At 37.5% G+C, this 72,089-nt stretch overlaps 1 protein-coding gene across 6 annotated transcripts; it reads left to right on the top strand.

Annotated features, from left to right (window-relative positions):
• Window positions 1–51,913: 51,913 nt before the first annotated feature.
• gmnc (geminin coiled-coil domain containing) lies at window positions 51,914–59,589 on the top strand. 6 transcript variants are annotated; one of them, XM_039765702.1, is made up of 6 exons: window positions 51,914–52,119; window positions 52,667–52,817; window positions 55,876–56,056; window positions 56,286–56,368; window positions 56,593–56,709; window positions 57,402–59,589. In XM_039765702.1, exons 2-6 carry the CDS (start codon window positions 52,791–52,793, stop codon window positions 58,068–58,070), a joined length of 1,077 nt encoding a protein of 358 aa, XP_039621636.1. In that variant the 5' UTR covers window positions 51,914–52,119; window positions 52,667–52,790; the 3' UTR covers window positions 58,071–59,589. The 6 variants fall into 6 exon arrangements, with proteins under 6 accessions (XP_039621636.1, XP_039621616.1, XP_039621608.1 ...); XM_039765711.1 differs by lacking the exon at window positions 51,914–52,119 and adding an exon at window positions 52,124–52,144; XM_039765682.1 differs by lacking the exon at window positions 52,667–52,817 and having other exon boundaries at window positions 57,405–59,589.
• Window positions 59,590–72,089: the final 12,500 nt, after the last annotated feature.

Raw genomic sequence — 72,089 nt, 5'->3', positions numbered from 1 at the left:
AAATTATTTGTCATAATTTTGCAATTTGTTGTCATATCATAATGATACATCAGTACATTCTTAAAAACAAAGGTGCCAGAATGGTTGCTTTGAGAGATGGCATACCATTTTGGTTTACAAAAGAATAATTAACATGAAAGTTCGAGAAAGAACCTTTATTTAAATCCAAAAGAGTCTCTATAAATAATCGCAAATAGATAACAGATTTGTTAATTATAAATCAGTTCCTGATTCAAAATGGAATAATTGCTGCATATAATAACACTGGCTAAGTTCAGGTTTTCTTGATCTGTCTGTGTTCAGCAGTGCTAGGTCACCTACTAGTGTTTTGTCCATATATTAGGAACCTTTTCAAAGCTCAAAGAACCAATTTCGTATGCAAATAAAACTTCCCATGTTAAATGTTTCTATTTTAACCAATGATTGTAAGAGGAACCACCCAACCCACTGAACTGCCATTTTAAAACCAGTACAAATGTGTAGAGTAATAAAGCATGTTCAATAGTATGACAGAAATCTTGGTCCTTGTTTTTAAAGAGTCTGAACATTGTTTTCTTTGGTGCCCATGCAAGGCTGATCGCAATTACAGTATAAACCAACTCTATATACATGGTTGTGATTGAGCACTATGCAGTGGTCTGGTGTTCCCTTTAGGTCTGGTTTTTGTTCTGCTCAGCACAGAAGTGAAGCAGGTGGCCTTATAAAATCCATGAATGCAAATGACTGCTTTCTATGAGTACAGATGAAATTACAAACCACAAAATTGTAATGTATTGTATGTTAATAAAGGAAACAATCATTAAGATGCATTATTGCTTTATGTGATCTTATACTAGTGTTCTGAGAATGGTAGATTCCAGGATTGGGGTACTTGCAATGTGTAGTGGATTACGTGGGTTCAGATACAGAGATTGTTTTGATTTAAGGGTTCAATATTTCCAGTATCCAATTGCCCTGTGAGAGTTTAGCATTTTTTGCAGAGTTTACAATTCCTTCCTTGCGCTTACCGGTTCTGGCATATACTGTGCAACGTTCTCATCCTCTAATGAAAAAAATATTGTTAAAAACATGAATGAGTTACTATAATTTTAATTTCTTCAACGTTTTAAAATTTGAACCTTCACTGCAGTCTACTATTACATCTATCTATTCTCGTTTAAAAGAACACACAAAACAAAGGGAAAGGTTTCGTAATCCACCTTTTATAATTAGAAAAAGGTTTGACTGATATGTCTTTACAGACATGAGCTCAAAACAGAACTGAAGTAAATGAAAGAGGGCTGCCATATACTGTACATAGCTGATAAACTAGCGTAATGTGATGATGGAATTCTGTGAACCTGAAATGACATCAGAGGACATCTTGGGGACCAGAAGTGATTTTAAGATGAGTGCTCGTCGGCTGGTCTGCAGGGAAAGAGGAGAAAGAGTTAGTGAACAGCGCTAACCTCCCAGTCAGGCAGGAACATAATCATATTCGAGTCCATATATTGCCTCCCAAGTACACATTTGTGACACTTGTTAGCAGTTTTTCGCATACAATAACTGTCATACTATGTCATTTAATTTTCTTTTAGCCAAATGAGACATTTTAAAGTATTTTACAAATTTGCATGTTTTTAAAAATAAACAATGGGCATAATTAATCACCATACGCAATCGTTTGTGCTCAAAACTATTCCTGTATCTAACCAATTGGATTGTAGGTTTTGACCATAAATGTGGTAAAAAAAAACTAAAAAAAACACAAATTTGTATTCGTTTTAAGTTGAAAATATTTTCAGGATAACCTACTTTTCGTATACTGTATATTTCTAAACACATAACTACTCATGCTGTTCCATTGCTATACTCGTTTTTGAGTGGTTACTCTTTCTTTGCTCTCTACAAGTGTTGAGGAGGAGGCCTCTGATCAGAATACCATATAGCACTAAATGCCTTGCTTATCTGTAATGTATGTAGAGTAATATATCCTTGAAGTCAATACAACAAAAAAAATTTACCTATATTTTTAAAAAGGATTCCAATCTTTAGGGTATACTGAAAAGTCAGTTGCAAGTCTATACTTGCGACTTCTTTTTTGACAACTTTTTTGATGAACCAAGTCTTTTTGGTTGGCAAGGATGAACCATTTTTGCCAAAAAGTGATTTTACATGTCTTTGGCTATTCCACTTAGCAGATTTTGCAGGTCTGTGGCAGCCGTGGTTCACACGGTAGGCATAATTCGGAATGTGGCTTTTAATGATGTCAAAATGAGCCTTTATGTAAAAGGGTGCTATTAACAGGACATCCATACTTGTTTGTGTTTCATATTGTTTAACATTTTCTATTTGTGTTTGCATATTCAATATGTTTGCGTTTTATAGTTTGTTTGTATTTCCAATTTATTTTTGTTTATTCTTATTTGTTTTTTGCATTTTAAAACTTGTTTGTGTTTCCAGATTTGGTTGTGTTTTTTTAATTTGTGTTTGTTAACTGTACTTCAGGGCCAGCACAGTATTGATTGATTTATATGAAGCAATTTGTCTTAAATTTGCCAAAATTGTTTTTATAAACTCTGCTTGATCAGTAACAGCACAGAAAGCTGTTTATGGTAGCTCTTTGTACATTATGCATTTGCCATTAATGAAACACTGCAGAATATTGTGATAGTCAGTCAGCTTTTGTTTTACTATGATAAAAGGGACAGAAAGGGTGAAGCACATTTAGTGATGGGACAAGGAAAGAAGACCCTGATCCTTTAGGAGCTGACACACCTCTTAAGGGGATGAATATGAACTAAGTTAAAGAAATAAAAAGATTATAAAATAAATGACATGAAAAACTGATAAAAAAATCATTAAATTGTGGAAAAAAACAAAAGTTATCGAATTGGTATAACATATGATTTCATGATTATTGCATGTTTCAATAATGTAGTTATGATTGATGTAATTACTAACAGTTTCAAAACTGATATATTTTTGAAGACTATTTTTATTGAACAATGGAGCTTTTCCAAATTACTCTTGTAATGCCAATGCTATTTGTTTCAGATTGTGACTTTTCATAATGTGGTGTTAGAATAATATTCCACAGATGAGTGACAGAATAAAGGGTTAAAAAAGAGGGAAGAGTGGAGAAGTCATTAGACAAGTTGAACAAAACAGATTCACAGGCAAGGAAAACTTTTCCTTATTGTTTTTGAGTTGTGTCCTGTAACCCAGATTATGGAGCAAAGGGAAGGGTACCATTAGAATAGCTAAAGTCATATTTTAACTAAAACATTAAAATGCTTTCCAGCACATCAGGGTCCTATGTAGTATTTATTGCTTTTGCTGAGGTAAAGCACTCTCTCCATACTCAGGGCATAAACATCTTTGAATTTCAGTTATTTTATTGCCTTCTGTGAAATGTAATCCCACAACATATCTGTTCTTCTTATGTAAAAATTTGATAGACATGTAGCAAACTTTACAGGAGAAACTTGCACATTCACTGCAAGGTTAAAAGTAGCAAGTACCAAACTAATAGATTAAGGGTTACAATGTTGCAAAATCTCAGAAAATGACAATGCAACAATGGAAATAAAAACTGCTAAAACATTTTGAAGAACGCATGTGTCTTCATCCTTACCGTAAATGATAAGTCTCTCAATCCAGTCCACAGTCAGAGAAACCAGGCTCTATTCAAACAGCAGCTAACCCTAGACGAGTCTCTAGGCCATCTCAGTAAAACTCACTAAACTCATTCACACCAAGCTAGTTTAGGGTTCTTAACTGCATATCCCATATAGGTGGCTATAATTCTGTAAACATCAGGTGGTCAGCAGTGTTGCTTCATTCATATGTCTTGTGTCACTCAGATCAGTATTCTGATTGACATCTGGTGTTGCAGACAGTTACAGACCAGCTGACAAAAAGGCCCCATTAATATGTTTTGTTATAACTATTTTAGGCAATAAAACCAGTAGTACACTATAAAAAAATAATGCTAAATTTATGGTAAAGTACTGGCAGCTGCGGTTGTCAGAATTTTACTGTAAAAAAGGTGACAATATTTTTAGGTCTATGATACACTTTTAAAAAATGTTTTATTTACGGTAAATAAACTGGCAGCTGTGGTTGGCAGAATTTTACCATAAAAAATAAGGTGACAATATTTTTAGGTCTACGGTATAACTTTGTAGTAAATAACTTTTTTTTTTAACAAGACATTACAACAGAAGTGAACGTTTAACCATAACTTGATATCCATGCACTGTAATAAATATGCCAATCAATAAACCACTAGAAAATACTGTCAGGATCAAACACCAGTACACAGTTTGCATAAGTAAAGTAACAACAACCAATAGCAAACAAGTATCAGTTAATTATTAACATTGAAAATAATTCAATGTTTAAGTTAGGGCACATTGTCTTGTGGAAAGTAAAGTTTGCTTTTGTGGTGTATGGTGTGCTACAGATGTGCCAGTTTATCGAGTACTACCGACCATAAATCAGGTTCCATAACCTCAAAAATCCTTCAGCATTCATTGAAAAATAAGTCTGCTAACACTAAGTTTTTTTTCCTACTGATCTAATATACAGTATATGGTTCACCAGGAACAAGATGGTAAAATTGACCATTTCCTTATGCACATATCGTAACTTCGGTGTTACTGAAACAGTGCTTTTCCGTTTTACCTTTTACAACTATTTACCTTCGCTATTTAACAGTTTTACACTGTAAAATTAACAGATTTTTTCAGTATAATTAATGTATCAGTAAAAGGTATGTAGCATATTTTAAAGGTAGAAAAATACTGATTTTACAAAATTTAGCTGTAAAACAATGAAATGTACTGTTTAAGATATACAGGTAATGTTCAGTAGAACATAAGGTAATTTTCCTTTTTTTCAGAAAAGGTATTTTACTTTCACCATTTACAGTATTTTTACTGTTAAATTTACTGACTTTTTTTACAACGTAGGCAGTTTTATACTTTTATAAATGTACAGTCTTTAACTACAGAGCTCCCATTGTTTGGACTGATCTACTTGCCATTACTGAAGAGTTCACATACATTTTCATAATAGGATATTACTATTTTTGTTTTGTATTTCTTTTCTTAGTGTCCTCTGACTTAACTTCATATAAATAAGTCAGTAATGTCACGTAATATGTAGGGAAAAAGGAACAGACCAAAACATTTTGGATCCATACCTTTTTGATTAAAAATGATAAACAAAGGTGTTGATACTTTATATTTTATGGAGAGGACTTTGGGATTGTAAGTGATTCTAGGCTTACCAGATACCATTTATTTATGAACAGGAAGTGGAGGAAAGAGTTCCCCAACAATGGAAACATTTGGTGGAAAAAAGATGATACCTACACTCTTTAAAATACTGGGTCTAAAATGGCACTTTACTGAGTTGTGTGGTTCCTCATACAACCACTGCATAGCAGCCATTTAATTCTGAAAAGGATTCTATGCATATAAAATTGGTTCTTTTGGCATTGAAAATGTTCTTACTCTGCAGAAAAACAAAAAAAAAGAAACAAAAATCTTTAATGTATTGTAGGCTGCCTAGCAGGATATTAACAGGTCAAGATAACTTGAACTTAACCTGTGTTATTATATGCAGTAAGAATAATTTAAAACGAGGAACCTGATGGTATTTCACAAATCTGTGATCATATGCTGTATGTGTGGCTTTTCATAGAATCTGAAAGGATCTAAATAAAAACGTTTCTTTCTGGAACCTTAATTGTGGATGGTTATTTCCAGAACTAAAAATAGTCCCTCTATGGCATCGCTTTGAGGAACCTCTCTGGCACCTTTATTTTTAAGGATGTATGTAGGCCAGATAGGAGATAATAAGGTGCTAATTTTTTTTGTTTGCAATTTTTTGTACCCACCTTGAAAACTGTTTTCTGTCATTTAAGAAGAGAACAACCCATATAACATCTGCCATTATGTTTGTATGGGTTCAGAAATACTTCTAAGTGGTAGCTATTAAAATATTTGTGAAGGAATTTATTCCAAATGCTGTTTTTATGTTCTTCTGGGTTTTCCCAGAGTACTCTCAGTTCCTCCCACATCTCAAGGTTGTGCATTTAAGGTTAATTAGTGACTCTTAATTGGCCTAGTGCGAGTAAGTCTGGGTGTTTGTGCAAGCATGCTGTACAATTGTCTGGCACCCTACCCTAGATGCTGCTGGGATCTAATGAATAAGCAAGATGCAATAAAATTGGTAGATGAATATAGTAAGTGAACACAAAGGAAAGACAAAAATTGTAATACATCAGCTTGCTGGCAATTCAAATTTTTTTTTTTTTTTGGAACTCTAGTGACATATGCATATTGTTCATGACAACACAGAAATTATACCTTTGATGTTTTACCTGCCACTGTTTCAGTAGACAAACTTGAAATAATACAGGATACACTGAAACGTCACCCTGCTTGACTTCTGAAAGATTAAATCTCATTCGGATATGCTTAGCTAACTATAATTGCAGATTATCTGCAATGGTAGACATTTTCTAAGTCTGCAGTTCTGTCATATGTCAGCCTGTGACTTTTGCAGTGCACAAGTACAATCCTGCTCACTGCATGCAAGAAAGTACTTATATATTTTTGCGGTTTCTATAAGTAAAACTTAAGAGTTTCCACCTGCAAAAGGAGAAAATAAAAATATAAAGAAAAGAAAAAGAGTGCAAGTGAACTGGTATTAAACTGAACTTTCATTTAAAAAATAATGACCCACAAAAATATAACAGTGCAATCACATGTTTTAAAGTGTGAAGGGCAACAGGTCTGGAGGGTATTTAACACTTTATTCCTCTTTCAGGTCATTCTCACCAAATAAAGAAAGGGACACGTGTCCTGCTAAAACCAATATGTCTTTTTTACAGACACAAAGGCTTTGTTTAACAACGCCTTGTGACTCTGAACAAGCCAACCCAGTGGGGGAACTTTAAGTTGCCCACTCCAACAGACGTGGGATCCCATGTTTGTAAACAGAAGTTAGGGCACTTAGCGGGAGTCACACGAGTGGGGCCGATGCGTTAATTGGAAGTCAGCCTCCCATTGCCTTCTTATTGTGCTGGAAGAAAAGCAGCTTAACGATGCAGGGAACAGAAGAAAGGTGAACAAGAAAATGGTTTCACCAAATGACTTTTGTTTTTTATTTATTTTTTTTAATTTTTTGTCATGGCTAAAGGCTGATGAAGTGGAAAAACCACCGGCCTTCCTGCAGTGATAAGTGAGAGGCCAGAAATTCAGGGAGGAGCTTCTCTCTAGTTTATTTTTGGTTAATTGGCAGTTAAATTGAGCAGATCATTTAAGCCAGTGTTTGAAGACTGAACATAAGGCACAGTCATTCAAAATTTGCTTGCCAAAAAAGGTGTTGTCTCTTCAGCATGTCCTCAGAGCTCTGTGCTTCAAGAAAATACTGCAGTGATATTAATGTGTTCTTTCTGTGCTTCAAGGCAAATTAAACACCGCTTGAAAAAACAATTTTAGAACTGCAACTTTAAAGACACTATACCATTATAGTGTTTTCAATTGTTTTCTGCTATCAGGATAGTCTATGGCTACTCTTCAATCTAGCTTAAAAAGCAGACTTAGGAAATAAACAGGTCTGTTTGGTTTTTTTTAAAGTTGAAATTCCAACCAATATTCCAGTGCCAATATTTGCTTCATAAAAAAAATTGAAATAGTAATTGAAAAGGTGGCAGATAAAATTTATTTTCCATATACATACATACACACACATATACACATACATACAGTATATAGGTAATCCTGTGACCAATGGTATGGAACTCACGGAGCCTTGATTCCACCATCATTGAGCCAGTATGGGGATTATTTGCAGAAACAGAATCAAACAGCCAAAGTCTGCAGTAAAACGGTGGGAAGTTCTCAAAGAGGTTTGGGATAACCTACCATGCAAATATTTTAAGTAACTGCATGCAAGTGGACCAAAGAGAATTGCTGCCGTTTTTAAAGGAAAATCTGGCCACACCAAATATTGATTTCATGTTTTTTTTTTTTTGTTTTTATCGTAAAAGGATTCAGGTAATGGGGGAATAGAAATAAAAATAAGGAGTACATAGGGTTAGTTGATTTGTGCATTATATTAATTAAAACAAACTTACAATCTGTAATTTACCGTAATACAGTACATTTTAATTTATCATGGCATTAGATGGTGGTGATGTGTTGTCTGTTGGTTGCACAAGCAAGCATGAATTTTACGTACTCTAAACTCATGACAATACTAGTACTACTTTTACTAATAATGGAAGTAGAGAAAAGCCAAGCAAAATGACACCTTTTATTGGCTAACTAAAAAGATTACAATATGCAAGCTTTCGAGGCAACTCAGGCCCCTTCTTCAGGCAGGATGTAAAGAAGAAGGGGCCTGAGTTGCCTCGAAAGCTTGCATATTGTAATCTTTTTAGTTAGCCAATAAAAGGTGTCATTTTGCTTGGCTTTTCTCTACATTCATAATGGCTAACACGGTACAACAACCTAGTACTACTAATAATGGAACAAATACTGCACAATTGGTAGTTTATTACAACTATGGCAATCTAGCCTTACCACTAGCATTCTTTTTAATTACAAAAGAGTTTTTAGATTTGATGTGGGTGACAGTTTTGGTTACACGGTTTTGTTGTAATTTATTTTATAAAGAGACGTGTATGTCTTGTTTTCAATTGATTTTTGCCCTAATTAAATATGTATTGTTTTTTCTTCATTGATTTAATTAGCTTTTATTACTCAGACAAAGCAAAAAGATTCAGATCATTTTTCATAGGAATTAGCTAAATTTGTATGTTTAATAGAACAATAGGTTTTCCTTACCTTTGTAACAGTTTTGGATCTCTACGTATTTTTAAACATTTTCTATTACAGAAGGCTTTTTCAGCAATAAGCAGATAGAACTTATGCTGAACCACACTTCAGCATTTATATGTTAAAAAGATTTATTTTTAATTATGAAATTTGTTGTAACAAACTTTGCAAACACCCAGGTTCCCCCAGGTGTCTGTTTGGGAGCCTTTGACAGAGAACCATAACTGCCCAATGACTGCCTCCTCCTCCTTCGGTTTTGAGTCCTTTCTGAGATATAGCTGTTCTTTCAGTTTACCCAATTGCTATAGGGATGTGCAAATATCTGCTATTATCAGTGGTTACTATTTTTTATGCATGCCCCCCTGCCTTGAGTCTTTATGTGTTGCCTCTCATAAGCCAATAGTACCCCAGAAGTCATAATTTCATAATTTCACACACACACACACAGATAATAATAATAGACATAAAAATATGCTTCTGGCTATTTCATTTCATTTTAGCAGGGGTGGAGACACAAGAAAAGACTAATGATATATAATGCAAAAAACCTATAACTTGCGATTTCATCCTAAGAAAAAAATTAACATTGAAGAATTCATGCTTGAGTCCACAATGGCTTGCTTCACTCACATGGTCTTACATATTAGAACTTGTATGTACAGACATCTCCTAGTAAACATAAAACATTACAGTGCCATTAAAATTAGAGCACAATAGAAGTGGGTGTTGCTGCCTTGTAACAAGGACTTGTCACACACGTGCAAATGGGAATCAGCTGAAGGGCCTAAACACTAGTGATTCTACGCCAGGCCAGGAGGTGAAGGAGTGTACTGACTATCTCTCGCAGTCCCTTGCAGACCTTTTCCAGGAAATCCCGCCTGTTGCTGGCCCCAAGGATGATGTCACTTCTGGGCACAAGGACACCACTCCCAGTTCCGGCATAGATGATGTCATTTCCCTTCCAGCCCTTTAAAACTGCCATCTTGCCTCAGTACAGGCAGTTCTGTTCTGGACTCTGAACTAAGCACATCGTGCTATTTAAAACTACTTTTTGCAGCTGATTCAATTATACGGGTGGCTGCCCCAAATTTTTATGATGTCTCCGACTTATTCTTATTACAGACTCCAGGGTTCATGTACTAAGTCCTCCCTGTTTGTAGTTTGCTTGTTCTCCCTGTGTCTGAGTGAATCTCCTCCAGGTGCCCTGGTTGCCACCCATAGTCCAAAGACATTCAGGTTGGTCAATTGGTGATATTAAATTGGCCCTATTATATGATTGGGTATTATGTGTGTGTGTGTGTGTGCGTGTATGTGTGTGTGTGTGTGTGCGTGCGTGTCCCGCAAGGGAATAGCACCCTATGCTGCCTGGGATTGGCTCCAGAACCTCCCGCAACCCTCTTCAGGACTAAGAAAGGTTAGAAAATGACTGACTGACAATATGAACATCAATATTTCAAAAAATAAAGTCCAACATGCACATGAAAACAAGAAACAAGTCTGTAATTTCAAAAATAAATCAGAAGAGCAGATCTTACAGTAGTAGGCTTTTAGATCCTCTTAAAAATTTTACTTATAGTCAGAGGTTACAAAAACTTTAGACAACCAAAATTTGAAAATCAGTAAATCAATAGTAGCAATAAAGTTAAAATAACTAAAATATATAATTAAAAATATATCTAACAATTTTATAAAGGTTATTAATACATGTGAAATTAAAGTTTAGCATTCAAAAGAAAAAGGAACTAAAATAGAAGAATCAAAAAGAAATTGTGGAAATAAGGAAGAAAAACCGCAAGTATCCAAATAAAACTGAGCTGACTGGGCAGGAATGACAGTCCCAAGTCTTGTCTTCCTAGCATTCCTGCCACTCTTGGCGTTTACATTTCCTCCCTGCTGTTTAGGCAGTGTTTTTCTTGACTGACAGCCTGAGCTTGTGCTACCTGCTGCTTGCTTGCAGATTAACTCCTTTGCAAGCCATATGGAGGACCACCTTTCAAATTCTTGCCTTGATTTGCTTTTAGAAGTTAATTTGGTCAGTAGCGAGTCTAGCAGCTTAATAACCTGCTGGCCAGGCAGAAACTAGGGTCTCACCTGCACTGATCATTGCTGGTCAAACTTCTGCGGATCCATCTGCTTGCCAGCAGCTGAGGGGGCACAGAAGTAAGTGGATTTATTAATCCCTCCATTTATGGCAATCATAATTATTAAAGAGAAGTGCCAAGGCTTAACTATTTCTATTTCAGTGGAGCGAGATCTGATAAGCAGCACACTGCCACCACATTGTAAGACACTGACTCATGCTGACAAACTTGCAGATAGTCATTAAACTGCACAAAAAAGCAAACAGTTCACAACTCACTGCTGCTCACTCCTTTATTTAAGTTGTTTTTGAGGTAAACTGACTTCAAAAAGATGAGAATATAGAAACCAAGTGGATAAATAAAAAGAATCCACAGGTCAGAAGTTTTAATTATTTACCAGACAGAATCTTTAGGTTTGTATAAAATAATGTTCATTACTTCCTGTGTGAGAACATGTGTGAAAAGCTAAGATCACACAAATTGGCTTAAAAGTTAAAAAAAAAAAAAGTTTTGTATTTTTTGGCCAGATCACTTGCAAGCCACTATTACACATACATAGAGTATTCAGACCCCTTTCACTTTCTACATACTTTATTGTGTTCATTTAATTTTATTATGGACAACATTTGCTGTTTTTGCCCATCAAATAACCCTAAATGACAAAGTGAAAACATGTTTCCAGCAAGGTTTGCAAATTTATTACATATTTGAAAGTTCTCATTTTCTAACCCATTTAGTCCTGAACAGTGTCACAGGGGTGCTGGAGCCTAACCCAGCTGGCACAGGGCACAAAGTAGGAACCCTGGCCAAGCATTGAGAATGTAATGACATGCTAAGAAGTTACCTTTAAAAGTATAAAATTTTAATTTAATTTAAATTTAATACAGAACTATAAATAATCACCATTCTGAATGCGAGTCTGTAACTTTGTGGATAAAGAAAAAAATCTTTAGCATGTTTTGTTGTTAAGATTCCCAGCTAAGATTATCGTGTACTTCTTGACTACAAGTTGCCATCTCCCTTGTACTTTATTTACTTCTTCTTGATCTCATTTTGTAATACTGTTAATTTGTAATATTTATACTCATCATAATAATCACAGACCAGAGTGTCATTTGTGTGGCCTTTGCAGCGTGGCTCCTGGCACATTCTGTAGCTATCAACTGTTTTGCAGTCCAGTGATACTGAACAAATTTGGCACCTTCTTTTTTGTCTTCCTTTTACTTCTGTAAAAAGTTGTTTGAGGGGATGCGACTTGTTCTACTTCACTCTGTGCAGCTGATACAGTTGCCTGCCCCCTTGGCCTTCATTCTCCTCCTCCTAATCTGAGTTCTGGCCCTCTACAGCTTACCCCCCAAAAACATTTTTGATCCGATGGCATCAGAATCGTCACTGTGCACTGCATCTCTTTCTAGCTTGTAATCTGCTATCAACAACTGGCCTCTTTCAAGAACTTGCTGCAGTGATAAGTACACAGGATTTATTTTCTTATCTCTCACTCCATCTTCATTCATCTGCTCCAATTAGGGGTTGCCACAGCAGATCATCTTTTTCCATATGTCCTGTACTCTACATCTTGCATGTCCTCTCTCACCACATCCATAAACCTACTCTTAGACCTTATTCTTTTCCTTTTACCTGACAGCTCTACCCTTGACATCCTTCTCTCCTCTGCACGTCTAAACCAACACAATCCCAACTCTCGGACTTTGTCTCCCAACTGTACAACCTGAGCTGACTCTCAAATGTACTCATTTCTAATCCTGTCTAACCTTGTCTTAGTTGCTGTAAATAATGCAAATACAGAGTCAATCGGTTTTCCTGTCACGGACATTTGGGGAAAAAATGTTAAAGAAATAAAGTTTTCATTTTTCTGTTTAAGCGTCACTTTACAGAGTAAAGTAGAGCGGTTTGAGCGCTAGGATGCTGAAAAGGGCTGCCAGGAGGCCTATAGGTGCTCCGAGAGCAAGCCGTGGGGCTCGAACTAGTCGCTGCTGAGGCACGTGTCTGAGGCCGTTTATCGAGCGCGCTCACAGTTTCTGGCGGCCGAATCCTTCGGCGCTTTTCCGTAACCGCTGCCGGAGAGAGGGCTAAAGTGCAATATTTAAAGTCAGAGAAACAGGTCAGAAGGATTGAGAGCTTAGTTTTAAAGTATACGGGCAAAGCATAGAAGTGAAAGCAGGAGAAAGTAAAACAGTACTCACTTAACAGAGACTGAACGGAAAGTCACCAAGACAGATGGGTACACGCCCGCGAAAGCAAGAACATTTAAATGTGGTGGACTGTACCTGAGCAGGTGCTGACAAATGGTGCACGTCCCGGCCTGACTGTTTATTGGAGGTCCGCGGGTAACGTAAATGCAAAGGTTCGCCATATAAAACCATGGTCCGAACGAACACCAGGGTTCATCTTTTGGCCAGGTCTTCGGGCTTTAATGTAGATCTGTGCTACTTAGTTAACGGAGTAGTGGATATACGTAACGTCCTTTTTTGTATATAGTAGGTGCTTAGTTTATCTTTTCTTTTTTGATTACTTTTCCAGCCTGTCCTTCGTGAACCATTTTGTAGCTGGACGAAGGAAGGGGAGGAGTTTTTCAGGTTTTTTTTTTGGTCTTTTTGATTTGAAAGCCACTGTAAATATTATAACTAATGATTGCACTGACTTTTCTTTTTGGAAGTGCCTTTGCATTGGACTTATTCGTTAAATAATTTGTGCTCAGCTGGTATAAATCAGAATCCTGTTTTTGAACAGTATTTTTAGTCTGAGTCTCTCTTACTCCGTCCTGTGGTTTTAGTCAGTTTCATCTAATGGCACCTCAGATCGGGTTTTGCACCACAGAGTCTGTGCCTGGGGTGACACATTGTCACACCCAATACAAATCTTAACATCTTTAACTCCAGCTCTGTCTTATGTTTTTTTGTGAGTACCAATATATCCAACATATATAATATAGTTGGTCTCACTACCGTTTTGTAGACCTTCCCTTTCACTCTTGCTGGTACCAGTTTGTCACAAATCACTCCTGACACTCTTCTCCACCCTGCCTCCACACTCTTCTTCACCTTTCTTCCACACTCGCCGTTGCTCTGCACTGTTGATCCCAGGTATTTAAACACATACACATTTGACAACTCTACTCTCTAGATCCTCGCCATTCTTTTGACCTCTATCATTTACACACATACATTCTGTCTTGTTTCTACTGACCTTCATTCTTCTCCTCTCTAGATCATATGTCTACCTCTTCAGGGTCTCCTTGACCTGCTCACTATTTTTGCTACAGGTCACAATGTCATCCACAAACATCATAGTCAACGGGGACTCCTGTCTAATCTCATCTGTCAACCTGTCCTTTACCATTGCAGGTAAGACAGGGCTCAGAGCTGACCCCTGATGTAATCCCACCTCAAAATGAATTCATCCATCACCAGATCTCACCACCGTCATACTTCCTGTACCACTCTTACAAACTTCTTTGCCACACCTGGCTTCCTCATACAATACCAGAACTCCTCTCTAGGCACTCTGTCATATGCTTTCTCTAAGTCCACAAAGACACAATGCAGCCCCTTCTGGCCTTCTCTACACTTCTCCATCAACTCCCTCAGAGCAAACATTGCATCTATAGTGCTCTTTCCTAGCATGAACCCATACTGTGGCTTTCTAATCATCCCCTTCTTTCTTAGCTTAACTTCCACTACTTTTTCCCATCTCTTCATGCTGTGGCTCATTAGTTTTATCCCTCTGTAGTTGCTACAGCTGTGCAAATACCTCTTATTCTTAAAAATCAGTGACAGTACACTTTGTCTCCACTGCTTAGCTTTTCTTACTTCCTCCTTGCACTTCCTGATTCAATATCTCCACATCATCCAACATTTTCTTTCTCTCATTCTCTTCATTCATCAGGCTCTCAAAGTACTCATTCCATCTGTTTAACACACTCTCCTCGCTTATGAGTATGTTTCCATCTTTATCTTTGCGACCCATTGCCTGTCTTACCTTATCCCCGAACATATATGGGCAGCACCTCCAGCCATGAGTGAGACAATGACACTCATAACATTGCAGCCCCCTCCTGGCACCCATGATCTGTGGGAATGAAAGCAAGATGGGAATGCCTGCTCCACCTTGCGCTCAGCCGAGGTTGGCTCGTCTCTCTGCCCCTGCAGAGAGAGGCCCTCCATTGCACGTGAGTGTACGGGCTGACATGCTACAATGTTTGGAGACACAGTCTTTCTTTTCCGGGTGTTCCTTCTGATCTGGGGTGCAGTGACAGCCTGGGACTCTCTATGGAAAGAAGAGATACTCCATGCTGTCTGCACCCCCTTTGACTTGTGTGAAATCGCCACCAGTATTTGGAGTGGGGCACTCCAGCTGACGGTCATACCATTTATTACATCATAGCACTGGACAGTATTGAGATTTCTTTTCTTTTTTTGCATGTGTCTTGGTGTGCTTCCAACAACCTAGTTCTCAATATAAACAAAGGCAGTGAAAATGGTCATTGATTTTCACAAACAGCAGTTAGAACCTCTCCCACTAGAGATTAATGATTCTGTCAATAGTCAATATGGTGGAATCCTTCAGATTTCTAGACACAACTATTACAAACATTCTCAGCTGGGACATTAACACCATTTACATCAGTAAAAAAGACACAACAGTGATTGTACTTCTTACTCCAACTAAAGAAATGAAATATTTCCCAGCCAATCATAATTCAATTTTACAAAGCCATAATTAAAAGTGTAATCACATTCTCCATTCTCTGGTTTGGTTCAGCAATGGCACACTTCAAATCTAAATTACAGCGTGTTGTGAGGTCTGCTGAGAAAATAATTTGCCATACTCTTCTATCTGTGGCAGACCTGCATACATCTCATGTCACTAACCATGTCAAAAGGATCACTACAGACTCATCTCACCTAGCTCATCATTTATTCCAAAAAGTCCCTTCTGGTAAAACTAAAACTAACAGACGCCTTAATAGTTTCTTTGCCAGAGTCATAGCCCTCTCAAATCAGTAATTTTGCCTTCTTTGTATATTTGGGTGTTCTGTCATATACTGTATGAAGGTGTGTGTGTTTACAGCATATGTACATGTATGTGTGTGCATATGAATATACATTTGCACATAATCTTTATAATTGTAGTATTTAACAACTTTGTTTGAAGTTTTTCTTTTTAACTTATGCTATTTATGTTATTTGCACGTGATTTTATGTTTAATTATAAGCAGCTCCAAATCTACCAACTCAAATTCCTGTACAATATGTACTGGTGAATAAAAGTAAGTCTAATTCTAATTCTGAATTTATGTAAGCTTTAGACTGTGTTTCCAAATCTATCATGTTATGTTATTTATTGTATTGCTGTATGTTGCTGTTGCTGCTCTGGGACATTAATTTGTTAAACTTCTATATACTACTTTTCTTCTTTTAAGATCTGTTCTCACTCCTCTCAGGTGATGGGAGGATATCATTGTGGTAGGGCTGGTACTCTCCTTAAAGTCGTAAACCTTTGAGAAGACTGAAATTGCCTTTTGGTGAGTTACACAAATCTTGTGGTGGATATGTACGCCTTATTTTATGGTTAGCCACACACTGCTGACAAAAAAGTAATGGCTTTTCCATTACAGACAGTTGGTATGGAAAACAATGCTGAATTTTCATTTAGTGGACATTTATAAAAATTCCTCTGCATGTTTAGGTATTGTGCCTTGTTATGACTACACCCTGCTTTTGAAGATTTTTTTAATACTCAAAGTGTACAAATAGATTTTGATGATGAACCAGGTGAGCTGGTGTGCTAGATAAAGTTTTTTCTTACAGGATGCATTAACAAAGTTTTAATGGTATGCTAAAAATAAAAAGGAAAACTTATGAACACTTTTAATATCCTGTCACAAAACACACATGCAGTGCCTGTACAACAGAATTTAAATGTAATTTTATGTCATATTAAAATTTTAAAGGTAATTTGTATTGACTTAAATCTGGACTGTGTAGTAGGTTAACCTTCCCCTTTTAAGAATATTGTTGGTGAGTTAATTCTGGCAACAGCTACCTGTGACTCTCTGCACTGGATTAAGTGGGGTTGGCAGTGTACATATGTTTAAAGTTTGTGATTTGAAACAGGGAGAGAGGAAAGGGAAAAGCCATGACTTATCCTTGAGGTGGAGGTTTGAGTGAGTGAATGAATAATACTTTTATTAGTTCAAGCCAAATAGGTTATTACCTGTTAATGAATCCATTTGAGATAAAGAGCATTAGCAAATATTTCATAAAATATGCATAAATATACTTTTGAGACTGACAAATATGTTGTAAATAGAATGCAGAAGTCATAAGATGAGGCTGTTGCTACAGCTGGGACACCCTGTTTAATTGCAGGTTAAAATACTAGCAATTTGTAGTATGAGTTAGTTGTAGTATGATGCAGTGCTACATCCAATGCTAAGAATTTTAATACTTTGTTTCATTCTGGAATGTTGTCTGTTTTAACCCTGGTTATATTTTAACCAGAATTTCTTCCCTGACTTGTGATCTTTTTTGTTTATTTAAACTTTTTGTTATCTTTTAAGGATTTATAAAGATATGCTAATTTTTAAGGCTGTTATATTTCAGCCTGAACCACTTTATTGACTTTGGTGTACTTTTTGTTTATTTAATCTTTTTGTTATCTTTTAAATATTATTTTGTGTTTTATGCTATTAAGTCATGGGTGGCACAGTGGCTATGCTGTTGTCTCTCAACAATCAGACTGGGGATCATGTCCTGGTTGTTTGTGTCTTTGTGTGTAACCTTGGGTGCTCCAGGTTCTTCCCACAGTCCAAACACAAGGAATATGGTGGATTAGCAATGCTAAATTGGCCTCAGGGTGTGTGTGTGTGTATTCTCCCTGTTTTGGGATGGCACCCCATTCAGGGTTGCTTGCTGGGATAGGCTTCAGTGTCCCCGTGAATCTGTTCTGGATAAGCAGGTTAGTTAAATAATTATATGGCTGGGATAAATGGTTGTTATTAATTCTGTTTTTGTTTTTTATGTGTTTTATCTGGTTTATATGGTATAGTTTATTCTTAAAGTGTTGTGGTCTGTTATTAATGTATGTGGTTAATATTGTATTGTTTATTCTTAAAGTGTTGTGGCATGTTATTAATGTATGTTTTTGTTCTCTGTTCTTTCTCCTATATATGGAGCCTAAGGAAGCTTGGCCACTTAATATTTCCGCTGGAGAACTGCACCTAGCAGTTCACCAATCACACCAATCAGCCGCAACATTAAAACTACCTGCCTAATATTGTGCAGCCTTGTGCCACCAAAACAGCTCTGACCTGTCGAGGCATGGATTCCACAAGACCTGTGAAGGTGTCCTGTGGTATTTGTCACCAAGACATTAGCAGCAAATCCTTTAATTTCTGTAATTTGTGAGGTCGGGCCTCCGTATGGGATGTGTTGTTCCACCACATCACACGTGATGCTCTGTAAGAAAGAGATTTGGTGAATTTGAAGGCCATGTAAAAACTTTGAACTCTCTGCTATGTTCCTTAGATTATTCCTCAACTATTTTTGCAGTGTGGCAGGGCACATTAGGGCACATTATCCTGCTGAAAGAGGTCACTACCATCATTAAACACCATTGCCATGAAGAGGTGTACATGATCAGTAAAAATGTTTAGGTAGGTTGTACGTGTCAAAGTAATAATTCACATGAATGCCACGACCCAAGGTTTCCCAGCAGTACATTGCCCAGACCAATACACTGGCTCTGGAGTCTTGGCTTCTTCCCATAGTGTATCTTGCTGCCACCTTTTCCTTAGGTAAACAACATTCACACACCCATCCATCCACATGATCTAAAAGAGAACTTGATTCATCTGACCTTCTTCTATTGTTCCATGGTCTTGTTCTGACCCTCATGTGCCCATTGCAGGCACTTATGGCAGTGGGCAGAGGTCGGCATTGGGCATTCTGACAGGTCTGCAAATACACAGCCCCATACCCAGCAAGCTGCAATGCACTGTGTAATCTGACATCTTTCTTTTATGGTTAGCATAAAAGTTTTTCAGCAATTTTTGCCACATTAGCTCTTCTGTAGAGTGGAGCAGACAAGCTAGTTAACTTCTGAAAATAGTAAGAGTCTATAGTCAGCATATTTCTATACATAATGAAAACGATCTGACAGAAATTAACTAAATTACGCAAGGACAGTGCCTGAGGTCTCAACATAATTTTCCAGCCTGTGTAATTGAACACAGTGGTCAATGGTGTCAATGGCTGCACTTAAATCTAACAACATAATTACTGTTGATTTTTCTTCATCAGATAATATTAGAATGTCATCTACATCACCTGTCAGTGCCATTCCTGTTATCTGACTTTTGCGAAAGTCAGACTGGAATTTCTGAAATAAATATTGATGTGTACGCTGTCACTAAAGCTGCATGGTGATTACTTTTTAAAGTATTTTAGAAAGACGTGGTACATTTAAAATAGGTCTATAATTATTAAACATATGAAGGTCTAGCTCTGATTTTTTTTTTCAGTAATGGTCTAATAACTGACATTTTTAGTGCATTAGGAACTGTGCCAATCAGTAATGAACAATTAATAATGTTAAGAAGGGGTGATGCAGATTTTGCTGTTTTTGCTGGAGATGGGTCTAAGGGAAAGGCATTTGGTTTTCATTTTGAAAATTTAAGTTATGAATTCCTTTTATGTTATCAAATTAAAATTGCTAAAGTGGTGTGTACATGGAAGGTTGAGGTTTGACAATGCAATTCAGTTTGAAAGATTACAGTGAAATTTTCAAATTTTGTATTAAAGACATTGATAAAATCTTCATTTATCTATTTGTTGGAATTTTGCATTGCAATCCAGAATTCCTATTTGGTAGATTACAAACTGATCTAAACATTACACGTGGATTATTATTATTGATACTGTATTTGCTAACAAAGAATAGTAGTCAGAATTGGCCAGCAAAAGAGACTTTTGATACTTTTCAGCACTCTCTGTCCATGTAGTTTGGAAGGCCTATAACTTTGTTGCTCTCCACCAAGGCTTTGTTTTTCATCATTCTAATGGAGTTTAACAGATAAGCAAAACATTCATTTTAAGTGTTAGTTTTCACATACTGTATGTGGATTTGAAAATCATACCACATAATCATAATTTACACCTAAATTTAATGAATGGCTACCAAATTAAAGGTTTATGAATTTTGAATTTAAAAAATTAATAGAAATTGTTCCATTACCATTAGTAACTGATTATTAATTTTAAAAAATGGCAGGAATGAAAACCTGCATCTCTGTCAAATCAGAGTTTGACATCTCTGAGTTATTGGCACTGTCACCTGTTATATACTGTAAAAAAAAACATTTTACTTAAAAGAAACAAGTGCTGAAAACTGAGCCTAGCCACAGTCAGTAGGCTAGCATTCATGACCGACTGGACTTTCAAAACCAGCTTTGCCAGCAGGAGAATATATTTTTGTTGTGATTAATTTTTTGCATTCCAACAATGAAGAGCACATTAAATTAAAAAAAAAAATTTGTGAAAAATTGCAGAATTAATATTAAAATATTAGTCAGAAAATAATAGGAGAGTTTTCTTTTTTATAGCTAGAAATTTGCATTTAACAGAAACTTATAGCTTTATACAGTAATTGTTAAAATAAATCTTAGTGGGGAGAGCAGTGTACCATAAGTTTAACTGCAAATCGGGGGCATGATAAAAAGAGAAAATGTTGTTTAGTTATTGGAAAAATAATCAAACAATAAAAAAAAAAAAAAAACATGTTAAAAACCTAAATGCGGTATCACATCTCTATTGGGTGGCATGAATTCAGCCATGCCTCCATTTGTAAATATAGTGATGTGGGCTGCACTGTATCGAGCTATAGATCTGCTTTGTGAGAAATGCATTCATATTCCCACATGGCTGTTTGTTTAGAGATCCCACATTAAAATAAACTGTTCTCAGGTATCTGTTTGGAATATGTTTACCTCTTAAATATAGGGTAAAGATTGCCAGTCTGTCAAAAATGTTTCCCAACAAATCCTTTTGATGTGATCTCTAAGACCTCCCTCTGTAATTATAATTACCAGCAGATTGCAGATCTCAAGGACATGTCAGTAAGAGCCCCTGTTTAATTCCTCCTGTGGTCTCTGAAAAATTAAGGTGCAACATCTGTGCTTGTGTTTGGGTTTCAGTCCCAGGTACAGCCATGTGTTTTACCTTTACCTTAATGTGTCTCGCGCCTGCCCCTGAGAGTGGGGCCAATTAAATGCGCCTTAGTTCGGGTCAGAGCCAACTAAGCGGCGTGTGCCGACGTTAACCACAGCGTAATGGCTGCTGATCTCTGTCATTACCAAGCTGTTCCTGTCAGAAGCATGCAGCCTTTTAACAAAGAGGGTTGGAAAGGATTGAGGCTGCCCCCCAACCAGCATCCCCCAGCTTACAGGCAATACTCCAAGTCACACCCACCACCTTAACCTTGCCTTTACTCCCTGAGATTTGCTACACCTAGCACTCTGCCAGCTAATCCTATGTCTGTTGTGGCTCTCTTTTTTCAACCATATGCTCACAAGCAGTTAACTTCTTAGTTGTCATTAACGGCAGTGCCAAAGGTAGGCTCAAAACCTCGAGGGTGTTAAAGATCTGACATCCAACCCTTTCCTTAGTAGGAGTGACTTTGCAGGTTCCAGCTGTGTCATTGTTAACTGAATTAAATGTACTGCAAATGTAAGGGACCCAGAGGAAGTTACCAGAGCAACAGAAGTTGCAGGTCTCCTTAAATAAAGTCGACTCTGTTTTGAAAAAGCCTGCAGCTCATCAGAGTCCAATCGAGACTACCTTCAAAAATCGAGACTACCTTCAATAATGTTGTCATAGCAGGGAGAAAAAGGCTTACTTAACATTGTGTTTTTACATGCACTGTCTGGCATTCCATACAACATACTGTGCACCTGCATTCATTTCTTTACACTGTAGAAATCCACCATGTCGACCAAATCCATTCAAACAAATCTACGACAGGTAAGTAAGTATCTCTGACATTATCCACCTTTTGGCCATTGGGCTGAAATTAGCACGAATCAAAAAATCTACCATGACTTTTCTCTGTATTGAAGGTAAATTGTAGGGTGTACATAGTTGGGTCAGATATCAGTACCTAATTTATTAAGGAAAAGGTTGAAACATTAAATCTTGCACTGTTCATTTTTTGCTGACTATATGTTTGTAAGCTGCATAGATCAAAATGTTTAACTGTTAGAGTTAAATCTATACTTACTAATATACTGTTTATTTGGATCAACTGGAGATATCAAGTGTTTGCTTGACAATGATGTGTTAGCTGTAATTTGTTTCTTGCTTGCTAATTTCTATATTAGGTGATGACCTGGAGGTCATTATATGTTGACAACTAATATATAAAAGGCATATTGATAAAATTGAAAATAAAAAAATTCTAAATGTGTTGCTTACAATTATTTAACTAACAAACCATTTCTAACTATAATAAATGGTCATTTTATATTTTACATCCTGTGTTTGATCGTGTAATACTTGGATAATTAGTAATCACTGATTAAAAGTAAACCAAAATTAGACAGAGCTATGCTAGATATTGACTATGCCAGACCTGTCAAACATTTAAATGTAAAGGATAAGAAAGCTGAAATTCACATAAGGTGGGAACAAGTGTCTTCATGTTAAAAAAGGGTTATGACTCTGAATTTTTATGTCCTGAATGCACTAGTGTTCTTACAAAACTATTGTAATGTCAAGAGAGGTGCATTAACAAAGACAGGCAAATCCAGCTTGTGGATTATGAGGCAATAAAAATACTTTCTAGAATGGACAATTATCTGAACTTAATGTAAAACTGTAAGCCTAGGTAAAAAAATGGAACAAACTTAAAAAGTAGGTCATTGTTCCATAATGGCCTGTATTTGATTTGCCTGAACATAGTTGAGGAAGAAAATCTCACAGTTTAATAATGATTTAACAGTACATATTATTTAAAGTATAATTTTAAGAATTTCTGAAATTTCTACTTTATTTAGTAATGTATATTGTTATATAGTTATTTGGAAAACCTAAATGTACCATGCAATTTAATACATTTTTCTCTTTTGCCTCGATCAGTTAAATCCTAGGGTAGGAAGATTATGAGATCAATGATTGTTAAATTAGCTTTCAAATATTGTAAAAGCTCATAGAAGAAATATGAAATTTTTAAAATATCAACTTATATGTTCTTATAGACTATTGTATATTACCCAAGAATAGGCAACAGGGGATACAGTTGTGAATTATGTTAACATAGTTTTCCAAGTGGCTGTTTATTTGTACTTAGGGTATGGCTTCTCAATACAATAAAAATTGCAGTAGTTTGTTCAGACTACCTGTATTTAAAAAACAAGTTCTACAATAAGCAATATTATTATGACTATGACAGTATTTTGTTGACATGATAAACAAGTACACCAGAAATGATGCCTTTGCAAATCTTCATTCAAATTTCAGTGTGGAGACACTGACATTTTTGTTTTGCCTTAAATAATGTATATTTTTTTGCTATTACACTTATTTATGGGGGTGGAGTGGTGGCTCTGAGGCTAGGGATCTGCACCAACAATTGGTTGCCGGCTCAAAACTCATAAATGCCAGAAGTAACTTCACTCCGTTGGGGTCTTAACTTCTTGCAGGGAGAACTTGAGGGTTGGTGGCAGGATTGGCACTGCAGTAAAAAAACAAACAAACAAAAACACTGTTCCTTCTATTCAAATTAGTTTAGTGCTGTGGTATCACCCATTGCTTGGCTGTGCTCAGGTCCTAATTTGGGATTTTGAAGTGGCTTATCAGGTGGTGGTTGTGGCAGTGTACTGTATCAGTGCATGCTCCCTACAATTATTTATTCATTTGTTTTTCATAACCACTTATTCTTATGTAGAGTCATCTGATCAAAACACTTTTCTGGAAAACTTTGGCATAAGGCAGAAAGCAGTACTAAATGATGTACCATTTTTTCACTGGGAACATTTATTCACACAACCATAGTCAGTCATATAGGCCTGAATTAGCAATGTCAGAAAATTATAGCGTCTGGGGAAAACTCATGCAGACAAAGAGAAAATGTACAAAATCTGGGTACTAAAACCTAATTGGGTACCTAACCAGCACAAACTACTGCATCATTATACTGCCTATTAGAAAGAGTAGGTGTAGGAGTCATAGTAGTAGTAGTAGTAGCATTATTACTTTTACAAGGTTAAGTGAATTTCTGTATTAGATAGATAGTCACATTGTTCATTCATTATTGATCTTCGTTATTATCCATTCATCCCTGCATCTTTTCTCAGATCCACTTAATCCAGAGTGCTGAAGCAGATATTGGCAATGTCTGGTGCCAGTCCTTTTACATGGTACATTAACACACATTTATACTTGCACTGAACCAATGTAGGATCACTAATCAACTAAACGCATATCTTTGAGATGCTGGAGGAAAACAAAGATACCCAGAAGAAAAAAACAATGCAGACACAGGAAGAACACAAACTTAGACAATGACTGAATAGGGATTCAAACCTAGGATCTTGGAGTTATCTGGTACACACACAAGGCACCATTGCAACCTTCTATTATTATTATTATGTAATTTATTTGTAACATTTGACTAATTTTTTTCATGTTGCCTGCATTTGGTTGGCTATAAAGCAGCACTGGATTCTTGCTGAGTCACGTTTTGATTTTAGTAGGTGCTTATTCTAGTATTGGTGCTACATTTGTCTTTATATTCTGTGTTCTGCAAATCTGATTTCCTAATCCATCAATGAGCATTTAAAGAGTTTTTTTTTAATTCTTTCAGAGAATATTTGTGTTAAGATATACAAACTGATTGGTATAGGTTTTTCCAGCTTCTGGTAGCTTATCTTCAGATGAGAATGCTCCACTTGAAAGAGTAGTTGTTGATGTTCACAACCTTCTCAGATTCATGCACATGTCATTGGTCTAGTGCTAGCATTTTTAATTGCATGTGTTAGCATGAACAGTAGTGGTAGCCAGTCTCCTTAATGTATCTGTGGTATGTAATCTGACAAGGACAATGTCATGCAGCTTTCTAGATTAATGGTTTATGTATTTTTTTTCCGGATTGCTTATTTGCTGTTAAATACTTCTCCAGAAAGTATCTTCTGATGCTAATTAGTGTTTGATATAATAATTCTGCTGCCATTACCAAGTTTTCATTTTTTCCTTTGGGCTGAAATTTAAATAGCACATTTTTTGATACCTCCTATATTTGACTGGTATTTCCAGATCTTGAAAGAGTTGCCCAAAGAGTAGCTTTTTCTTGATGAGTTTTTATTTTTCTTAGTATCGTGCCTATTTACTCTACAGTCCTCACTTTAGTCTTTAATAATGCCTCTTTTTCTTCATTTTAACAAAATTATTAGTGAACTTATTTTTACCCTGTTGAGTATAGTCTTTAAGGAAACCTTGTAGGCATACTGTAGTTTTGTGAATCTGTGGCCAACATATTTAATCTAATTACAGAATCGTTGGATGTCCAATTTAGAATGGTGATGTCCTCTGAAATCTTTCTTGTACTTTGGTTAATCTTCATCATAAACTCATCAAAAACATTTTATTATAGTGAGCAGAGCTTTTCTTCACAGTATTACAACAATGGGGATATTGCTTAACACGGAAATACAAAAAGAACTCAAACATTAAACAAAACAAAAGCAAAATTCTATTAATACCAATTTTGTGTAATATTCCAGGACTATCAATACAAAGATTACTTTACAACAACTAGGGAGTTTAGAATTACTTTATTGGATAAAATTTAAAAGGTTGCTTCATAAGAACCAAAGTTTTGGCACTAAATTTAGAAAATTAAGTGTATCAAGAGTATTAAAGGATCAGTTAGGTATTTTTCAGGCCAAAATTAATTCTTCACAAATAAGGTAGATATGCATTTGCGAAAGTATTTTATATATATATATTTTAAAATCAATATCCAGTTCTTCCATTTTATAGTAGAGCTTTATAGCGTACGAGGCGTCACCTGTTTATCATGGTAGTGTTTTCTTAAATTATTTGTCAGACATGAGACAAGTACTTTTTAGTGATGTATTTCTTAATCGGGGTTTGCTAGATTTTGTTACCACAGCAATATTTCTCAGTAACAGGTAATGCTTGATACTCTGAAAACACATCAAAAACCTCTCTACTCATCCAATTGAATACTGCATTTTAGTAATTGGTCATATATTCTTTTCAGATGGCAGCTTGGACAGTAGTTTCCTGAATCATTTGTGTTTTGCCTTATGAAAATAAGAACTTTTTTGTATGTTTTGACTATCTAATAGCACTTTTCTGTGTTGTTATTAATTATTGGCTCAGAGCCATGAATTAGTTATCTCAGAAGTTTTAAAAATGTTCTGGGCCAGGAGTTATATATTTATCACATTTTTTTTGTTTCGTTGTTTTTTCCCCTCACAGTCTGCTTAATGACTGATGTCAGTTCAAGCATCATTGTTTGTCAATTCAGTTAGCACTGTTATCTTTAGCTAAAATATACTATAGAATTTAACACTATACATTTTAATGGCAGAGAAGATTGTTTTTGACTTCATTAAGCACTTCATCCATTTGTTGTTAGAAGGACTTTACATCATTAGTAAACTGTTCGTTTTGCTGGAATGGTTGCTTCATTTGATGAACCTGGTTAAGAATAAACCTTTTACTTGTGGCTTTATACAATCATTAAACACAAAATTCACAATGTTTCTTCTTCCCATATTAAATTTCTTGAAAATTATTTTACGGTATGCTTGATGAAAACTTGCTGTGTGAGATTACTCCATTCTTAAAAGTATAGAGGTGAGCAAAAGCTTTTCTTTGTAGATGTACAGTGTTTTGAACCTTCTTTTTCTATGGGTTTTTTGTTTATAGTGACTGGCCCTGATAGGAGCTATGTAAATAAACTTGCCGTTTTGACTTCAGAGAATAACGTAAGAAGTTATTTACTAACATTCTAAAATGGCCTTTTTTGCTGTTGTAATCCATTTTCCATTTGCTTTAGTAATTATGTTTCGTACAGCCTTTTGAGGTTGTCGCAGTAGTGGGCAGTAGCGCTCCCTTGAACCCTCAGGTACCACGCCAAACACCTGGTAAAAGTGCTACAATTATTCTTTTTATTATAATAATGCGCACTAAGCACCCTCCACTCCACACTACTCATAAACAACCACAATACTCCAATAATAAATCAATAAACCAATCCTCCATTCCCAGACGTGTTGCCACCCTTCCACCCAGCTCAGCTCGCCGTCTGGAAGCTCCCACAATCCTTTTATAGTTCCTGACCCGGAAGTGTTTCTCATCCTTCCATAATTCCCTATCACTTCCGGGTCAGATAAAAGTCCTTTTTTTCACCCCGGAAGTACATCATCCCTTACGCTCATGTGAATTGGAAGACTTGGGGCATAGGGCAAAAAGAAGTCTTCAGCCCTCCCTGCAGCTCTTTCTTGCGGCCCCTGTGGTATCCCGCAGGGCTGAGGATAAGAACTACAAAGTCCATGACTCCCTGCTGGTCTTCGGGGCACCTCCATACTGCAGGGAGGGCTCCATCTGGCGGCTTGGGGGACATGGCCGGGATAAACTGCCGGGCACAGTCCACAAGGTCAATAAATCTGGGAGATCTTATTTCAATCAGTCTTATGTTGATTTTAATCTAGTTCTGTTTTAAATATCCTCCAGTTACATTAGAAAATAAAATGTTCTGGAGTTGATTTTTCTCCATTGACAACAGCACACATGGTGGTGTGCATCATCTTATTTTGGGTGGGGCTGGAGGGGTGCAAAACAGTGCGGAGTATGCTCCTTCCATATCTTATGGGCTTAGAGGCCTTAGACTTATAATCACTTAAAATTAACTACATAATAAGAAAGTCCTTTAATGATGCATGCTGTATTTCAGATATAACTTGAAAACCCTTTACAATATATTTATATTGCTTTCTTTATTACTGCTGTCCATATTCTATTAGAGAAATACTCCTACAATTGTTTTTTAGAGTTAGTCTTTATGAATCAATTGTCTGGTTATGTCTGCCAACCGACTGACCAGCTGACAGCATGGATAGTGCCCCCTTTATCTTGTGCTTAGGTTATCAAGTATCATTTTTGTTTTGCTTTTTTAAATTATATTTGACTACTGTATTGGAATTCATTTGGATTATTCATAAGCAATCATCCCATTTTATGCAATGTAGTAGTAAGAAAGAGCATTTCAGGTCCAAACTGATGCATCCAGTTACCGCCTCTATATTGATGGGTATCTGCCACACATCTCCAATAAATAGGATGCAAATTGCATCCTCAACAATAAATGTGCAGAATTTGTACATTCTCCTTAGGTTTAGAAAGTTTTTTTCCAAGATTCTCAACTTTTTCTGAAATTCCAAAGATTTGAGTTTGAGGTTAACTAACACCTCTAAACTGGCCCAGTTTGAGTGCCCACCATATCTAATGCCAAGTGAACCCTGTGACCTGTGTTGGCATAAGCTAGCTCAGTAAACAGATTATTGCTTCCTTTCTTTCTTATGCTGCCAGTTGTCCACTGTTTCTTTACAGAAGAAAAATATTAAAATTATTATGTTTTGTTTTTTTTAATTAAAAAAGTTGAAATTAAAATCTGTTGCAAAATTGAACAAAATCCGCAGTAGATGTCACAAAATATCATTCTACTCAATACTCATACTTTTACATTGAATGGAAATGTTTTGCAAATATCAGAATTTGCTAAGAAAATAATGTGCCCTCCTTGGACAGGCTGAATCAAATAGTATTATACTTTGCAGAAAAACAGGAAAATCAAGACTTTAGCATTTCAATCAGCAGAAAGAGTGACCATCTGCTGATTCTGGCATTCCAATCTTTAGTTTTGATCTTTTCTCTCAGTAAAAGAATGCACACCCTGGCATTTTTAAAAAATTCAAAACACAATGAAAACAAGAAAAACAATCTATCAGTCAAGAGGGTCAGAGGAAGGAGGACAGGATAAGGTTGCCAGTCACAATAGAGAAACATAAAAAATCATGCAAATGTTTCTTGAGCTAACCAACTTTGGCTTAGTATGATGTACTTCTTAACATTTGGAAGCCTGGTAATTATTATAGTTCTCTAATAATGCTGGGAAATGTCTGTGTGTGATAATCATGGCCTTTCTCCATCATGCTGATTGAGTGGATGTTACTATCATTGTGTGCCTTATACTTTTTTTTTAATTTCTAGTACCTTTCTCTTACAATATCATATATAGGGTGGTCCAGATCTAATTATGCAATTTTTATTATGCTATAACTTATTAAGATTATAACATAGAAAATCACCCGAAAAATCCTGGACCATCGAGAATTCTGTGAACTGACGACATGAAGAATTGTCTTTGCACTGAACTGGAATCGTCCCTGCATAAATCAAAGTCATTCAGACAATCTGGATCTGCATAATTAGATCTGGACCACCCTGTATAATGGTGCCATTTCCGAAGATTATGTTCAAATCCTTGCCTGATGACTGTGTGGAATTTGTTTATTCTGTCCAGGTTTTTATCAGCTTTTTTGCAAGTACTATGTTTTACCTCCCATACCCTAAAGGCAAGCAAATTATATGAATATGTCATGCAATGGATGGGAGTCTTGGTTCCCACTTTGTGTTTGATGTTGATGGAATAAGCTCCAGACCCACAACCTATATTCAATTAAGAATATATAAAAACATAGATTTTGTTTCTGGATGTATAAGTTGGGGTGTAGGATTTTACATGCATTTAAAAAATGTTTCCTTATTGCATTTTTTCTATATTTGTATACTTTAAGCAATCCTGCAGGACATGGAATTATCAATTATCAACTGTCTTAATTCATCCCAGGCCGGTAAGTTTGGGGGAATCCCACAAAGTCTCAGAATGTCCCACAGGGTAGCTTGATCAACTGAGTTGAACGCTTAATAAAAATTGACAAAGGCTACAAAGAAACTCTGCTGATATTAGTCTTTGCACTCGATGAGAACCCTCAGTGCCAGGATGCAGTCAATGGTAGACTTGTAAGGTGAAAATCAGACTGCTCCAATCACTGGCAGGTGAGTAAGTGATCATGGATCCTACCTCAGAATGACCCTAGCAAAGACTTTACCTGGCACCGAAAGCAATGTTATCCCCAGTAGTTTCTGCAATCCAGGCAATAACCCTTCGCTTTCTAATTATGGATGACAAGTCCTGTTTTCCAGTCAGTTGGGTTGACACCTGTCTCCCAAATGGAAGTAAAGATTGCTTGCAATGCCAGGAGGACATCCTTACCACCAGCCTGGGGAAGTTCACCTTAGATACCACACATCCCAAGTACCCAAGTAAAGCAAAAACAAAAGAAACATAACTACCATGTCAATCTAGGGCCTATTACTTAGTCCATCTTTGCTTAATCAGCCATCGAGCCGGCTATGTAACTTGAATACATTTGTGATTTTTTTATTATATGAACAAATAAAATACAATGTTAATGAAAGCTGTTTCCTCTACCCTGGATCTTTTTTAAACAAGTTCTTCAACTGCAGCCAGCAAAATGTTAGTGGCCTACAATAAGCCACATACAGTACTTGTCAAACTATTATAAATCTGATCTTTCTCAGTTTGATTCCTAAATATTATGAAAGGTAGGTTTAGGGGTGTTTCTGGGTGAGAACTAATAGTGAAGAAAAAAAAAATGTTTTGCCTTTACAACCTGGTTTCTTGACCTTGAATAATTAACCCTCTTAGTGTTCTTCTGACCAAATAAAACTTTTTAAACTTATGTCCTTCAGTCAGACTTTATTTAATATATTTAGCATGGTATCATTTCTTATTTGCAACATATTACCATAATATTTTTTTTACACTGGTAACCACTTATCATCACAAGGTTAGTTCTGAAATGGTGGGCACTATGTAGATCTCTTCTCTATATTAGATACACCTGGACCTTTGTTATGAATGTTGGATATATATGTGTATATTTAACATGATTTACAGTCTTTATTTTACACAGCACATTTCACAGTGAGGATATTCACAAAGGGCATTTTTTTCAGAAAATAAGATTAAAAAGTAAAAGTAAACCCCAACGTTTCTGTAACAGTAGGTATCAACATTACAGAAAAACAGGAAAATAAATAAACAAGACAAAGCAACAACAGAATCAAGATAAAAGTGTCACAGTTCACTTATCTGACAGGGTCCTATTAAATATAAAGTACTATGATGGTGAGGGAAAAATACAATACAATACAATACAGTTTATTTTTGTATAGCCCAAAATCACACAGGAAATGCCGCAATGGGCTTTAACAGGCCCTGCCTCTTGACAGCCCCCCAGCCTTGACTCTCTGAGAAGACAAAGAAAAACTCCCAAAAAAAACTTGTAGGGAAAATGGAAGAAACCTTGGGAAAGGCAGTTCAAAGATAGACCCCTTTCCAGGTAGGTTGGGCGTGCAGTGGGTGTCAAAAGAAGGGGGTCAATACAACACAATACACAGAACAGAACAATTCCTTAATACAGCATAATAATAACATTTTTAGAAGTACGGAGCAGAATTTAACAGTAGATGATATCACATAATAAGATTTGGATATTTTTAGAGTCCTGGAGACCTCATCCATCAAGCTGCCTCCCAATTTGGCCGTTCCACGGCTGAAACGCTGCTCCGATGAAAGGACCCCTCTTTCCCATGATTCCTGTGATCCTCCATCAGGGATGACTTTACCATAGGCAGGCAAACAACTTGGCAGGAGGGCCGTGGCACCAATTGCCACATTTGGGTACCGAGAACAGAAACAGAATAGATGAGGGTTAGTATTCAATTCTAACTATCATGTTACTTATGTTTTAGTGCTAATAACTAACAACAAAGATGCAGTATGTACAGTTAATCAGCAGCTCTAGTCAGGATATGCTAAACTGAAGTAGTGAGTCTTCAGCCGGGATTTAAAGGCTGAGACTGATGGGGCATCTCTTATAGAAGCAGGAAGACCATTCCACAGTTTAGGGGCCCTGTAACTAAAAGCTCGACCTCCCACTGTTATTTTATTAATCCTTGGAATCCTAAGCAGACCGGCATCTTGAGATCTTAATGTGCGCTCAGGTTTGTAAGTCATGATAAGTTCAGACAAGTAAGCCGGACCTTGGCCATTTAATGCTTTATATGTTAAAAGGAGGATTTTGAAATCAGCCCTAAATTTAACCGGGAGCCAGTGTAAAGATTTAAGAACTGGAGTTATGTGTTCATATTTTCTTGTTCTTGTAATAATTCTTGCAGCTGCATTTTGGATTAACTGGAGGCTGTATAGAGAACAGTTTGAACAGCCAGTGAACACCGCATTGCAGTAGTCAATCCTACTACAGATAAATGCATGAATTAATTTCTCCGAATCCTGTTTATTTAGAAAGCACCTTAATTTCCTAACATTTTTAAGATGGAAGAAACATGTTTTGGACAACTTTGTAATATGTGCTTTAAATGACATGCTAGAATCAAAGATAACTCCTAGATTGCGGGCTGATTCAGTAAAATTAATTGTGATTCTAACTGAGTTAAATGACAACAAAATATTGCTGTGATCAGCGTCATTCCCTCCAACAATTAACATCTCTGTTTTATCTGTATTTAAAGACAAGTAGTTCTCATTCATCCATTCCTTTAATTCACTACCACAACTAATTAAAGACAACATCGGAGAAACTTCACTTGATTTAAATGAAAGGTATATCTGGCTGTCATCTGCATACGAGTGAAAATTAACATTATGTTTCCTAATGAGAGATCCCAGTGGAAGCATGTAAAGTGAAAACAGTAAAGGTCCCAGTACTGAGCCCTGCGGGACACCATATTGAACTTCTGTGTATAATGATGGAGTACTGTCAGCACATTTCTGTACATATTGGAATCGATTTGATAAATAAGAACTGAACCAAGCGAGCACGGGGCCTGTAAGCCCAACATCGTTTTCTAGCCTGTGCAGCAAAATAGAATGGTCAATGGTGTCAAATGCTGCACTTAAGTCCAACAACATAATTACAGATTACATCATTCCAGATATTGGTGTTGCCAAAAAGACACCACCCATGTAAGTGGCAAGAATGAGGTCCTGACAGTAGGAGGATGGTGGACTAATGGAAGTACACTGGTGCCTGTCATTGGGCCCTAATCCCTCCCTCCCCCCAGGCAAATATGATTTGACATTCTGCTGATAAGGGTAATAGAGTTGGCAGTCATGGAATCTAAGTTTCCTTGGCACGAATCTCTGAAATTAAAGATGCTGTTTGGATAAGAGCTGTCAGATACCCCAGTGGTTGTGGCAATTCCTGAATGTGAATTTAAACAAATAATTGAATTTGAAGTTGCTATACCTGGGTACAAATGCCCACCTGATATTTAACAAACCTTGGTCACAGAAAGGAAGTGTAGGGAATTATTGAATACAAATGATTATACAGGACAAAACATTTTCAGTATGTGTTTGTTTTACACTCTTTGCTTGCTTTTAGAACAACAACAACAAAAAAAAGCTTTGTTCCAATGCAATTTTGTTCTGGGTGCAAATGAATGAATGAGCCCCTGTAGGTGCTGGTTGAGCTTTTAGTATTTCCTAAATGTAGACACAAATAGCTGTATGACATAAATGTCAAGGAACCCCCCAACTAAATTTTAGCACTATTTTTTAAGTCTGACAGCGAACTCAGAATCTCTTCAGGCAATGAATTCCTCTAGTCACGTGATGAACAGAAGATTGCTTTTGATGCAGCCAATCTGTAGATTTATTGTAAGTCAGCTATAAACGTCTATGTGTCATTGACTGCAGGCTTCAGTCGATGAGGCTCTCCAAAGCTATGAATAAGTTGCAAAAGGCTTTGTAAATGCAGCCCTTAAATACAATATATGCATCTGCTTGAGAAAGGCATGTGATCCACTCATGCATCTTGATGTAATCTGGTGCCTCGGATGGGGTGCACCAGCACATCATATTCACAAGCAGTTAAGAGAATAATAACAAAGCAAGCTGAATATGACAGTGTATTCAATAACTGTAAAATGACATCCTACCATAAAACCACATATAATAGTAATTCTAAATGACTAAAAAAAGGTTAAGCACAGAATAAAGAGGAGAGAAAGTGTGAAGGTCTTAAGATAGGTGCCCATATTTCTAGAGAGTGGACATTGTAAAACCAAAGTGTCTCTCAAGAAAGATGAGCATAGTCTGCAGGATTAAACAACATTTATTTATATAGCACATTTTCATACAAATAATGTAGCTCAAAGTGCCTTACATGATGAAGAAAGAGAAAAGAGACAAAGTAAGAATTAAAATCAGAGAACACTAATTAACATAGAATAAAAGTAAGGTCCGATGGCCAGGGAGGACAGAAAAAAAACTCCAGACGGCTAGAGAAAAAATAAAATCTGCAGGGGTTCCAGGCCATTCTACCTAACATAAATGATCAGTCCTCATTATATTTAGGGTTCTCATGGAAGGACTTGATAATGACGGTCACGTGGACTAAAGATAGCTTCCTAGTATGTTGGCCATCACTCGGCTTTCTGCAGTGTTAATTTCCCAATATAAAAACCAAAAAGGTTTCATTAAGGATACTGATGCATACAGGTTAACCAGTGCAGCAGGCCAAGTTGAATGGTATTTTTTCATCACCACAGTAACATTAGCATTCTGAATCATTTAAAAGTGAGAATAACTGTAAGCCAGATAGATAGATAGATAGATAGATAGATAGATAGATAGATAGATAGATAGATAGATAGATAGATAGATAGATAGATAGATAGATAGTGTGGAGGACTGCCGGCTTCGTGCTCCAGCCCTCACCCCCAGGCCGCCAGGAGGAGCTCTCCCGACAGCAGGACCGTGCCCCGAGTTCCAGCATGTCCTCATGGACTATGTAGTGTTTATACACAGCCCTGCTGGATACCTTGGGGGCCACCGGGAGAAGCTGTAGGGGGGCTCGTGGGCTCTTGTGTGCCCTATAACCCGGGAGTACGTCACGGTCACGTGACAGGAAGGAACGACGTGCTCCCGGGTTGAAGAAAAGGACTGTTTACCCTGACCCGGAAGGAATAAGGGACTGTGGTCTGATTGGACAGGAACACCTCTGGGTCAGGGGCTATAAAAGGACGATGGGCCAGTCCAGACATTGAGCTGAGCTGGGAGGTAGGAGGCCGAAGTGCCTGGGCGAGGAGGAGAGAGGATTATTGTGTTTATTTAGTTTGAGTAGTGTGGAGGGTGCTTTGTGCACGTTATCATTTAATAAAGAAGTCTTGGACTTTTATCCGGTGTCTAGCGTGGTACCTGTGGGTTCAAGGAAGCACTAGCGCCCCCTACGGCCACGATAGATAGATAGATAGATAGATAGATAGATAGATAGATAGATAGATAGATAGATAGATAGATAGGGGGCGCTGTCGTCCCCTTGAACCCTCAGATCAGACGCCAGACACCAGATAAAAGTCCATATATTAATTTTATTTTTACAATACTGTGCACAAAGCACCTTCACCTCCACTATACTTCAATAAACAATACACTATTGACAATCCAATTATACAATACAACAATAATCCTCCACACCTCCCAGCAGCTCAGGCACCCTTCCTCCCAACTCGGCCCACTGCTGGGATCTCCAACAGTCCTTTTAAAGTCCTTGACCCAGAAATGTTTCTCTCTCTCTGTCCATGTGACTTTGAAACACTTCCGGGTCGGATGAAAATTCTTCTGTCCCCATGACTGGGATGTACTTCCGGGCTGTAGAGAAAATATTCCTTGAGCCTCCCTGCAGCATCCTCTGGCGGCCCCTATGGTATCCAGCAGGGCTGTGAATAAAGACTCCATTGTCCATGATTCCCTGCTGGAATTCAGGGCACCTCCATGCTGCAGGGAGGGCTCCATCTGGCGGCCTGGGGGTATTGGCTGGGATAAACTGCCAGCCATATACCATAATAGATAGAAAACGTTATTAATCCCAAGGGGAAATTCACATACTCCGGCAGCAGCATATTGATAAAAAAAACAATATTAGATTAAAGATTTATAAAAATGCAGGTATATCAGACAATAACTTTGCATAATATTAACATTTACTCCTCCGGGGGTGGAATCGAAGAGTCGCATAGTGTGGGGGAGGAACGATCTCCTCAGTCTGTCATTGGAGCTGGACAGTGACAGCAGTCTGTTGCTGAAGCTGCTCCTCTGTCTGGAGATGATACTGTTCAGTGGATGAAGTGGATTTTCCATTATTGACAGGAGCCTGCTCAGTGCACATTGCTCTGTCACGGATGTCAAACTGTCCAGCTCCATGCTTGCAATAGAGCCTGCCTTCCTCACCAGTTTGTCGAGGCGTCAGGTGTCCTTCTTCTTTATGCTGCCTCCCCAGCACACCACCGCGTAGAAGAGGGTGTTCGCCACAACCATCTGATAGAACATCTGCAGCATCTTATTGCAGATGTTGAAGGGCACCAGCCTTCTAAGGAAGTATAGTCAGCTCTGTCCTCTCTTGCACAGAGCATCAGTATTGGTAGTCCAGTCCAATTTATCATCCAGCTGCACTCCCAGGTATTGATAGGTCTGTCCCCTCTGCACACAGTCGCCTCTGATAATCACAGGGTCCGGGAGGGGCCTGGTCCTCCTAAAATCCACCACCAGCTCCTTGGTTTTGTCGGTGTTCAGGTGTAAGTCGCACCATTTAACAAAGTCCTTGATTAGGTTCCTATACTTCTCCTCCTGCACACTCCTGATGCAGCCCATGATAGCAGTGTCGTCAGCGAACTTTTGCACGAGGCAGGACTCCGAGTTGTATTGGAATTCCAATGTATATAGGCTGAACAGGACCGGAGAGAGTAGAGTCCCCTGCGGCGCTCCTGTGTTGCTGACCACAATGTCAGACCTGCAGTTCCTGAGATGACAGATAATGAAAGGGTAACTGATGTAGAGAGGAGTAAGCATGTAAGACTTAAAGACATACTTAAAGAGGGATTTTTGATTCATATTTATTTGTCCCTATTTTAGATACAAGTATCATTCAAGTTATTTTAATTCTGTTCAGTAAAATTTAAAGAAATAAACCAAAATAATGAAAAGTCATCCTGAATAATAATGTACTACTATGACAATCTGATTGCAGGACTTTGTTTACAGAAACATTTAGCACATCAAATACTGTAACAAAACATTTCATAACTAACCAGTTTGAGCAATGGCATAAAACATTATGTCAGGCAAAAGTTATATAAATAATAACAGAGAAAAGGTGAGAGTACATTGATAAATACTCCAGGCATAAACAAACAAAGGTTCAGTGTGGACTGTTTATCAAGAAATAAGTTATTATCAAGAAAGTGAATTAAAAAACAAACCACACCATCTTCCTGGGCAGGATGCTATAAAATCACAGCAAACAAATACATTTTCAGTTAGTATAAATGAAACAAGCTTTTACATAAATCATAAATAACAAAAATAACCTCTAGTGAAAAAAGTAAATGTATAGGCAATAAAACTCAATGAAATAATTACATAAAATTTAATACATTCATCCATCCATTATCCAACCCGCTATATCCTAACTACAGGGTCACAGGTGTCTGCTGGAGCCAATCCCAGCCAACACAGGGCGCAAGGCAGAAAACAAACCTCGCGCAGGACACCAGCCCACCGCAGGGCACACACACACACACACCCACACACCAAGAACACACTAGGGACAATTTAGGATCACCAATTCCAAAGGGAGGAAACTGGAGCACCCGGAGGAAACCCACGCAGACACGGGGAGAACATACAAACTCCACTCAGGGAGGACCCAGGAAGCAAACCCAGGTTTCCTTACTGCGAGGCAGCAGCGTTACCACTGCGCCACCGTGCTGTCCTTAATACATTCATGTTTTCTAAAACGAAAAATAATTATACCTGAAAATCAAATTTTGCAAAATACATTTCTAGCAAACTATGGACAGCATGGTGGCAAAGTGGGAGTGCTGCTGCCTCACAGTAAGGAGACCAGGGATTGTGTCCTGGGTCTTCCCAGCGAGGAGTTTACATTCTGTCCCTGCGTCTGTATGTGTTTCCTCCAACAGTCCAAAGACATACAAGTTAGGTGAATTGGTGCTCCTAAATTGGTGCTTGGTGTGTGTGAGTATGCGAGTCCTGCACTGAACTGAAGCCCAGCCTGGGGTTTGTTCCCTATCTTGTGCCCCATACTAGCTTGGAATAGGCTCCCTACAGCCATTTTCAGAGCAAAGTGAGTTGGAAAATGACTGACATTTCTAGCAGAATAACTTATTCAAATGTTCTCCCCGTGTCTGCGTGGGTTTCCTCCGGGCGCTCCGGTTTCCTCCCACAATCCAAAGACATGCAGGTTAGGTGGATTGGCGATTCTAAATTGGCCCTAGTGTGTGCTTGGTGTGTGGGTGTGTTAGTGTGTGTCCTGCGGTGGGTTGGCACCCTGCCCAGGATTGGTTCCTGCCTTGTACCCTGTGTTGGCTGGGGTTGGCTCCAGCAGACCCCCGTGACCCTGTATTCGGATTCAGCGGGTTAGAAAATGGATGGATGGATGGATAACTTATTCAAACAGAAAGTTTCTTTACATTCATAGCAACATTTTGAAAACAAGCAATAATATAAAAAAGTAATAAACAATATGAACATCAAACAACATTTTAATCAATAGTTCAAATAAATAAAAAATTTATAAAATTTGCATAAATGTTAAAACCAGATAAACAAACAGAGCATATTAGAAGCTAAGTAAATATGATCACTTTTTTGTGAACAGGTATTTATTAATCCATTTTGTGGAGTTTTTTTATTCATTTCAACAACAATGCTGAAGTTAGAATCTCTGCTGGGAGCCAAAGTTACCCCAGAAGTGGGAAGTCCATCCATCCATCATTTATCAAGTACAGGGTCATGGGGGTCTGCTGGAGCCAAACCCAGCCAACACAGGGCGCAAGGCAGGAAACAAACCCAAGGCAGGGCACCAGTCCACCGCAGGGAGCGCACACACACACCCACTAACCAAGCACACACTAGGGACAATTTAGAATCACCAATGCACCTAACCTGCATGTCCTTGGACTATGGGAGGAAACCGGAGCGCCTGGAGGAAACCCACACAGACACAGGGAGAACATGCAAACTCCACGCAGGGAAGTGAACCCGGGTCTCCTAACTGAGAGGCAGCAGCGCTACCCACTGCGCCACCATGCCGCCAAAGTGGGAAGTCACATTTCAAAATAAACAAGTTTATCAAAAAATAAAGTCTAAGGCAAAAATGGATAACAAAACAACTTTCTGTAACAATGACAACAGAGAAAAAGCACATTTAAAAGATTTGCAGGAAAAGGACAACATAGACAACTGATTAAGCAATTAAATAATTAGAAAGAATGCATTTTATGAAAAAAGAGTCTACCAAAAACAAAAGAAAATGTGGAAGGGAATGAAAGTCAATTTTTTCTATTAATATTTGTTTACTTTTTTTTTATTTTTTATTTTTTTTATTTATTTATTAATTTTATTATAATCAATACATAGTAATCAAGTTTTACAAAAAAAAAGAATTATGCTAAGAACAGATCGATCCCCACCCTTGAGAGAGAGAGCAAGCCAAATGGTGTAAAATTTAAGGCTTGTAAAAAATACCTAAATCAACAAATTCTCTGTGCTTTATAAACTCATTTCAAAATATTACTGATTAGATCCTGCCATGTTTTGAAGAAAGTCTGCACAGATCCTCTAACTGAGTATTTGATTTTTTCCAATTTTAAATAATATAACACATCAGTTTCCCACTGACTTAAAGAGGAGAGTTTGGGTTCTTCCAGTTTATCAGAATAAGTCTGCGTGCCAACAGTGTAGTGAATGCAATCACAATTTGTTTGTCTTTCTCCACTTTAAGACCCTCTGGAAGAACCCCAAACACAGCTGTTAATGGGTTAGGAGGGATTGTGAGTCCAAGACTGTCTGAGAGGTAATTAAAAATTTTTGTCCAGAATAATGTTAACCCAGTGAGGCTGGGGCTTGGTTGCAACGTTCGCAGGTTGGATCATGCCCTGGAAACATTTTGGAGAGTTTTAGTCGAGACAGATGTGCTCGATATATAATTTTGAGTTGTATAATTGTATGCTTTGCATATGGAGCTTGAGTGAATTCTCTGCATTGCTACTTTCCACTCCTTTTCTGATATATTAATTGAGAGGTCATTTTCCCAGTGTCCTCTTGGATCTTTGAAAGGAAGGGATTGTAAAAGGATTTTATATATTGTAGAGATGGAGTCTAACTCCTTGAAATTGAGCAATATTTTTCCAGCGTGGATGAGGGTGCAAGATGAGGAAAATCTGGAAGGTTCTGTTTAACAAAGTTCCTGATTTGAAGATAGTGAAAGAAATTTGTAGCTGGAATGTTAAATTTGGAATGTAATTGTTCATAGGATGCAAAGACGTTGTCTATATAAAGATCTCTAAGCAAGTTAATTCCAAATTTTTCCAGATATTAAAACTGCATATGTTTGTGAGGGTTGAAAGAGGTGGTTCTTTTGCAGGGTGCCACAGAAAGAAGCTTCTCCGTCTTAAAATGCTTTCTACATTGGTTCCAGATTCTAAGTGAGTGGAGCACAATTGGGTTATTAGTGTATTGCCGATAACGTGTGTTTATTGGAGCACAGAGCAAGGAATACAAAGAAGTACTGCAGGATTTTACTTCTATTGCGGTCCATGCCTGTGTATGTTCTTCTATTTGTGTCCAGGTTCTTATCGCCTGTATATTTGCCGCCCAGTAATAAAACTGGAAGTTAGGTAGAGCCATGCCACCTTCTGCCTTTTGTCTTTGTAGGGTCGCTCTTTTGATGCGTGGATGTTTAGAATTCCAAATAAATGAGGTTATTGTTGAATCTAATTGCTTAAAGAACGATTTATTAATGTATATTGGTATGTTTTGAAATAAAAAGGAGCTTAGGAAGAATATTCATCTTAACAGTGTTAATTCTTCCAGCTAGTGTGAGATGAAGGGTTGACCATCTATGCAAGTCTTGTTTAATTTTTTCCATGCAGACGACAAATTTTGTTGATATAGAGCTTTATGTTTACTTGTGATGTTTACCCCGAGGTATTTAAACTGTTCTGCAATGATAAAAGGAAGGGTGTCTAATCTAATATTATATGCTTGCGAATTCACCGGAAAGAGTACACTTTTATTCAGATTAATTCTGAGACCAGAGAGCTTTTGAAATTCTGTGAGTGCTGCTAAGACTGCAGGCACAGAATTTTCTGGGTCCGATATATACAGTACCATGTCATCTGCATATAATGAGATTTTCTGTTCCAGTCCTTCTCTGCTAATCCCCTTTATCTGATCAGTATTTCGACAATGTATTGCCAGTGGTTCAATGGCAATTGCAAACAGCAGTGGTGACAAAGGGCATCCTTGTCTTGTGCCACGCTCTAGGTTAAAGCAGTCTGAGCAAATGTTATTGATGCAAACTGAAGCTTCTGGGTTAGTATACAGTAATTTAATCCATGCACAAATGTTCGGGCCAAACCCAAACTTCTCCAAAATAGTAAAAAGGTATTTCCATTCAATCATGTCGAATGCTTTTTCTGCATCCAATGATAATAATATTTCTGGGGTGTTTGATTTAGTTGGTGAGTATATTACATTAAACAGGCGTCAAGATTTGAAGATAAGTGTCGGCCCCTAATAAATCCAGTTTGGTCTTGTGATATTACGAGGGGAGCACTTTCTCCATCCTTCTAGCTATGATTTTAGAGAGTATTTTAACGTCGTTATTCAGAAGTGAAATTGGTCTGTATGATGCACATTGTAATAAGTCCTTATTTTGTTTTGGAAAGACAGTGATTAGTGCTTGGCAAAGGTTTGTGGAAGAGATTGGTTATCTCTGGCTTCTGTAAATGTTGCTAATAGGAGGGAGCTAGCTGAGCGGAGAATTTCTTGTAAAACTCTGCAGGGTAGCCGTCAGGGCCTGCTGCTTTTCCACCTTGGAGTGACTTTATAGCATCCAGTAATTCTGATAATGACAGAGGTTTATCGAGTTCCTCCACACTAAAAGCGCCAATTTGTGGTATCTGTAATTTATCCAGAAATGCATTAGATTGTATATTGTCTTCTTTAAACTCAGTAGTATATAGGGATTTATAGTAGTCTCTAAAAGTGTACATTATATTTTTGTGTTCGATGATTTTATCTCCATTCGTGTTAGTAATTACCGAGATTGCGCTATATACATCTTGCTTGTGAATTTGTTGCGCTAAAAGCTTATTAGCTTTCTCCATGTTCATAATAATGATGTCTGGATTTGTAAATTAGTTGTTCGGTTTCTTTAGTTGTCAAGAGGTTTAATTCTGAATGTAGAGCCTGCCTCCTCTTATGTAGAGTCTCGCTTGGTAGTCTGGCATGTTCTTCATCTATTTTAGTAATTTCGCTTTTATCTCTGCTACTTTCTTCGCTCGGATTTATTTCTGTGGGAAAGATATGAGATAATCTGTCCTCTTAAGAAGGCCTTAAGAGTTTCCCAGAGTATTCCTGCAGAGATCTCAGGGGATGTATTTGTCTCTAGAAAGAATTCAATTTGTTTGGATATAAATTCAGTACAATTCTCGTCAGCTAATAGAAGCGGATTGAGCGCCATCTGCGGGTGAGTGTATGGGGCTTAGTAATTTCAGCTCCAAGATCATCGGAGCATGGTCTGAAATAACAATAGCATCGTATTTACAAGATTTAATCTTAGGCAAGAAGTTATTATCTATAAAGAAGTAATCAATCCTTGAGTAGCAATGATGTACTGGTGAGTAGAAAGAATATGTTCTTGAATTTGGGTTTAAAACCTCCAGGGATCTGATAAGTTGTGATCAGTTATAAACTTTGTAATTATCTTTGCGGTGTTAGTTGCCGCTCCCCCTGTGGAGGAAGTCTTATCTAAAAGTGGATTTAGAACACAATTAAAGTCCCCAGCCATTATAAGTTTATGAGTGTTCAGATTGGGAATGGATGCAAATAAATTTTGTATAAATTCCTTATCATCAACATTAGGTGCATAAACATTTATCAAAATCATTTTACAGTTAGATAAGTCTCCCATGACCATCACATATCTCCCTTCAGGATCCAATACTACATCTGATGCTACAAATGGTACTGTTCTATGTATAAGAATTCCCACCCCTCTAGTTTTCTTTGTAAAACTAGAATGGAACATTTGACCAGTCCAGTCTTTTTGCAGCCGGAACTGATCCTTACTTAGTAAGTGGGTTTCCTGTAAAAATACTATTTTAGCATTTAGACCTGTTAGGTGAGAAAGTACTTTCTTTCTCTTTAATTCGTGATTCAGGCCTTTAACATTCCAGCTTACGAAGTTAACTGTCCCATCATGAAGACACTGATTCTGAGTTTTTGATGTCATTTTATAGTCTTAACTGGAAGTGAAATAGTTTAGGTTTTAATTTCCTATTCCCCCAAGAGTTGTTGCCATGCAGCTTATTATTACGTTGATAGTTATAATTATAAAGATTGAGATGATAGATTAGATATAGATCAAGCCTGCTCTCTTTCTATATATTTATAGAATATAATATTTGTTTACTTTTACTTAAATAATTTTAATTTTTATACCTATGCTTACATACATGCATACTTTAAAATTTCCATAATACAGGATATGCCTTTGCATTATACAAAGCATTTTAACGAAAAAAAAAGTTTACAATTTGTGATTATAATTGTACATATTTATATATCATATAAATGAAGTTGCATAATATGTGACAATTGAACATTATGACATTTTAAGGTTCTAGTAAGATTTTAATTGACCCGTAACTTCAGTCATCTAACTAAATGATTGTCTTCTTGAGGTAATCTTAATTGATGATCATTTCAATGACACCTAGGCAAGCACATTTTTTTTAGTACACTGTATTAATCCACGGGGAAATTATCTTTTTGTGTGACCTTTGGGGGATTGAACATATTGTTAAACAAGAAAGCATAACGCATCTAAACATTAAGCCACTTATCATGTTCATCCATCCATCTTCCACACCCACTTATTCAGAGCAGGTTTGCAGGGAAGCTGGAGCCTGTCTGTGTATCTAAATCCAAACTTTCTACAGAAAAAAAAATCATCACACTAACAGTAATACTGTCCATTTACAAAACTATGTACTTATAACATCTATGCAAATTGTCTGCATCTCTGAAATACCATATGGAAGTTGCTAATCACTCTCTTTGTGCTTGAACAAACAATCAAATGAACGATACCTGTGACCCTTTCTGCTGTGGTGTCAGATTGCACTAAACTGTTTCATGAAGGAGGAGAATTAAGCCAAGCAGGTCTTTTCACATGTATACATGTCACCATTTACACTGTATTGTTTAAGCTGAACCACAAAACAGATAGCTATCTTGCTTTCAACACGAATCTGCAATATAAGGAAGGTAATGTCCTTAATTGCATAAATAAAATTAGCATTTCTGCTGTGAGACAGAAAATGAGACACTAGCCACATGTGTTCTTGTAAAACAGGAGCTGTCCAGATTTCACATGGAATCAAGATTTGGCTTGTTTTCACATCCTAAGTCAACACTCAGATTGATTTTGACTTGGGGTGTGCTGCTCTTTTTGTCTTCTTGAGCACTGGTGACAGCCTGACTAACTGATGTAGTCACTACCCATGCTCAGATAGCCCAAAGGGACGAATGAGATTTTTCTCTCTCAGTTAATTGTTTTCTAATCACCCACAGATTTACTCCTTGCAGGAATCTGTTTTGCTAACTTAATTGTTACATACAGTAACAATCAATCTTCATCTAAATTTAATTCTTAGTGAATATGTGGAGGATTTTAAATAGAAATATACTACATGACCTGTAAAGACGTTGACCTGATTTAATCTGAGAAATATGATTAACCCCTTTTATTTTCATTGCCTTCTTTATAATTGTCGGTTTTATTTCATACAGTATTACACATTTTACGATAGTTTCCATCTTAATGAACTTTACAAAGAAAACAATGCAACACAAAGTAACGAGATAAATGGATTACAAAATAAAAATATTTTTGTATTATTTATTGTATTTCAATTAAGAATGAACTGGTTTGAATTTAAGACATTCAAGATAGTGCCCACAGTAGATGTTAGGGGACACGAGCACAAAACAGACGGGGGAAGAAAATGTTAAAATTTCCAATGAGTAGGCACAAACACCAGCATCAGATAAGGAACCCAGGTACATCACCATAGCAATGTACCAACCATTTATGAGTATGCCAGACTAAAATGTTGCCTTATCTTTATATATAATCTTCATTTGGATCTTGATCTTTGTTTGTCCTCGAATGAATTAGAAGAAGAAGAAGCACTAGATGGCAGTAGAGAGACAGCTAAAACATAGGCATTGCATTAAGAATCTCCTCCAGGCGTATACTACTGAAGACTGTAGTACTCCAGTCACACCTCAAAACATAGACATTCAAACTAAACAAACTGTTGTGCTTTAAATTAACTAAAGAGATCTTCATTTAGATCTTGATCTTTGTTTGTCTGTGAATTCCATGCATTTGTAGACCACCTTCCAGTTTAGTATGTTGCTGTTACTCACGGATGTCAACAATGTGCCGGAATAACGAAAGAGATGGTGGACAGTGTTACGCTGGTTAGCTCCTGAGGCCTGGTTAGAGAATGAGATTGCCGAAGATAAAAGGTACGTGCCTATGTAACATATGAATGAAAGAAAGACAGAGGTTAAAATGAATGACAACGTAACAGCACGTTCCGGAAATTATTATTGTTACGCTAGAAGCCGGAGAGTGCTGTGCTCACAGTTGTACCGTGGCTTGCTCACAGGTCAGTGAAGTGATCCCTATTTATGCTTTAAAAAGCCTGGATACCTATGTGTCCCCCTTTTATAACCAATGCTCTGTGTATATTGCCTTACTCTTTGGATTGCCACAAAGCAACCTGCGAGATTGGAGAAAGGTTGAGAAGAGATCGTGAGAGGAAACGATAGCGTCGTGAAAACGAGACGGACTGTGAATGGACAGAAGCAGAAATGCTCCTACACCACCACATAATTACGATTCGGACAGTGATTCTGAGTAGGCCGTTCCTATTGAATCAATATACAAGGGTTTTCTTTTGTAATTTTGTTTCCCTTATAAAAAACCATAATGCTGTGCGACGAACAGCCCAGTTCACAACTGGCAGCCGCGTTTAAACAGGGAGCCCTTCACAGACAACTTTAACATGCACAACGTAGTTGGGCACACATGGCTAGTGTAGTATATTTAGAATAACAACAAATAGGTGAGTAGTTTATTCTTTGCTAAGTAACACATTTCACACTAAGTATATTCTCAAAATGTTTAATAAATTAAAGAGGTACAGAATGCAGAGAGAAAAATATAGAATAGAATTTGATCAGGTCTTCTGATGTTTGCCCTGTGTAACTTCCTTTCTGTTTATCAGCTAATAAGGTGTTTTCGGTGACCACAGAAAAGTCAAGTGATTTTTATGAAAACAACAAATCCAGACCCATGAATCAGAAAAACTTTGGAAACTTCAGAACCCCTGAAAAAGTATGTTTCTTTGAAAATGCTATCTTGAACTACCAGTAAGTGTGAGAGAAAATAATATAGAGGAGGCTTTTTTCTTGGAGAGTGGACATTGACACTTCACATTTTTTATACTTCATCCCTTCCATGGAACCATGCCATTAAATATATGAATGAACCTAATAACAAAATTTCACCATGGTTCTGGGGCAGTTTCGGAAATGCACGTATTCACGTGGTATACAAACACAAAAGGGCCATGAGCAATACAAAGCAAATATACAGGCTTTCATTTTGGAGAAGAAAGACACCGCACACCCTTGGAATTCTGTAGATAATGCCAAAACCAAACCTTTTTAGCACAGAACAGGTTTTAAAACAACTGAGGAAATCCTACAAGGAATGTGGACATTTAACCCTTTTTAGTAAAATGAAGCCAAAAACTAATGCTGCCTAAATAGAATTCAAGAAATCAAAATCAACAAATTGAATTAGATGACATGGTGATGTAGAAGGTTGAGCTGGCACCACATAAGTCCTGGGTTCTTTTTCCCACCAAGTCATTGTATGTATTCAGTGTACATGATCATTTGTGTGTTAGAGGCAGCTTTGAAAGTTTCAAGTGCCTTTCAACCTTGAACTGCAAAATAATGGGTTTAGAAAATGAATGGAATCTTCCGAGTTTGTACAATTATAGAACTTAAATTGTATTCTTCATTAGGTGAATTATCTTATTTATTGCTATAATCCCATGTAAACCTCTGAAGGTATCCCATTGTAAAGCTAAAAAGGATGATATCTTCAGAATCAATGTTATGACAGAGTGTCTTACACTTACGTTTCAGTAAAGAGTCATGGGGGGTTAGGTGCCCTCTTCCTTGTCATTTCCTGCCTCATCTTAAACTATACCCAGCATGAGAAATGTCTGAAATCTTTAGCAAGTTACTTTCAGTGCACTCCATTTCACCTGCAATAATATATTTATTCCTCACCCATCTATCCATCCATTATCCAACCCACTATATCCTAATTACAGTGTCACGGGGGTCTGCTGGAGCCAATTCCAACCAACACAGGGCGCAAGGCAGGAAACAAACCCCAGGCAGGGCATCACCCCACCACACTTTATTCCTCACTGTCTTCTTAAATACAATAATGGCTAAGTAGTGTAACTGGCTCTCAGTGGCACTGCAGAAGCTGAAAAATTACTAGTAATTTGAATCGATGATATAGTATAAGGAAAATTGTTTATTAAATTAAGATATATTGTCAAGCGTCTTTAATAGGAAGATACTATACAAATATAGTTTGTTTTTCACTATTTCCCCATTCCGCAAAAGCAGCACAAATATATGGTAATGCTCAAAATTGATAGCTACATTTAAAGCACAGAGAAGAAAAAAATGAATTGGTAATTGTAATTACGCACTCACCTTTGGGGAAGCATGAGTTAAAGCGGGTAACACATTTTTTCAAATTACTAACCTGATAAAAACTGTTTCAATAACCAAGAAAGTTATTGCGTTTGATATCGGTGAACTTATAAAAAATAATAATAAGCCGTCTATGCAAGCATTTCACATTTTTCCCGTGCAATATATGTGATGGTGTGCACTCGGATCCAGGAGGACTATCTAGGCAGCAGGAACCAGATGTACAAAAATGAATATAAGGTTTTTAACCAAAATGGCACGGTTTTCCACGTAGCAGCTGTGTTTGTAATCGTTCGATTAGGAAAATACAACGTGTATACTGTACTTGATTGCAAAACGAAATTCAGAGAGACAGGAGAGATTCATCCCGGTTTAGTTTTGCTGCAGTTCTCGATCTGTCCACCGGGTGCTGCTAAAGTTAAAATCACTGCAATAACAAACTAAGAAGAGCGCAAGGCAGGGGCGAAGTATTGTAAAGATGGATCACAACTTAAAGCAACTCGAGTTCAAAAGACGCACATCAAACTTTATGGGAAATTCTCCTCCATCATACGGTTAACTCTGGTCACACTGGAAGCTGTTGTGGAAAGGGGAATGGTGGCAAAACTGGATGCCATCATGAAAAATGAGCTCCATCCCTGAACAATCAGGAAGGCTTACTCCATCATTGGGCTAACCCTGGACACATTGGAATCTGTTACGGAAAAGAAAATGGTGGCAATAGGGGATGCTATCATGAAAAACGATCTCCTTCCCTCCAGGAGGCGCTCTCTTGGAGCATATTTAGCCACAGACTAATTTCACCACAGTATGCTAAGAGGCAACTACCGGGATCTCTTCCGCTCACTGCTAGCAGGCAATTCAATACTGCTTCCTGACGTCCCAGACTTAAGGATTACTCTTTTTCTGTGAAATATTCACTTCTTTGTTATTTGCATTTGTTCCATCCATCCATCCATTATCCAACCCGCTATATCCTAACTACAGGGTCACGGGGGTCTGCTGGAGCCAATCGCAGCCAGCACAGGGCGCAAGGCAGGAAACAAACCCGGGCTGGGCGTCAGCCCACCGTAGGCTTTTTTTCTGGTCAATTATATTATTTGTCCCGTGCATCTGTATTTTTGTAATGTTTCTGCATGCATCGAAATTTCCCCCGGGGATTAATAAAGTTTATGTAATCTAACATAATCTGCTCTAATCTAATCACGGCGCGGTCGGTTAAATACACTGAAAATGTAGGATCTTCATAAATTTACAACGCATGCCATATAAACTATGATGCTTGTAACCTCAGTATCACATATACTTTCACGTGTAATATTTTCAAATTGTAGCCTATATACCTGTGTTACATACAAAAACAAAAATAAACGCAGTCAACAACATCACAACTGCGTTTGCGATTTAGACTTCAAAAGTATGATATTAATAGGGCATGCTCATTGCAGCAATATTGGCTGAATGTATAACCTTTCTTTGCAATAACAGTCACGAGAGGTATTACATTATATTAATATTTTAAACATTACTATTTCACTATAAAGTTCACAATATCATAAAGGCCCACAATGCAGCACGTGTGAGCTACAGAATCAGATTTATTTGTAACTGGTAACATGTTCTGACTGGGGTCGTCAAAGCAAACCGTCAGGACAAATCCTAAACAATTTCCTAAATCAATTACACTAATACACCTATGTCCATTTTTCGACCACGGTTATTGCAAATACGGGCAAGGGAATAATTATGAATGGACAAGACCATAAGTAACTGTTTGGTGCTAAAAGGTGAACATTACGATAATGTTTTTTATATGTAACGTATATAGTTTTTACAAGAAAGCTAAGTAACCGAGGGAATATCCATCAATTATCGATTAGTATCAGGTTCAAGGCAGGGAATTTATGTCAGGATGGGGCGAAAAAATCATGTGGGGCTAAATTTAGAGTTTTTAGAGATAATTTAGACAAATAACATAAAACGCCCACTTTTGAGATGTGGACGTAAAATCTACATTCTGAATAATAATGGTTATTTAACGTTACTAAATGATTATTTACTGATTTGTGTGGTTCCTCATTGAACCATTGTTTGACAAAGAACCATTTCATTCTGGAAAGGGTTCTTTGCATATGAAGTTTGTTCATTGTACTTTGAAAAACTTCCTAATATGTACAGGAAAAAATCTTTAATGTAAGTAGGCTAAAGGGCACTAAATATTACGAAAACATACAGACTGTTACAGGACGTATGCAGCATGAGTTTCGTAAAATCATGACTATTGGTATCTAACAAATATGTTACCATCTATTCATGGTTATTAACACTTGGAAGAATGTTACGTGTCTAAATAAATAAATGGTTCGTTCTGAAACTTTCAAACGAAGGAGTCTTTTTGGAACCAAAAATTGTTCCCCAATGACATCGCTCTGAAGAGCCACGCTAAGAATGTACGTGGACGGGCGCCTGTACAGTATAGTGTGAAGCAGTAGCGCGCACCATAAAGCGCTTTTTCGCTAACAACTCAGAACTGTGACCACATGAAGGTGTGGTTGTCTATGATGTAGTGTCGGACAGCCTTGGGTTAATTCCAGGCGTGCACTCCAATCAGCACATAAAGTGGGCTTAACAACGGCCGCTCTACAAATTCTACCTAGACTGGCTTTGTTAAAAATTATACACCATGTCATAGTGGTTATACAGCTTTTAAGATTTCTTAGGAAAGGTTGTATGTGACTCTCATTGAACTGTAATATATATATATATATATATATATATATATATATATATATATATATATATATATATATTAAATAATAATTAAAACTTATATGATTCATATCGGTCTTTATCATCTAATGAAAGAAGGTGAAGAGGTGATGTCGTTCACTCTTAAAAATAAAGGTGCTATGGCAAGAACCATTTTTGGTTTCCAAAACAATAATTCTCATAAAAGTTTTACAGATGCCCTTTATTTATTTAGATCCGGTTCCATTAATAGCCATGAATACGTAGATTTGTAAAATGCTAATGGGAACTTTATTTTAAAAGGGCTCTCCCTGCATTCAATAACACATAATTCAGGTGTTCTTGATCTGTTATTATCATGATTGGTAACCTACTATAAAGATTTCTGTTTTGTCCACATATCAGGAATCTATCCAAAGTCCAAAGAACCCATTTGATATGTAAAGAACGCTTCACAAAATGTAATGGTGCTTTGTCATTCAATGGTTCTATGGAACCACACAACCCAGTAATGTGCCATGAAATAACCATTATTTTAAAGAGTGTGTGAAAATAGCCAGTATTACACTTTGAAATAAATTACAATGTAAGAAAAAGCTGAAAAGCTATAATGACTACAAATTAAACCAATAACTAAATTTCTCGATATCATATATTTAGGTCGAACTTCCCTGTTGTAACCTATAGGGTGTTTAATGTAGCTTTCATAAAATTAACTCGTATTATTTTGAGGTGACACATTAATATTTCGGTAATTACTGGTGTGCAACACCGGTAAATCACCTGCTGTTTTGTAATGTTTTGTACCTTTACTCATCTCCCCATGATTAGATTACAGACATATTTATTAGAATGATAGTAACACAGATTATACAGTTTTACACTTATTTGCTTTTTATCATGAGGGATTGTTGTATTTCGAAACGCATACTTTGTTTAGGTAGCTAATTATTCAAGAAATACCGTTTGTTTGTTTTTTTTTTTGTTGTAGAGCATCGTGTGTGTGCAGTATAATGTTAACCGTTAAAAGGCGTTAATTACTTTTGACCCCTTCACGATTGAAACTATTATTTTAACACGTGATTTCGTATTGTAAATGGGTGGATTACAGAAGAAACATTTCCGTATCTGACAGCTGGTTCACAGTGACCGTTCTGGTCACTGTTTGATTTCCTTCCACAGTCCTGAGATGTGATGACTTGATAGAACTGTCTATTCAAAATTGGCCCCGCGTGACCTGAGCTTGACAGGCATCTTATCCTCCAAATTAGTTATGGATGACTGAAAAGCAGTGGCCGAACTTCATACTACGCATGCACTTGGAGGTAATGGACACTTACTGTCATCGATGTAAGTCGACCGCTTTCCCGAGCACGGATTCATATACACCGATCTCTACACTGGATATAGATCCGTATTAAAGTTGAACATAAATACGAACAATCGTTACTTGTTCTATTCTTTTTTAACTTGTGCTTAGTAGGCATGTACGTATTTATTGTCCGCAGCCATGACCCTTAAATCGCTTACAGTTGTTGGAGGGTGATGTATAACTCCAGTGGGTAAATCAATTCAACTTCTCAAAGATGGGGTTGATAAATATGTAAACTGTGTAACTGCTTTATGTATTTCGTAGTTTGTCTTGTCGCCGTTTTTTTATTTCTTAAGATAACATTATATTCTGGCCAAAGTGATGGTTATGAATACTTTTTCTTAACACATTGTGCTAAGTTAGTTTAGTATTTTTCGCCCATCGTTTTCTGTAACGTACCTTAACCCAGAAATCGGAAAAAAGTGCGCTGTCTTTCTTAGTGGGGGTTAGACTATTTACAGAAACTGAAATGATTCTGAACTCCTTTTTATTTTATTTAGGTATACTTTTCATTGAATGGGACGCAACGTGATGACGTAATTTATACCTCAACCTTAACCTTTCAACTCTTCAACATGGCCGCTGTCTTGTTTATTTTCTGGGGGAAAAAAACAGATCATTTCGATGAAAATATGCAGGCAGCGGAAAGCTGTAGGTTGCTTCCCTATCTGAAGCATCTTCCGCCGTGTGGCTGTGGTGCATGGTTTCCAAGGTGTTTACAACAAGTTGCAGGAGAAGAGCACTGTGTTTGCGTCGAGTCGAACAGCTGTGAGTAAGTCTGGTAAAATACTTTTGGTACCAGACGAATCCACGCATCGCGAGATAGGAGATGAGCATCCTACCTTGGACTGCGCTTTAAAATGTCAACTTATTGGAAGAAGAAAAAAAGCAAAAAAAAAAAAGGTTGCAGTCTTTTTGAGCCTAGATCAAAAATGATTCATTATATCACTTCTGTATAATACCCAATTACATTTGTGTGTGTTGCAGTGTTTAAATTGTAGCTCATTAATAAAATGCGGTACCAACGAAAACTGGACATACTGTTCCGTGCATGCACTTAATTTTAACAAAATATAAAAAACTGTAATTGATGTATTTGGGGAGATGCAAAAAATATATAAAGATGTTGGTCTTTAATGCATTTCATGCTCCGTATATAATTTATAGTAATTTATTATTTATGAGTGGTAGCTTAGTTAAAACCTTAGGACACTTTTTTTGTTTTTCGCTCTGAGCTCGTGTCCCTTCACTTACATGTAGAAGTTTATTTTAAAATATATGTTCGATATTAACTGGACGACATCCGTCCTACAGTGACCCCTATACATGGATTAGTGGGTTTGGAAAAGGGATGGATTAATGTCTATTTTATCCTTTAGTATTATAATGGTTCTTCACGCATTACCCTACACAATTGGTCCCAAGACATTAGTTAGTCCCATATTTATTTTTTTTATCTTTGTTTATGTATTTATTTTTGCAATATATAAAAATCAGCATTAATACAAAGTAAATCTTACATCCCTCTTCGGGGTTTATCGCCAATGAACGAAGTCCTGCTCTAGGGTGGAGCAGCACTGAGGTGTTCCATATGCCAGTCAGTTTGTTTTTTTTTTTTCTTTTTCACTTACTGGCACTTCAGGTTTCACGTAGGTATCAACAGAGGGTCATATTACCCTTCTTTGTGTCTTTTTTTTTCCATTTGATCAGGGAGTACACTTTTTAAACAACTAGACATCTCATCGTCTTTTATTAATTTAATGATATGGTGCGTCTTCCGCCTGTGGCACCAGTTCACTCTGATTCCAAGTGTAAGCTCTTGTTTAGGACACAGTGTTTAATTGCTTTGCCAGTATGACGCCAAAGCGTTTAAGATGATAAACTGCAAAGTAGCAGCTAAAGCGTGCACTGTTTGCACGTCCTGCACCTGTTAGCCTATATTTAACGCCCTTAGGTATATATTTATTTATATAGTCATTTATTTATTTCGAAAGAATTTAACTGGAACGGGCGGCGCCTTCATGGCATAACGTCAAAAGTTTCTCTAGCTCTCTCAGTTCGCTTTTTTCGCACAGGTCAATGTACGGTGTTTATTGTCTGTGCAGGTGCGCGGCAGGCTTATCCTGTACCTCACTCTTGCTGGTATAAACACATACTTCTGTTACTTATGTGGAGGATGACTTTTATTTGAGCTTTTTTGTTGGGCTGTTTGATCACGTCACAAGGTTGACAGCTTCACACCAAATCAGATTGCTCCACTGAAGAGAAACGTAAGGCGTCACTGAGAGTTGATTTAGATTAGGACTCACCTCCCTCAGACTGCTCAGTGCTATTTAAAGGTCTGGGAGGCTTTAATGAATACACGTCCCTCTGCACGATGGTAAGTTTAAGTTTAGTCTGCTCTCAACCTTTGTGACCTTACAGCGTGTGTTAGATGACTTATAGATGTTCTGTTTTTATTAAGGTAAAGGGACACCTGGCACTTTACAGAAGCGGTTATTGAAATGCGATTGCCTATTTTTTGTTACATTTTTTGATTTGTTTCTTTCACAAGAACGGGTGAAATATTGGGATAATTATATACAATTCAAAGCTAGTGAATTCAACAAAAAGGACATTGTGCCAGGGGCACACTACAGTGTAAATCAAATGTTGGATGAACGATTTTTTAACCGTTCGGTAAACCTGCACCCTGCCGTGCTTTTTGTTTCGTTTCTAGTGGACTGACCACTAGATTTGTTTGCAGTACCTTGGAGTTCAGGCAGCGTTCGTGAAATGCATGTTTTATTCATTGAATGTTGTAGTGGTGGGATATTATCCTGGGTGATCATTTCAGGTTACTTCTTGAACTGATAATGGACGTTTCAAATTCTGTTGTGACGGTTGTAGTAAATATAAGGGGGCAATGCAGTTCCCTGCCAGTGACCAGTGAATGCCTGAGCTACTATAGAAATGTCGCCTTTCCTTTCTGTTATATACCGCTGTCCCTTGTCAGAATTTCGACGTGTTCGTTAGTGTTAAAAAGACAACAAATGAATGATGCTTTTCAACAGATGAATGTTGTATATAGCTGACTATGATATGTCTTGATTTCCAAGCGTGATTCTGTTAGTGCACTAGCAAGTTTAACTCGCACACGCCGAACACTTGTGTGTCTACAAGAAAACCGCTGCCTTTCGTACCAGTTATCACTGCTTAAACGGGGAATCATCCAGTATTGCACCACATTTGACATCTATAATGGGAGCGGAATACTGTTTTACTTTTCAGATAAAAAAAACCGCTTTGCTGTTCACTGCTTGTGGAATGAAGTAACTGTATAGTCGCATTTCTTTCATTTGCTTTTGAGTATCGTTTACTGGTAGGCGTCGGTCGTTCTTGTGTTAGAACTGTTCTCTGCTTGAAACTAGTACACAGGAGCGAGATTTTATTTCAGTTGAGTCTAGGGTTTTTACCCGCTCTTTCTTTACCCATTGTTAAACTGTTGTATTTTGAGTAGTGTAAGTGGAGTTGCCGATTGCTTCATTCGCTTATAGGTATAGTGTTGCATCGGTTAAAATGTGAACGTGAAAATCTCTTATGCTGAAAGAGCACAATATACAGTACTTTAACACCCTTTCTGGGAACAATATTCAATTTTGCTGCATCTTGTTTAACACCCGCGTTATTTTTTCTTGCTAACACATATCTTCGTGCTTTGATTTTGTAGAACACCATTATTCCTTGCCAGGACCAGTACTTCGCAGGAGGCCTGGGCTATGGTTATGGCGGCCCCTATTCGATTACAACGTCAGCGGCCAGTGTTGACGTTTCCACGGAGACTCTGGTATCTTTTTGGGCCGCTGGTCTCCGGGACAACTCCGCCTGCCAGCACGAACCACAGCAACAGGGTGAGTCTCCTCAGTGTAAGACTTTTTGTCTTTCCTTTTTTTTGAATGAGAGGGCTACTCGCGCTTTCGTGTCAGTTTCCAACGCCTGTTTCGAAACGCTTGGCCCAGTGTGCCTAGTCAATGGATCACACGTTGCTTATTAACAGTGATAGCAACAATTCTGGCCAAAACAAAACCTTTCAGTGGATTTTATTTGAATTAAACGTGTGTTTGTATCCCTCTGTTTCAGACTATTACCAGGTGGACGCGGGTCACCCGGAATGCTTTGGATGGACTGACCATTTATCCCCGCAGTTACAGAGAAACAAGCTGGTGAGCAATGGTCGCATCTTTAAAATAGCGCAGCGCACTATGCATCTGGCATCTGTTACAATAGATCGATCAAAGCCCCGGCATCGTCAATAGTTGACTTTGTTATTCCGATTGCTGATGAGTGCCATGCTGTGTGAGGCTGCTGGACAAATGCACATTTGATATACGAGATGACTGTTACATCACTACCCTTCTAACCTATGATTCCTCCTTTTAACTTTCAGCTGCAGGACACACTACTTCAGAGAGAAGAAGAATTGGCAAGGCTGCATGATGAAAACAACAAGCTAAAAGAATACCTGAACTCTACCTTAGTAAAGTGTTTGGAGGAAAAGGCCAAGGTACTATACTTATTTTTTCCAGGTTGCATATTGGAACAGTTTTGACACAAAGTCCTTGTGCTTAATGTGAGGACAAATCAGAAAGACAGTTGTACGGAGTTTTACTTGAGAACAAGCAATGTTAATACAAAATGATGCCATTAGATTGGGTGAATCTGACACAAATATGACATTTAACATGACGTCCACATATATCTTTTAATTGTAGATAAACTCTTTTGTTTTTGTGAACTTTTTATTTATATAATTTAAGAACAATTCTGCATCAATACGGTGTTTATGGTGATATTTTCTCTAATATTTAATGGGCATCATTCAACATTATCTTGTCAGATGTAAGATGTATTTAATTGTGCCATTTCGTGATTTAGTGTACTCCGCTAGATTTTGCTATAAGTATGTCTTGTCTGTGAGATGAAGATTACTTGCAGTCTTGTTGCCCTTGAATACTCTTCATGTCTTAATATTACTTATAATTTTATCAAATTAAATTGACAATCCATAATTGGTACACCACTTTGTTATTGAAAATGCCATTCTGTTATGTCAAAATAACATGCCTGAGGCTGCATCTGTGTGCAGCATTTAAAAATAACCTGTTAAACAATGGAGAAAAACATACAGTATAAACCTCAAATTTCATTTAGTGCAATATTTTTTTTTTAATGACTTTACTATTTTGTGCTTCCTAGAAGCTGTTGCATGGTGTTAACACAGATGATGTGAAAGTGAGGAATAGAAAACGGAGACTACGAGATGAAGCACTTCATAACTTTACTGCCAGTCAGCTTCTTCCAGGAAGCTACCAGAAGAAGACCAGGAGAAATCTTTCCTTGGAGTTTTGCACTGCCGAAGAAGTGGCAAACACTCCACCAGTGGATTCTTGGGTGCTTCAGACATTGGGTCTAAAAGACCTGAATACCATTGATGAATCAGCTAACTACAGTGCCATTTCCAGCAATCTCCTTCCTCCATTAAAGGAAAAGAATGTATTTCCCACTGCTAGACCAATGGACTATAATGACAGTAACAGTGTCTCACCAGCAATGGGCTTTCGTCCTGACCCTGTAGCTAATGAGAATTTCACTGCCGTGACGTTACCATTGAATTCCAGTTGCTGTCACCAACCTGCTTCTTCACAGGGCCTTCCTTCTCCTTTGACTGGTTCAACCGCGTCTTCACCTTTTAAGTCCCCATACAGTCCTGAAGTGACAAGAAGCAAACCGGACGTTGCCTTTACGATGTCTCTCAATCCGCACCGTAATGTTAAAACGCACAGCTTTGATCAAGGACAAGCTTTTGTGCGCAGAGATGAGAATGGAGGATGGAAGTTCACATGGGTCCCAAAACAGTCTGATTAAGTACACTGCCACTTGAGGACTCTGTTTTACACTGTTTACAAAGTAGTATGTAGAAACTGAAGGATTAGCCTTCTGGTTGCCTGAATTACAGTACTGTAATCCCTGCCACAGTACTATCCTTCAGCATGGTAATACATACTGCTCTTTAATGCCACTCCTCAACGTTATTTAATTTTTACTGAGTCTTCCAACATGTGAATATGGAAGGATGCACAAGAAGGAAAATGATGGACAGTCTGGTTTAAACCCTGTGTGACTGATGGACTTTAAATTAGATGAGCAGTTATTTCTGACTGTTCTTGATGAAGTGTTTGCTGAGCAAGGCTATGTGCTTCCTATTTAATTATTACTATGCCAACCTTGTGAAACAAGTGGTCCGGACCAAGGAGCACAATCAATGAAGGAAAGCCACAAGTGTGGTTCTTGAACAGTGCACAGAAGAGGTTTTATACTGTTAGACATTGAGGAAGTTTATAGTATTAGTACATTGTGTTTTTACATTCCCAGTTTAAATAACTGACTATGCCAGGCACGTCGCACCTGCCATCTTGGACTGTTATTTTGCTGGTAGTGCACTCTGTATAAGGCTAATAAATGCACTTGAATTTTTTCAGTTGTGTAAAAAGTATACTTATCATGTTTATAGCTGCAAATTGTTTTTTTCTTTTCCTGAACTTTAAAAATGTACTGATAATTTGAAGAACATAAATGTCATACCGAACTGGTTTGAAGTTTCAGTCTAAGTGTTCAAATAGAATAGTAGCTGCATTATCACCTTGGTTACATGTATTTCGGCTAAACCAATGACATCCATGCTGTATGTAATGCAGGAGATGGGCCTTCGCATTCTGACTGAAACGCTTACTACTGTTATGCTTGAAGATGTCAAAAAGGTGTTGTAATCAGTGGGCAAGTAAAGCTCCATACACATTTCTAGCTGTACTTCAAACAAATAATATCTCTAGAATTTGTGAAAAAAATAAGTTGACACTGATATTAATACATGGTGTAAAAAGAAATTAACTCGCAGAAAGCTGAATTAACTGAAAATATAGTTGAAATGACCTTAATGAAGGGTTTATTAGCATTTAGGAGCAGCCAAACAACATGCTGCTGTGCAATGATAAAACACTTATCTGCATCAGTCCTAAAGAATTGAGAGGAAAAGGTAACAGTGAGCCATGAAAATAATAATTAGCTTCTGGTACTGAGATTTGCAGGTGTAAAGAGAAAGTGTTTACTGCCTTATAGATAAGGAACATCTGCCTACTTGTCTGTACATTAAATGAAGAGCAGTTTGCAAAGTGCATTCCAGCTGCTATAAAATGTTCCTTATTTCATATGCTGCTGTTGAAATAATATTTCAACATTGTTTTTGTCTTTTGACTCTAAACCTTTTTTGTGTGATCACCGTAACATGCAATATAATTTAATTTTTTCCATAACCTTATTTCACCCTTTGTAAAATATTCTAATTTTATGTAAAAAGAGATTAATTTTTTTTTTGTATTTCATGAGCCTTAAAGAGTATAGATTGTTTAAAATGTTTTATTTGTATTATTATTAATGTACAATAATTAAAACTGCCTAACAGAAGTCGAATTGTTCCTTGTCTTGTAATTATACAGACTAAAGTTAACAGGTGTGGTCATTTGCCTGATATCAATTAATTGCGGGATTATTCATTCTCATTATGACTAATTGGGTGGAATCTGCTTGTCATATCTTTTATTGGACATTAAAGATCTGTAGTAATTACTCTCCATTTATTTAGCACTGCCTCTGCAGCAAGTGGCTAAATCCTTCCAAACATATGTTTATTACTGACACAGAAGAGGGGGCGTTTCATTAGCAGTTCCCCTCTTAAAACATTTCCTGTGTGCTGCATTTCATTTTAATTCAACCAATAAACCTGTAAAGAACTTTTCATGTTCAGGCACTATAGCTAAATGGCATGAATCAATGGAGTAGCATTTATTTTAGAAGTCTGGAACTTGAACAAATTGATAGTTAAATATTACCTACCAATAAAGAAAAATCCATATATTGTTTGAGATTGGTGGGCGTTTACCTGAATACTTTAGTTAAGAATGTCCAGAAAAATAACCACATTGGTAGATACACTGTCAGCCTCATAAAGCTGCCATTCATTCATCACTACCTAAAGCTGCCATTCACAGATCACTAATAATATACACTTTGGGAACAGATTTTGAAGTGACTTGTCTGGATCACATATTGTGAAGGAAACAACTTGCTTTGTAAATTACATAGTCCAACTGCTTCGATATAGGTAGAATTTATTGGTCAGTTGGAAATGTGTTTGCAGAAGGCATGTACAAACATAAAACATTGTTCCATGTTTACAAGAAATAAGCCAAGTGAAAAGACTTTTTTTTTCTTAATCAGTAAACCCACCCAGGATTCTTACAGATAAGAAAATTCAATTTCAACAGCACACTATAAAAACTTATCTGGGCCCCTATAGCCACAAAAATTCAAAATGCCTTGGTAATTGAAGAGTTTAATCTGTTGCTCTTGAGCCCACTTCGTTATCCTTCCTGCCTAGGTTGACCTCAGCTATACCCCATCAGAGGTTTACTGTTACCAGAGCACTTCCATAACTTAACAAATTTAATTTTGAATGTTGCTACAAAAGTGGCAAAAAATATTTTGAAGTAAATGTTTGTAGCCCCTTAATTAATATATGTTTGATTGTATATCGTGCCATTGGACTGTTCTGTTTTTTAAAAAGCAAAGATAAAAAAAACCAAGACAAAAGTTGTTACATTTATGAATCATTCAAGGAAAGTGAAAAGGTTTCAGTTCTTGAAACCATACTTTTCTGTCAAAGATGTTTTGCAAGCAATGGTGAATTGAATACATTATTAGTTTGATTACCAACAAATACTTTATATTGTAAAGCAGTGTATAACCACCGAGTACTGATTTCCCTCAGCCTTACACATTATTTGCAGTTCTGAGGTCTGTCGGCTGGCAGTATGGGGTACTTGTGAGTATACTGTGTGTGTCATTTCGAGCAGCAGATGGACTGAGTACTTTATTCTGTACCCAGTACTATTTTCTGGTAAGGCATTGCGTAGCACAGTAGTCAATGTTGCTGCCTTATATTCCAAGCAATCCTTGTTTTACTCCCAGCTCATTAACTATCTTCATAAGTTTGAGTGCTTTCTCTATTTTTTGGGCATTTTCCAGTACTCTAGGTTTCTGTCATAAACACATTAGGGGTGGTAATTCCAGGTGTGTCCTGTGATGGATTTTTGATGGATCAACCCCTGTGCCAAAAATTACTAAATTAAAATCCTTTGATGAACAAAGTACATTCAGAAAATGGAGTTCACAAGAGAGCGAGTCCCACCAGGCAATGCTCAGAGTGACAACAGGCACTAAGCATACGAAAAATGATCCATCCATTTTCAGCTCCCGGCAATATATGAAAGTGATTAAAAAGTGTTAACTGATGCTTTGTAGTTTTCTGAATTTGCCGAATCAACGTGTGAAAGAAACCCCGCACGCGCCCATGTGCTACCTACCGCAAGGTCAATGATGAAACGGAACGAGGGTTGGCGGGCCCTGTCCAGCTACCCTTCCTCCTGCAGGTATAATATATATAGTACGATCTTCAGCTAACAGAAATGCATGAATAAAAACAAGGAGTTTCAGACCTCGGCGCATGTGCGGACTTTCGGCAGGCTCAGTGAGAGAGGACTTTGCTTGGACTGTTGAACATGGGCTTAACACGCGCTCGTAAATGGTGTTGATCCGGAGTTTGGACAGGAATGGTGTAGAACGTGTTGTAGAGAGTGTGCGCTTATATTTGTGCTGCCATCTTCTCAGAAGGCGCCGCTGCTCTTGGGCAGACGACTGGAATTTGATAATACGGCTGCTACCTGACGTTTTGCTCCGAGGCTCTGGCATTCGCGATAACCTTTTTGCACAAGCACACGCGCCCACGCGTGCTGCTGAATAAGCCCCGGGAGCGCACGCCCGGCAGCTATAGGGGTTAATCCTGACTTTTGATTTTGAAGTTTCAGGTAATCTTACCAGGAAATATTCAGAAAAAAAATCCTCCTTCATCACTGGTTAAAAAAAAACAAAAAACACTGAACGACCGGCCGCCATAGGGGTGTACCCAGCTTATCTAAGCGCAAGATCTGCAGCGGTACCGCCGCAGTAAAGTTTTCCTAACATGTCACACGTGCCCTTGTGTACAGTAGGCCTTGTGGGCAGCTTGTACTTCTCGATCGCTATCTGTCCATCCTGTAAATCCTGTACTTTAAGCGCAGCGGTCTGAAGACAATAAGCACGACAGTAAACTATAAGTTACAATCCCGCGCCAGTTGTTAATGTAAATAATAGATCTTTCCAAACATCTGAAACTCGCTTAACCCAAGGCGCAGGACTGGGCACAAAGTAGGAGAAAACTCTTGAAGTGCACTCTTAAAAATAATAGTTCTTAAATTGCATCATTCTTTGCTGGGTTGTGTGGTTTCTCGTAGAGCCATTGCTTGACAAAGCAAATTTAATTCTGGGAAGGGTTCATCACATATGAAATTGGTTGTTTGTGCTTTGAAAAACTTTGCAATATGTAGGAAAAACAAAACAAAACTGAAATCTCTAATGTGTGGTTGGCTGCCTGTCAGGACATTAAAGGCTAGCCTATGCACTTGTATAGGGTGGTCCAGATCTAATTATGCATTTGTCATTACGCTATAACTTATTAAGTTTATTACATAGAAAATTCCCGAAAAATCCCGGACCATCTAGAAGTGTGCGAACTGACGACATGAAGAATCGTCTTTGAGCCGAACTGAAATCGTCCCCGCATAAATCAAAGTCATCCAGACGATCGCGATCTGCATTAGGTCTGGTCCACCCTGTACCTATGCAGCGAGAGTCATGTTAAGATCATGGATGATTTGGAAGAATTTGTATAGTTACTCCATGCTAAAATTGTAATTTTGCTTGCTTTGCACATCTTGTGACGCTGCTCATTATGAAGGACTGCTATAGAGTAAAATGTCAGCAGCAATCCCACCTGCGCTTCAGTGCAATGACTTAGATGCTGCATTATGAAAACTGGCGCCGTCCTTTGGATGAAAACCTAAATAACTCTCTGAGGTCGTAAAAGATACCCGGACATCTTTCGAAAGGTGCAGGGTGCATGCCGATATGTCCTAGCTAAATTGCCCACCTTGTCCTTTCTGGCTCCTATCGCCCCCGGTCTGTAACTGGTTGTCTGTTTCACCCAGGGCCGGTTTTAGATCGCTTAGGCTGGTACATAAACATACTGCGTGGTTCCCCTTGGCATTTCAAGCTAAGCTATCGAAGTGGTGGGTTTGGGGAGTGATCTTTTAGGTGCTTATCGAGTGCGGGGAGGGCACAGCTTCGGCGGCACAAACATTAGTAGTCTACATTATTTATTTATTTATTTATTTATTTATTTATTTATAAAGCACTTTAAAAACAACATCATGGCTGACCAAAGTGATGTACAATAAAAAAAAAGAAAACCCAACATATCAGACACACGAAACCAAAGGGCAAATGAAACAGAAACTCATAAACATATAAGAACTGAAATTATTCTTAATAAAAAGTATACAGGTAGCCAACATATCTGGGTTAAAAGCCAGAGAGTAAAAAATATGTTTTTAAATAGGTTTTAAAGCAGCTAGGGAATGAGCCTGCCTAACGTGCAACGGCAAATCATTCCAGAGTTTTGGGGCTACAACTGAAAAAGCTCCATCACCTCGGAGTTTGCATCATGTCATAGGAACACGTAAAAGCATCTGGTCTGCTGACTTGAGAGAGCGACACAGTACGTAAGAGTGCAGCAGTTCTGACAAATAAAGTGGGGTGCAACCATTAAAAGATTTAAAAACAAATACAAGGATCTTAAAATAGATTCGAAAAAGAATTGGAAGTCAGTGAAGGGAAGCCAAACTAGGGGTAACATGCTGATGCTTTATTGTGCCAGTTAAAAATCGAGCAGCAGCGTTTTGCACCAGCTGTTGGCGAGCAGTGGAGGCCTGTCTAATTCCAAAAAGAAGCGCACTGCAGTAATCTAGACGAGATGTTATAAAAACATGTATCACTGTTTCAAGGTTGTGCTTAGACAAAACAGGCTTGATTTTTGACAGCCGCCTCAACTTGAAAAAGCAAGATTTTACCACTGCCTTCACATGGCTATCAGGTTTTAAAGTGGAATCAATTTTCACACCTCAATTTATGGTTGGACAGACGGTGTAACTTTCTAGGGGTGCATAACCCCTAGCAGCACTCCATACACTCCAAAAATGGTTATTTACTTGCAGTATATGGTTCTTGAATGGGTCGTGTGGTTCCTCGTAGAACTATTTTCAAAGAACCGTGTCACTCTTGAAGGGTTCTTCACATATGACGTTGGTTCTTTATCCTGTGTAAAAGCTTCCTAATATGAATAAGAAACCAGAAAACTGTAATGTAATGTAAGTCACCTATGGACATTAACAGACTAGGAAAACCTTGACTTAGCTTGTGTTACTGTATGCAGCGAGAGTCCTTTTAAAATCATGACCACTGGTGTTTTACAGATCTCACCATCTATTCGTGGTTATTTAATGTATGCAGCTTGTTACAGATCTAAATAAATAAAGATTCTTTTTTGAACCTTCGTGTGGATGGGTCTAACAGCAAATATCGCTCTGATGAACCACTCTGGCACCTTTATTTTTAAGATTGTAGATCCGTCCTTGGTTTCATCCCTTCTCCACCTAATGTGTGGTGAGCGTAGTGCCGCAAGAATGGCTGCCGTCGCAACATCCAGGTGAATGCTACACATTGATGATGTTTAAAGTGCAGCCTCTGTGTAAAGCACTTTGAGTAGAAAAGCGCTATATAAAATAATGAATATAATAATAAAATCGATTGTGCTCTCTATTAAAGTCACTATATAAAATAGTGATCGATCGAATTCAAGTGGTAGTTTGATAATCGATGTTACATTACACGTAGATAGCCTACTTGAACTCAGTGAAGAGCGATATACACCAGATACACACACACACACACACACACACAAGATCAAATTTGCTTATTTCGATTCATGGTGAATCGAACTGGTGATAGTTATCATACTTCTCCATTAGTATGGGCATACATACAACACTGTACGATCTGTTTATGACTGATGTGTTATTTTTACACCTGTCACTGACACCTTCGATGGCGGTGCAAAACTATTAGACGTGTCAGTCTGGCCAAATTAATTTTCCTCACTGTTTGGTTGCTTTCAACTGACGTTTTTGTATCCAAGTATGAGTCAGATTCTGTATCACCTTTAACGCCAGCTCTATTGTTTTGAATTTCCAGCGGTGTGCTGTTTTATAGCCTCCAGCAAAGCTTTGAAAATGGCACTTGATGGATAACCTGATGCGATAAGTGAAGAAAAAATTCTTCATTCTTTTGGAAGGAAAGCTGCACATTACACGCATACGCCCAGTATGCTGGTAACTGCATGCGGGTGAGATGCTAGTGTTAGTGCAATGTGGGGTCTAGGAGAGTATTCATTGACTGTTTATTTGAAAACGGAAAAGATTAGCATCCATTTGACAAAGTACTGGTCTCTTTGAGCCTCGTTTAAAACACTTAATTCCGATTCAAGATAAGGTTAAAAAAACATATTTACTTAAACACTTTAGCCTGTCTTGTAGATTTGGACTCAGTTATCAACAATGCATTGTTGTTCGACCTAATAAAAATGTGTTTTGTTCTGTCTGTTCATGCGCTTAATTGACCTGAAAGACATTTAATAATTGGATATAGGCTTTCATTGGATCAGACTGAAAATAACGGATGGATATGAGTTACATAAATATTTACAGCTAGAACTTTGCCCCGCGCTGTTTCAAATACCTAGATCGCTCTTCGAGTTTGCAGGGCTTCTTCGTGCGCTCTTTAAAATAGCGGTTCTTTAATGACACTATATTACCTTGTGTAGTTCCTCACAGAACCATGGCTCGACAAAGAACAATTCATTCTGTAATGGTATTTTTGCATTTGATTGTTTTAGGTTGGAAAATCTTCCTAAGATGTCGTATTTTTTTTTTTTTTATGTATGGCAGGCTGCAGGACACTGACAGATTAAGAAAACACGGGCTTAACCTTTGCTAGAGGATGTATGCGGCAAGAGTCTTTTTAAAATCAGGAGCCATTGGTATTTCACAATACCAATGTAATACTGTTACCATCTAATCATAATTCTTCACTGTATGGAGCCTTACAGATCTAAATAAATATATAAATGGATCATTCTGGAACACTCATGGATGAGTCTTTTGGGAACCAAAATTGTTTTGCTTATGGCATCACTCTAAACAGCCACTCTGGCACCCTTATTTTAAGAGTGTACACACATTCTAATGACTCTACTATTAGGTTAAAGGAAAACTGGTGTAAGTGGAAATGTGCCCTGCAGATGAAGCAACATCTTGTCCAGGGTTGGTTCCATCTTTCATGCAACCTGGTGTTTAAATAAAACATCTCTTAACATTAATGCATGAGCAGATGGACAGATGTTTGCACCTTGGAATAAAATACATCAGACTGTGCTTTGTGAATGAAAGTCCAGTAGCAAACCTGATCACCATTTCAATAAAAATGAAATAAGATCAATATACTGTAATAACACACTATACTCAACTCTGTTCCCCCTGTCTTGATGTTTTTCCTTTCTTATAGACCTGCAAGCAAAACACTTCCTGCCCAGCTTTCTGAAGCACTCTGCAGTCAATGACCAAGCTATAGTACAACTGAACAGAAATGGAGGTATAGTCAAAGGCTCAGGTAGACATGGAAAAGTAACAATCCCTCCTATCACCCTTCTCTTCTGCCACCACCAATGCTAAGAAAAGTTTGCATTAGACCAGGATTAACAGCACAACTGACACAAGCTCTCTGTTCTTTTCTTTCACCTACCTTCTTAATCGCCCTGTATCTCCTCCTCAAACCTCCTTGTCTGTTTGTGACTTTGCTATCTTCTTAAAGTTGGCTGCTATCAGCAGGCTGTTCTCATCATCACTGCTAGTCATTATGCTTTCCTTTCGAGCATTTTCCACATTCTCTCCATTTTCTGCCATTGAAGTTTGAGCTCCTCTCCAATCATTGCACAACCTGTTCCCTTGACCCCATCCCTCACATCTTGTTCAGGCTATCTGTCCCACACAGATTTATGTGTTACACACATTATTAACTTATCACCTCACTCAATTCAGGTATACTTTTCCTACCATGTTCAAACATTCTCTGATAAGCCAACTCCTCAACAAACTAACAGTCCATCCATCTCTAGCAATTACAGGCCTGTGCTGTTTCTACCAAGTTTCTTCTTTCCTTGTACAGAAAAAAATGTTTTCATGTTTTTTTTTTTTCAAATCTGATATCTTCTTGTATGAGAACAGTATAGAACAACAATTTAGCACTTTCCTTATTATTTAACTACTTTTTTTCTTCAACAATTAAAAATAATGATATACCATTTTCTGCAGTGGGCTGGTGCCCTGCCTGGGGTTTGTTTCCTGCCTTGTGCCATGTGTTGGCTGGAACTGGCTCCAGCAGACCCCCGTGACCCTGTAGTTAGGATATAGTGGGTTGAATAATGGATGGATGAATTTTAATCATACCAATTTTACAAATGTAAATTGCAGACATCTTTGAATATATATGAAGATTTTAAAAAAACTTCTGCCACTTAATAACATTTTATAAAGTACTGTGATTTAAGGATGATTTTATGTTTTTTTTTTTTCTTTTTAATATGACAAATGGTTGTTATTTTCAGGTTTTTGTATGGCACCTATTACTGATGTACTTTTACTATATTTTTATGCATTTTATTTCTTTTTTTTTTACAGTGTAAGGCTACCAACATGTCATCAGTCCTGATCTTTTCAGATGTTTGTTCTTCCTATGACTCAGTCAACCATAAGATCCTTTTTTCCCCCTTTCTGACCTTGGCATCCAAGTGACTACTCTCAGATGGATTGAGCCCTACATCTCAGGCAAATCCTACTATGTGACCTGGCAAGGAGAGATGTCAAGGGTGTTTCAGATATGAACATGGATGCTTCAAAGATTTGTACTGGGTCCTCTACTTTCCTCTTTCTACATGTCAGTGCTATGCTGATGATACATAACTGTACCTGTTGTTCACTCCTGAGGATAACATGGTATCACCTATAGTCTCTGCATGACTTACTGATATTTCAAATGGATGAAGTACTATCTACATCTCAGCCTAGGAAAAATGGAGCTTCTTGTTATCTCAGCCAGCCAGTTTGTTTAACCCTCCATCTCAGAACAGCTTGGCTCATTGTCACTAACACCTACCAAATCACTAAGCAACTTTGGGGTGGTGACTGACGAGCAGCTATCTTTCTCTGTCCACATTTCAACTGTCTCTCATTCATATGGATTCATTCTGTATAACATCTAAGGAATCTGATCTTATCTGCAGTGGAAATTTTGGTCTATGCTTTCATCGCGTCATATCTGTATTACTTCAACTCAATACTAGCAAAACTATCAACCCACTGCAGATGGTTCAAAATGCAGTGGCCTGTCTTGTATTTAATCAGCCTAGATGGGCGCATGTCATTCCTCTCTTTAGTCACTACTTTTGCTCCCCGTAGCAGCATGAATTTAGTTCAAATCCTTGATGTTTGCCTACAGAGTAGTCAATGGGTATGCACTTGTATATATGGAGGCACTGGTGAGGTGCTATGCTCCTTGTCATCTGCCCAGGTTTGCCAATGAACAGTGTCTGGTGATGCCACCCCTGCATAGAATCAAGTCTCATTCTAGACTCTTTTCGTAGCTCCTATAGTTGGTGGAATGAGCTGCCCACCTTCATATATATTGTTTATAGCTCTTCACACCTGCTGACCAACTTTTTTAACTTCTCCTGCTACACTTGTTCAAAACAGTTCCTGATGTTACTTCATTATGTTGATCTCATTTGTAAGTTGCTTTGGGTAAAAGCACTTGAAAAGCAAGCAAATGCAAATGTAATATAAATGCTTTACCAGACTACAATGTTCAGGTGTATAGCAAATCATTCATGGATTATTATGCACTATGTCTCAAACTGCAATTATTGCGGTGAAGCGCTTTTGCTGCCTTGTAACTTTCTGATTTTCATCAATTGTTAGGCAGGCTTGCAGAATGATACCAACATGGCTATTAGATCAGATACTATTATTGATACGTGAATGGCTGACCTACCTTTTAATCATTCTGCTTTTATTTTTTTCAGGTGATGAAGCACCTGCCCTAGCCTGCACATAAACCTACCGCTCCTTTCTTTCCCATCAGTTCTTAAAAGAGAAGGCGGGTCAGGAGCCTCCACCCTCCCGGGACCTATTTGCTTTTCTAATCCGCTGCGTTTGTCCCCAGAGCTCTCCCGTGTGTCAGACATAGCCGATGAAGTGGAGCCTTCTCCTGGTGTCTAGGGAACGTCCCATAGAAAACCAGGGGTTGGGACCAGTGTCCGACCTGGGTTTATCCCAGAAAAAGACACGTCGTCTGTTTTTAATGAGAAGGTAAACCCCCTCGCAGATGTCAAACAGATTGCGGAGGCGCTCTATACGGGACGAGTCGCAGCTCCACACACAGAAAATGAACACGGCAAATGAAAACAACAGGAGGCAATCTATTAGCAATCTATTACTAGAGGTGCCTGGCTGCTTTTGTTTGTATTTCATATGCATTTGCTGATTTGCATTATTCTGAAGTAGGGGCAAAGTGTATGTGTTTGTCTTTCTCTCCATGTACTCCAGTTGTCTTCGTTCATTCAAAAAAGCCTTAAATTCATCTTCAGTCGCAACTAGGAGTTTGTGCGATTAATGGAACGAGGAAGCCGACTCCGGTTTTCTAGCCTCTTTGAGCTGTCATCCAGTAAGTCCAATACATGCATGGCTCGATATAGTGGCTGCAAAAATAAATATATAAAATAAAATAATAGAAAATAACTCATTTTGCGGCATGTCATTATCTGAAAAAATGTCGGAATTACGTGTCAACAGGTCAAACATTAATTATAGTATAATTAATTTGTAAGACGCTTTTTCGTTGCGATGTTACACGTAAACCTATACGTTAGTTTAAGTTTGTGGTGTTGTACAAGATTTACTCAAACTTATAAGAATCATTTGTATTTTCAATTAATTAAATATGTTCCCTTTCAACTAACTTATCAGAAAAAAGCGTCAGCTTCCACAACCACACAAAAACCACGGCATTCAGAAAAACACCAGTTTACTAAACGTCTTTAACTTTATTTCACATTATACAAAGGTGTGAAGATTCCTTGGACCACAGTGCAACAAAAGAGCGAATCACTATGCAAAAATAAGACTTTATGCAATACAGTCATGTACATAAAACTTAATTATTTTAAATTAAATCAACAATGCAATTAGTGAAAATCGGCGTACCGTGTTTTGAGTATTAGGATGTATTAACTTAAGCCGCCCTATTGAGATATTAGAAACTGAATTATTTAATTAATGAAGGAAAAATTCATAATAAACAAAAAAAGCTGGCATCAAGAATTTGAAAGATTAAAAGTTGTGCTTCAATTTAAATGATTAAAGGCTAAATATCCTCGATTGTCACAAATCTATCATATTTTCACCCTCAGATACAGGTCCAGACACTCTAAAAAGTAAAGGTGCCAAAGTGCCTCTAAACAGCGATGTCACATGAGTATCACTTCTGTTTCCCAAAAAACTATCTACATGATGGTTCCAGAAAAACCTTTTTAATTACGTCAGCAGCTGGTAAAATAAATAGCCAAATGATAACAGATTGTGAAGGACTAATAGGTTCTTCATTTTAAAATGACTTCCACTGCTTACAACAGGAGAGGCTAAGTTCAGATTTCCTTGATCTGTTCTATCTCATTGGTAGCCTGCTATGCATCAAATATTTCCACTTCGTCCACATATTAGGAACGTTTTCAAAGCCCGAAAAAACAATTTTATAGGCAAAGGACCCTTTCCAGATTTAAATAGTTCTTTTCAAGCAAAGGTTGAGGAGCCACACAGACCAGTAACATACCATTAAGGAACCATTTTTTTAAGATAGGAGGGCGAGATTCCTAAATGATAAAATAATAATAATAATAATAACACCACAGTCATAATCACAGACCTTGAGGTACTGTAAAACGATACCCCACATGCTTACATTTGAAATTTGTCCTTTTTAACCTTTTAGATCTGGCTCTTGGATGGCTTGGACTGCCAGTAAAGAATAAAATATTAAAAATATTATCATATTTGTGATCATCAACTCCAACTTGAAAACGACACTCCACATACTGTAACAATATTATCCCAATTTGTTCAATGTTTTTTGAAAAAGAGTAACTTTTTGACCCTCATCTAATTAGTGGGTGAATCCCTGGGGTCAGCTGATGTGGCATGCACAACTACAAGTCTTTCTGATCAATTTTGCTGGGCACACCTATTGATTTAATCTTCATCATAACGGTGTAATTACTGACACACAATACGGTCCAGACATGGTATGAAAATTAAGGTTTTTCATACCTAGTGAGTGATAAAATGGAAGGGAACCCTAAAATTCTTGACGTCTTGCATACAATAAGCATCAAAAGGTATGTCATATGGGTTATTATGCCTTAAGTTAATGATGTTAATGTGACAATTAAAATATTTATGCCAATAACTATAACAGTTTCATAATACAAGCAAACATGATAATTTTGAGTGTAATTAGTTTAAATTAAATATATAAAGTAAACATTTCTTTGAGTTAATTTTTGAAGTGATTTTATAACATGGTATATTAAATAATGAAGCAAACCAGACCTTTAAATTTGAAATTTTCTAACATGTGATGCAGGTTGGCTGGCTCTTTAACCAAACTGTCCTGTCTCCTCAGTTTTGAATAAATGGGGTTTGGATGTTGTCAGTGGACACCAAATTCAACACG

The sequence above is a fragment of the Polypterus senegalus genome, chromosome 1 (assembly GCF_016835505.1).
Source record: "Polypterus senegalus isolate Bchr_013 chromosome 1, ASM1683550v1, whole genome shotgun sequence".
Classification (NCBI taxonomy): Eukaryota; Metazoa; Chordata; class Cladistia; order Polypteriformes; family Polypteridae; genus Polypterus; species Polypterus senegalus.
This window is presented reverse-complemented; position numbering and strand designations above follow the sequence as displayed.

Bases quoted from the DNA above. Each gene is read 5' to 3' on its own strand.
- gmnc (XM_039765674.1), top strand. From the start codon at position 52,072: ATGACTGAAAAGCAGTGGCCGAACTTCATACTACGCATGCACTTGGAG. The intron at 56,057-56,285 runs GTGAGTCTCCTC...CCTCTGTTTCAG, and splicing joins GCACGAACCACAGCAACAGG to ACTATTACCAGGTGGACGCG. The intron at 56,710-57,401 runs GTACTATACTTA...TGTGCTTCCTAG, and splicing joins GTTTGGAGGAAAAGGCCAAG to AAGCTGTTGCATGGTGTTAA.